Source organism: Schistocerca piceifrons, chromosome 4, assembly GCF_021461385.2.
Source record: "Schistocerca piceifrons isolate TAMUIC-IGC-003096 chromosome 4, iqSchPice1.1, whole genome shotgun sequence".
Taxonomy (NCBI): Eukaryota; Metazoa; Arthropoda; class Insecta; order Orthoptera; family Acrididae; genus Schistocerca; species Schistocerca piceifrons.
In genome coordinates this window covers 608,554,421-608,626,509 of record NC_060141.1, presented here as the reverse complement: position 1 = coordinate 608,626,509, position 72,089 = coordinate 608,554,421, and the positions used below count along the sequence as shown (strand labels likewise).

Genomic DNA, 72,089 nt, shown 5'->3' with positions numbered 1-72,089 from the left:
TTGGGACTGGATGAAGCGTCGTCTCACGCGGTCTGCACGTCCAGCACGAACGCTGGTCCAACTGAGGCGCCAGGTGGAAATGGCATGGCAAGCCGTTCCACAGGACTACATCCAGCATCTCTACGATCGTCTCCATGGGAGAATAGCAGCCTACATTGCTGCGAAAGGTGGATATACACTGTACTAGTGCCGACATTGTGCATGCTCTGTTGCCTGTGTCTATGTGCCTGTGGTTCTGTCAGTGTTATCATGTGATGTATCTGACCCCAGGAATGTGTCAATAAAGTTTCCCCTTCCTGGGACAATGAATTCACGGTGTTCTTATTTCAATTTCCAGGAGTGTATAAACACTGTGCGACTATCTGTTTTTCCTTACGCTACATTTTGTGGAAACAGTAGTCTTCCGAATTGCCTCTTGGTGTTCCTGGCATGAAGGGAGTGATAATCAGGAGTTAATGTTGACGCATAAACAACTAATTTGTTTCTGTGTGTGGTGCTCGAGCGCATTTCTTCTCTTTTTTGCAGAGAACGCTCTCAAACGGTCACTGACAATGACAATGTGTTGTTGTGGTCTTTAGTCCAGAGACTTGTTTGCTGCAGCTCTCCATGCTACTCTATCCTGTGCAAGTTTCTTCATCTTCGAGTAACTACTGCAACCTGCATCCTTCTGAATCTTTTTCGTGTATTCATCTCTTAGTCTCCCACTACGATTTTTACCTTCCACGCTTTCCTTCAATACTAGATTGGTGATCCCTTGATACCTCAGAATGTGTCCTACCAGCCGATCCCTTCTTCTAGTCAAGTTGTGCCACAAATTGCTCCTCTCCCCAAGTCTGTCCAGTAGGTCCTCGTTATTTATGTGATCTACCCACCTGATCTTCAACATACTTCTGTAGCACCGCATTTCGAAAGCTTCCGTTCTCCTCTTGAGTAAGCTAATTATGGTCCACGTTTCACTACCATAAATGGATGCACTCCATAAAAATACTTCAGAAAATACTTTCAGACAAAGACATTCTGCATTGTTATTCTCACTTAAGGTCTCTCAAAAGCAAAGCATAGTTTTCGTTTATTGACTTTTACTTTTGTTTTAGCTGGCTGAGAGCTAAAACCGATTATTGCTAAAACTCGTAGTTTCCAACACCCTGTAACGTTTCCAAAGGTCAGGTGTGGCAACAATCTAAAATTGGAACAACTAAACATCTATCAGTTTTTGAAAAAAAGAAAAAGACCTCCTGAATTACCTGTTCACTGAGGTCGACCTTCAACTGGCATTATATTCAGACTGAATGTTGTAATGATATCTCGGCGCACCCGTCAGACAGTATTGATTTGTTGTGACCTTCCTTCAGATGTGTTGCTCTTTCCGTCGCGCGGTCTCAGGCGTCTTGTCACGGTCCGCGCGGCTCCCACCCTTCGGAGGTTCGAGTTCTCCCTGGGGCGTGGGTGTTGGTGTTTTCCATAGCATAAGTTACTTTAAGCTAGATTAAGTAGTGTGTAAGCTTAGGGACCGATGACCTAAGCAGTTTGGTCCCATAAGATCTCACCACAAAATTGTTTTGGTGCTCTTTTCTTTTCCTAAACACGTGTTACTTGATAGTGGAGTGAAAGTAGTGTTGAGACGACTTTGCAGTATCGCCTAGCAACGCGGTCATCAGAATTGTTTTCTGGACGTAACTCTAACAGAGCACTGGCTCTCATTGAAGTGAATTGAGGATTTCGCCGTGCAGCGACGGTCATGGATGACTGAGTTACCTGCATTATTTTCGTGCATAGGACCTTCCCAAAAATTGAGTAAAATATTCTTATCACGCCGTAAATTGCTTTGTGTGTGTTTTCTTTTTTATCTTATGATTATAAATCACTTTTAGAAGGGACTACCTTATTCACAAGGTAGCTAAATACAGGCGATCCTTTAAGCACTTAATATGTACCAGCGCTAGTGTACAACTGATCACTGAAGTGGTATCTGCGAGAGGTGCAGTGGTTACTTGTTTGTACTCAGGTTCGTATGTGATTAAAGAGTAATTCAACTGAAAATACATCGTATTGTTACGGGCACGGGAACTATCACGGCTTCTGCTGATTCGTAACAGGTTTTTGCTGACTTGGACGAGCAAAGTTCACTGCAATGATGGCAAGTGTTCCCTAAGTGGTAGACAGCACACACGTCTGTTGCGTGACCTGAGTTTTTGTGCGGTCTGAACGTAATCACTCAAACTTATCAACATTGTTCGGCAAGCTGAGGATACGAGAAAACATGACGTGTCTCACATATTGAGGTGCTAAATGTATCTACACGTACAGGATCAAAATGACGCTATGCTTGTGAAACCTTCCCGTCTCCTCTATATCTCTTTTGTTACTCGACCTTCCCTTCTACAATAACCTATGAAACCTTCCCTTAGGATTTCTATCTCTTGATTAATAATAACAAATGAAATATTCCCTTTGAAATTAATTCTCTTTCTCAGTAATAATAAGTGCAGTCTTCGCATACATATTCAAATGCTGTTTATTAAAACTGATTTGCTGATTATTTCGACGAAACATAGAATGTGTCGTCGTCGTGGCCCTCAGTCATTACCTGCAATAACCCAACACTGTTTCTTACCTTTTTTACTGTTACTGGATCGCCATCTGACTGCTACATCCAACTGCCACATGAATATACTTACTCTGATTTACTATACTCTATTAGCTTCTCGTTGGCTGTCGTAATAAGTGGCTGTATTTGTTACCAAAACTGACGTTATTCATTAATTAATTTGACTGAGGTTATGTAATTCATAGTTAAACTTTGTTGAGAACAATAGAATTTGGCGACGTTTAACGTTGATGGTTTTTGGGATGGATTATAATCAGTAATGCAATATTGCGGGCAAAAATTAATTATGTTCAGAAAACAATTCTTCAAAAATTTACTGATGGTAATGAAATGATTTTACAAAGTTTCAAATGGGACTTACTTTTTACAATAATCTTACAACTAGCATTGCGCAAACATACCTTCAGTAGTCTTGAGTTTCTCAAACAAACAAAAAAATAAATAAATAAATAAAATAAAATAAAATCAAAGATGAAATTAAAAATTTCAATAATATTAGTTCCTCTTATGATAATAGTTAGCTGATGTCTCTGTACATCCGTTTATAATCTCTTGTAAATCATAGCTGGTGGCTGGCAGGCACACCGCTCCTCTCAACCTCTCGCTTCAGACCTGATACCGACTCGTTTCACGTTTCCCTTACTACTGACTTCCTGCGAACGCTAAAGTGCAGTCTATCCCGCCAACAATGCTCTCAGGTGCAGACAATCGCTGCAACCATTACAAAATGTACCAATGTGCGGTCTCTCCCGCTCTTTTCTTAAAATGTATCCATACGCGGTCTCTCCCGCCCTTTTTAAAATTGTATCAGTTTGCGGTCTCTCTCGCTAACAATACTTTGGTGCAGACATTCCCTGCTACTACAGTTATTTCTAAAATGACAAATGTTAATTATTCCTACTTAATCGTTCTAATAAAATATAAACATCTTTCGTAAATTGTGGTTTGACAATAGACAATGGATATATACACGTCTTACACTTGTTTTAGGCCAAAGTATTTCACAAGGTGTTCTTTTAAGCGCGCAGGGTGTCGAAATTGTTAAAAGTAAGCGAGAGTTGATCCAGGAAGGCAACATCTCACAAGACTAGGTAGAGTAAACCCAAACTTAAGTCATCGTATCTGAAACTGCCACTGATATTAGGTGCCTGCAGCTTCTGAAATACACTGCCAGAAAAAATAGTACTCGTTTTAGATTTCTCCAGTTAAATTCTGAGGTACCAGGTATCGACCCGTACTGAAACACCGATATTAGTATCAGGTGTAGCCTCCGTGGACACGCGCTGACTCTGACACCCAGTCGATCGTACAGATGACTAATACAGTCCTGTGATATGAAACTTCCTGGCAGATTAAAACTGTGGGCCGGACCGAGACTCGAACTCGGGACCTTTGCCTCACGCGGGCCAGTGCTCTACCAATTGAGCTACCCAAGCACGACTCATGCCCCGTTCTCACAGCTTCATTTCTACCAGTACCTCGTCTCCTACCTTCCAAACTTTACAGAAGCTCTCCTGCGAACCTTGCAGAACTAGCACTCCTGAAAGAAAGGATATTGCGGAGACATGGCTTAGCCACAGCCTCGGGGATGTTTCCAGAACGAAATTATCACTCTGCAGCGGAGTTTGCGCTGAGATAAAACTTCCTGGGAGATTAAAACTGTGTGCCGAACCGTGACTCGAACTCTGGACCTTTGCCTTTCGCGGGTAAGCGCTCTAGCAACTCAGCTACCCAAGCACGACTCACGGCCTATCCTCAAAGCTTCACTTCTGCCAGCCAGTACATCGTCTCCTACTTTCCAAACTTTACAGAAGCAGTAGAGCTTGGGTAGCTCAGTTGGTGGAGCACTTGCCCGCGAAAGGCAATGGTCCTGAGTTCGAATGTCGGTCCGGCACACAGTTTTGATCTGCCCGGAAGTTTCATATCAGCGCCCCCTCCGCTGCAGAGTGAAAAATCTCTTTCCAGTATTATGCCACCTCTACTTGGCCTGTTTACGTAGCTGTGTAGGAGTTGTTCGATGACGAGTCTTGCAGAGCACGTTGACGTTCATGGACAGCGTGTGGGCGAGCGTCATCCTGTTGGAACAACATATCACCTTACCTTTGGAATAACGGCAAAGAACGGATCAAATTACGTTCTGCTCGTACGGAGCGCTGGTTAGTCCCTCCACAAACGTCTAAGGAGATCGAGGGTTGTGATCTATCACACCTCATTCCTTGAGGTTTGGGTGGGGCCAGTGTGTCTTGGACGAATAAACTCTACGAGGCAGCACTCACCAGCTCTGCTTCGTCCGCACAAACGACCGTCACTTGCGTGCAAGTACTATCTGGTAATAGCTGAAGACCACGCCATTCCATCGTCAAAGTGATCCTCTAACGTCTTAAGTCAGGGCGAGGACGTCGATGCTGTAGCGTGAGTTGATGACAGGCTAGAGGTGTGCGTGACCGTAGACTCACTGCCAATGACTGGTTTACAGCAGTTCGTGTAGACACGACGGGCCTCACAAACTCCGTATCTGTGCTGCGATAGCTTAACGATCGGCTACTGCTGCCCTTACAATACGACGATCCTGGGGGGCGTCTGCTCCATAGACTTCCAGAAACTCGTCTACGGGTATGAGAATTCTGACATGGCTACTGATAACGGCATCGTTGCACAACTGACGCAACACATCAAAGCGGTGTCACACTTCCACGAAAAGACCATTCCGCCATTAGAAAGGCCACAATTTGGCTCGTTCCAGACCCGCTCGTTTTGATGTAAGAAGCAAGAGTGTGTGTCTGCGTGGCATGGTTGCCTCTTGTCTCCCACCGAGCCTTCTGACTCTGAGGACTCCCTAATAAAGGGCAGACGCAGCTGACCCGCGGCTAACTATGCCACTATGGTATCTGTCTCCGGCTGACAATGAAACCATTATCAGTACATCTACTATGCTCCAGGTGGCATATGCCATAATCAGATCAAAATCGACGTCGTGCTTCCACGTATACTAGTTTTTTCCGGCGGTGTAGTGTATTAGAAGAAAAGTAATTTTTGAAGTGACATTGCTCTTAAATATTTAACACAACTACTCGCGTAGTAATGATTACAGGCAGCTGAATGCAGAAGTTGGTGTTGTCTTCGAAGCATTTCGAGAACCAGATCCAGGCAGTATGGGGTATGGTGGTCTGTACCTTATCACCCACAATGGCACTCTGCACTTCTGCAGATGGTGGGCGGTCATGACCACAACTGCCCGATGAGTAGAAAATATAGGGGGCTGGATATGATACGTTGTCGAGAGGTAATCTGTTGAGTTTTTCCTTTCACTAATATTAAGCAATGATGAAAATACGGTCTTCACGTGACAGAGAAAGAGGGCAGGGAATAGTGTACAAATGGCAATGCTCCAGTATCGAAGTAGTAGGTAACAGTTTTTCTCTAGGACATGTTTCAACACGCAAGTTTTATAAGTTTGGGCCGCAGTGTTATAATATTGGTCGTGCATGCGGTATGACATACCGTACCATGACGCTGTGATGAGGCGCTAGGACCGGCCGGAGTGGCTGAGCGGTTCTAGGCGCTTCAGTCCGGAACCGCGCTGCTGCTACGGCCGCTGGTTCGAATCCTGAGTCGGGAACGGATATGTGTGATGTCCTTAAGTTAGTTAGATTTAAGTAGTTCTAAGTCTAGGGAACTGATGACCTCAGATGTCCAGTCCTATAGTGCTTAGAGCCATTTGAACCATTTCAGGCCCTAGGTAGGCGTTACAGGAAAACATATGCGGCGCCGATGACTATCCGCCTGTGTCCAGCTGCGGCAAGCTCTCGGCCTGAACCCATAGTCGGAGCATAGCTCATTTCCAGAGAGTGAGAATATCGTGAGTAGTTATCAGCACATGCTCAATCAGCACGACTCCATAGAGCAGGACTTCCCAACCTTTCCAGCTGGCGGTCCCCTACTTTAGTCGAAAATCCATGGCGGACACCTAGTCAGTCAAGAGCACAGTAACTTTAAATTTCAGAGCGAAACACATGGGACCTGAAAGCTTCATAATGAAAGTACCATATTCCCAATGACCCCCCCCCCCCCCGCCCCCGCACACACACACCCCGAATTCTCAATAGTCTTTGGTTTAGAGATGAATGAAAACAACTTGTAATTAACGATTCAATTATGAGATTTTCTGCAATGGTATGAGCTTTGCCGGGTTTTGCCACGCAATAACTAACCAAGAAAGAAGCTTTTAATGACTTTTCATTAATTATTTTTGCATTAGTTTTCTTGCAATGCTGAGATGCAGCTAGTTCAACACTCTTCCTTTTGTAAAAAACGGTGTCTTTAGCCTGGAAATACGGGTGAGTACCTTCAGAATGACGGCGCAAATTAACTGGATCCACTGAACTGTTCGGAAGGACTCGCGCACAAATTACACACTGAGCTTTCCTTTGTCTCTATAAATGCTATTTCTAAACAGCTTTCGTTGTACTTACGCTTCTTGGTTATCCCACTTCCACAGGATATTGCAACCAATGGGGTACTTGCAGCGTTTTCACATAATAAATCCGGCTTTGGAGCTTCTTGTGATTGTTCTTCCTTTGGCCGTTCTCCCTCCTCATTCATTTCAACTGGAAACTTCCCTTGTTGTGAAGGCGATGGAGAAACTGCACGCTTCCTCAAAGATCCTGACTTCAGCCACAGATCAATGTTATAGGTAATGAACTGGTCAAAAACCGACTTATGATATAGGTAGTGCACTGACAAAGCAAGTTTAACATTTAATGATGCCTGGGGTAGCATACGTGCCTGCGAGTGCTGTGATTGGTCGACAAAGCTCGCTCCGCGCATGCGTTAAAAGTTTCAATGCGTCTAGCGCCGTTAGCCGGCGCACAAGCGACCCCCGTATTGTTGCGAAACAGTCGACCAGAGAAGCCGCATTCTCCGACACTAAACTGTGTATGCGTTCTCACTTAGGAACCGCAGATGCTGCTTGGGAATATGACCTGAAGTAATACTAATATGTTTTTCACACGAAAAAAAATAGTGATGAATTTGATTTTCACATTTTATTCAATAATTTTACTCATTATTTTACATGATTTGGTGAAAGGTGGCCGCGGACCCCCTAGAAAGAACCGGTGGACCCCTAAGGGGTCAGCGGACCACACGTTGGGAAGCCCTGCCATAGAGGTCTCTCTATCACTTACTTGTGGTATATTACAGAAACCACAGGCCAAATTGGGTAAGAAATGTTTGATGTGGTCTTCGTTTCTGACTGGTTTAATGCAGCTCTCCATGCTACTCTACCCGGCACAAGCCTCTTCATCTTCGAGTAACTACTGAAACTTACATCCTTCTGAATCTGTTGGTCTCTCTCTACAATTTCTGCCCTCCCCTTTCCCCCTACTCTCGTCCAATAATAAATTGGTGATCCTGTGATGTCTCAAAATGTATCCTATAAACCGATCCCATCTTCTTTCCTCCGCCATTCTGGTCAGTACCTTCCCATTTGTTACTTTTTCTACCCAGTAGTCTTCAGTACTCTTCTACTGCACCATATTTCACGTTTCTATCCTCTCCTTGTTTTAATTGTTTATTGTCCATGCTTGACTTCCATACATGAGTACACTCCATACACACACTTTCAGGAAAGATTTCGTGCCGCTTAAGTCTACATGATGAAATTTCTTCAGAAACATTTTCCTTGCCATTGCCAGTGTGTATTTTACATCCCCTCTACTTTGCTAGAAATCACTTATTTTCTGCCCAAATAACAAAACTCAAAAGCTACTTAAAGTGGATCATTTCCTAATCTAAATCCCTCAGTATTGGCTGATTTAGTTCTACTAGAGTCCATTTTTTTCGTTATCCTTTTGTTCATATTCATCTTATATTCTACTTTTAAGTCACTGACCATTCCGATAAACTGCTCTTACAAGTCGTTTGCTGTCTCTGACAGAATTACTGATGTGGACTGGCAAGACAGCCAATCCACAGTGACGGGTAGCCGAAAGGCATGCGTTTAAGCTCACGTAAATTGGAGTGAGGTCTGGAACAGTTAAGGGAATTAATAGTAGCAAATAAAGTACGTAGTTGATGTAATACTTAACTTTAATCCATAATTGGTGTACATCGCTCTTGTTTATACATGTTTTATAATCTCAATATAAACTGGTAATGGCGCCTTGCTAGGTCGTAGCAAATGACGTAGCTGAAGGCTATGCTAACTATCGTCTCGGCAAATGAGAGCGTATTTGTCAGTGAACCATTCCTAGCAACGTCGGCTGTACAACTGGGACGAGTGCTAGGACGTCTCTCTAGACCTGCCGTGTGGCGGCGCTCGGTCTGCAATCACTAACAGTGGCGACACGCGGGTCCGACGTATACTAGCGGACCGCAGCCGATTTAAAGGCTACCACCTAGCAAGTGTGGTGTCTGGCGGCGACACCACAATTACAATGTCATCACCAAACCTCAAAGCTTTTTTCTTCTCCCTAAACTTTAATTCCTGATACAGATTTTTCTTTTGTTTCCTTTTCTGCTCGCTCAATGTACAGACTGCATAATATCGGCAATATGCTACAACCGTGGCTCGCTCCTTTCTATGGCGAAATAGTAAGCAACCAGATGAATGAAAGAAATTTAATTTCCTTACCGATTCCGGCAGTTAGTGTTTATCTTCACAAGGTTATACCTGTTGCATTATTTACGAGTGTCAACAATAAGATACAAACAGCAAAATGCTCTTCTTATCTAATGCATCCCTTTCATGCCCCTCGGCTGTTATTACTTTTAGACGTAGAATCCTTAAGCATGCCATCTGAAGTGTTAACTATACTTAGGCATGGAACACTGACACTGCAGTATATACTTTAGAATTCTGGGCACATCTAGTTTGTTTTACATTATGGATGCATTTCTGAAATTTTGAGACATTACGTTACTTGATGAGTCTTACACTGTTCATTCACACACTTAACCTCAACTAGACTGTGGATAATCGGTGTAATAAACGAATTTTTTTGCTGTCTCTGTATCTTGCGTACATTTTACAATTTTCCAACAAGTTAGGTTTTGAAAACAAAAGATTTACTACACTACTGCTTTTTGTAACATTATAACCATCTATTGATAACAGGGAGAACTACTCATAGTTCTAAGAACGAGCTGCCCAAGTTCCTACAGAGCAACCATTCGTGGGCGTTAATAATAGCCTCAGACAAATCTTGGTACAAAGATCGAACTGTGCTGATTTCCTGCAATGCAGGAATTTACTGGTGACACCAGCAACCGTCTTCTACAGTGCAGGCATCTGCAGGTTACAGGAGTAACCAGGATGTGAAACAGGTCTTGATTTTATTTTGCATCACCAGATTTTGTGGGACAGTATTTAAGGTAGAACTCATTTTCAATGGATATGAATTCCTAGTTCATTATTTAAGTTTTACGAACAAATGTTATTTTTTAATTATTTACAGAGAAGTGTGCTATCTATTCGGTCCACTGTTCCATGGCAAATGATTTTCACATCCTCGCATGAAGTTTACCACTGTGGCTGGTGAGCCAGTCTTTAAACTAAGTTGGGGAAGTCAGTCATGCAAAAACGATTGACACAATTTTAGGCCGTTCAGATATAGGCTTGGCTGCCTAGGAGGGGCACATGGGGGAGAGCGGCTTGTGGTATGCTTTGTAGCGTTATGTTATTCGGAGACCTTTAATGACATGAGTCCCGCTTTTCCTCATATGTATCGTAAAGCAGTAAGCAACCATGACTTCAAATTGATACAATGAGACAGGTTCAACTGCAGACATCAGTAGAAACTGACAAACAGTCACCTTCAAGTTGTGAGAAACTGGTGGTTTGAGCATAACGTGAAATCAGTATCGAGGTTAGAGATATCACCAGCTATGTTGAACCAAGAAGGTGGATGAAATCAGTTGTGACAGGAGAAACATACCACACAAAACTAACTCCTAAGGCCCAACAAATTCACAGTGTACCCATTGTCTGTAGTTTCCTTTGTCCTAAATATAGCATCATATCTGGTATTAGCACTGTGACAAAAAATTAGCAATTAAAAAGTCCCTGTTCACTGCTTAACGTTGTAATACCTGTACCCATAATACAATATGATCAGGTAGTTCTCCTCAGATCTATTTGTTCGTTGTTTTTACCTCGCAGGACACAACATTAGTCTTTCACCTAAAAGAGAGCTGTGGATTATGCAGAACTGGTGTCAGGCATTTTTGTGATCCTCAATCTCTGAATCCGTGGCAGTGAACTGTGTGTATGTGCCATGTTGAATCAGTGCAGTAAGTTGGTTTGGACACTACGTGGCAATATCGAAGAAGAGAACTGCAATGTTTTCCCATAACCACAATGTGAACTAACCTGTTGTATATGTTCGCGTACAAATGCAGACTGTCCAACGTGCATGTAAGGAATGCTGGAACACTCGCTGCCTAACCGACAAGTGGCAACGACTACCGTCACTCTTCGTTAATGACAATCACTTTAAAACAAGACAGGAATTAAGTAGCGATATTGACATCTACACTCAGGTACCTCGCAAAGAGCCACTGCTCACAAGGCAATATGAATCTGTGGCTTCAGGAGACCAAGATATACAGAAACTGAACAGGGTGGAGGTATGTGACGTGATCCGACAGTCAGTTGTTTTGTCTCTTCTCAAATCACGCAAGGCGTTGAGTGCACTGGCGGCCCAGATGCGTGGAGGATAATGCTCAGGCCGGAAGTCGGTGTTTTTTCGCGGCAGTGGTTTGTATGCTTCGACTTTGGCCCTCTTATTCAGACTGCCACGAATGTAAACCACAACATGATGGATGATCAAGTGTTGTCCCAGTCACCATTTCTTCTTGATCAATACCCGCCTCTGTAGCGGAAGCTGTTAACGCCCTCTAGAGCTGTGGCTCTCAAGCGAACCATATAGAATCCTGGTGCTGGATGAAATTTCCACCGCCATTGTCTGGCTGGCAAAGCGAGGACAGGCACTGTCACAAGGATCCTGATCGCAAGTTTTTGTGCCTGTGCCACGAATTTAATCCGAACCTCTCCACAGTCGTGAAACGACAGCATGTGGCACAGTTTATAATGATCCGTCCTTCGGACAGAGACGTTAATATCGCGGGCTCTTATCGCTATTCCATATCTGTATGCTACATGCCAGCACCAGGTTTCGTCTTCTGCCTTCTTTCGGCATTGCACAACAGGGAAACGTTGCACCAACTGTATACAGATCCAGTACAGTCACGTAAACGCAACAAATGCGATTCGACTCAACCTTCACGTACCGTGAAGAAATGGGTGAATGGAAATAGGCTGTTCCAGTCGCTGGCCACTGGGCACCGGTCATCGAGATCTGGAAGTACCCAGTGGTCTTGAAGTTTCTACGTATTTTGGAAGTGGCCAGTCGTCCATATGAAGATAAAAACATGGATGAAACTGGAGAAACTGTCTAGAAATCAATTACGAATAACGCTGTATACATCGTATTAAAAGACCAAATGACCAAAGGAACGGAAATAATGTCATTGCAATTATTCTTCAGTTTGGAAACTCGCTACGAACTTCTTCATGGTTTTCAACCAGCGTGTTCAGAATACATAACTGTTGATACTGTCACAACTTCATCGTCACCACGTACGAATGATGCTCGAAACCATGCATCTGTATGTAACTAATCACACACAAATTATAAGAAATTAATTTTCAGCTCTCTGGAAAAAGTTTTTAAAGTAACACTGGGAAACAAAATGTCAAAAAGCTACTGCAGTTATCAAAAAATTGTGGGTTTTCTCACATTAAATACCACGGTTAATTTTTTCAGGTGTTGCTAGGTACATATGACTCTTAAACCAACAATTCCTGAGATCCTTTTTCACCAAATATACGAAATAGTTAAACTGGAGATATTTAACCTGAAACAGACACGGAATGTTTACCTTATTTCAGTAAATAACGATTGGTAAGTGACAAAGAAACCTACGTCACACCTTTTCCTGAATATGTAACGTCATTCTGCTTTTCCATTATGTAACTGTAGGAGTAGGTTGTCTTCTCATTGGGACAACAATAAAACGCCGTCACTCACTTTGACAAATGTTCATCTGACAGTCATATTCGCAGTTCTCTGTGACAAACAGAACAACCATCAGAGCGCATAAGCGTTATTTTTATTTCATGTAGTTACCAGACTAGTAATAATGGACGTGAACGGCGCCACATAATGAGTGATCACTGTCAAGGACGCGTCACGTGATCGACTGAGACAGCATTATGAGAATCGGACGGAGTTTGAAAGGGTCCTCTCGTAGGTCTCGATTTTGTTGGCTGGTTGAATCATGCAACATTAAGATCTGTGGATCATTTGGCTGGGACAGTGGGCTGGCGTTGACTGCGTGCGAACGTCAGGGCAGGCACAATACTCGTCATGGTTTCGGTAGACCGCACCTGTCCATGAAGTGAGGATCGCCGTATTGCTCGTCAAGCACACAGTAACTCCTTCACATTTGCGTCTGCAATCCGAGAACGAGTAACTATCTCCCAGAAAAATTCTGTGTCCTGTCGTACAGGGTGGAGGCTGGCGGCAGCAGGACTAGAGAATTAACGACCCACGCGTAGGCTGACTTGAACAACACAGTCTGCACAAATGGTGCCTTTTGGAGCGGTGTCGTGACTGGGAGAGACGGACTCCTGACGGATTGCTTCACGAAGTGTTCAGCGACGAGTCGCGAATTCCTCTACTCCGGGTGACCACCGTCGGCGAGTGTGTAGGCGACCTGGGGATAGGTCTCATTCATTGAAAGACTTGCAGAGGCACAGCGATGTTACTCTTCGCGTTATGGTATGGGGAGCCATCTGGTAGTGGTTGATGGAACTGTGACGTCACACCACAATGTCACGGACATTCTACGCCGTTCTGTGTTAACTCTCATGCGACAGTGGCGTGGTACCGTTTTCCAGTTCCACAACGCTCGCCCACAGACAACCTGTGTCTCTGTGGACGACTATGAAGTGCTGAGGTACTCATGGGGACAGGAGGATTCTCTTCCTGTCCGCAACAGAACATGTGTGCAAGTACCTCGGACCTCAACTCCGCTATTATCTAGGATACAGGCAGCCGTCACAAGACTTGTCTGCCAGTTTGCCTCAGGAGAGGCTACAAACACTTTGTTACACCTAACCCAATCATTGCATGCACGCAGACGAGAGCCGGTGCAATGTCATATTGCCAACTTCATCGTTAATTACATTCGGTAATCACTGAAATAACACGTCCTCTTAACCCCTGAAGAATAACTTCAACATCAGGCAGTCATATGAAATTGAAGAAAAATCAATTTCATGTGCCATTTAGCGTCTTAGAAATCGAGCGAAAAGTATTACGTGGAAAAGAAACGCACGGATCGGATAGGCGCTTCTTTCTAATTTCTTTTAAGGGGCAAGAGAACCTCCACTGCATAACTAAATACACGAGTTGATAGAATTTTGCTTCACTTATCGCATTTTTAATAGCAAGAAAATCTGAAAACTCGCGTGTTTCGAATTTCGGCCGGCCTTGATGGCCACTCACACTGTAAAGGTCACAGCCGCGTGTTGCTTCAGTAAAACTTGTTCAACCGGTGCTGCTACTAACGACCTCTGGCACCATGTAGCGTACTAGTTTTTGCAAGGACAGAGCCGGCAGTCTCTTTCCGACGGTCCTGGAGATAGAAGGTCTGGCTCTGCTACAGAATACGATTTGTGCGGTGAGTCTCACGCCTTGAGCAGTGTTTTGTTTTCAACCTCGACTTATTACTACCGCTGTTAGAAATGCAGTGATAATAAACTCGCATAACTTGGTATTATATGATATGTAGGCTAGACGCGACTGAATCGTACAGTTACAGTCCGTTGATTGACTGTGATTCTACGTTTAGCGAGGCTGTATTCAAAGTAGTCACTAAGTAAATCGAGCCCTCCACGCCATAGTGAATCATATGATGTCATAATGATTATCTAAATATCAGATCACTCTCAGTTATTTGTGGTTCAGTAGTCTAAAATTTATTTAACGGCAAAAATAAGTTGCAGTAGTAAAAGGCATTCCTGTTGCGGATGTATTGCTGTTTGAGGAAACGTATAAAATGTTGGGACATGTAAGGGATCACAAGAGATAACCGCCTCATATCCGAGAAACACGAACGTGCAGTTGGTTACAACTTCTAAAATTACTGCCTGCTGATGTTACGAACCAACGCGATTTGCCGTTACGTAATCTAAAGAGTACTTCATGCATTTTTAAGCAGGTAGTTATTAATAAATTGTGGCTTAGTATGCATTAATGTTACTTATAATCCGTCTTGACTGGAAAATTTTTATTCATATGACCGGTTTCGGTTCATCCAGAACCATCTTCAGATCTGGAACATAATGGTACTAATTTACTATATCACGATTACAAATCTTTTTCATCCTATCTAATCAACATCAAATATACCAGAACGTATCTGATATTTCGGTTACAGGAGTAACCCGTCCAAATTCAGCATCTTTCACATGCTGTGTCACATAAAATTTGTAGGCAGAATGCACGTCATTTATATTTATTATAACACTATTACCAACAGGTGGCGTCTGGTACATGTGTTACATTCCATTTGCACATATTGTATTCAGTAGATTTTTTTGATTAACTTTGATCTCCAAAAATACTTAATTAAAATCTGTGGATGTGAAGGTACTTATCAAAATTAAAAAACGCAGTAAAATTATCGTTTATTTACGATCTAAAAAACATAGGGCGATTTCTGTATCTATGGCGCTGGTGTAGACTAGTTTACCTCTACGGTCTGCTTCCGTGGTACCCGCCATTCCGGTGTTGTGCCGCGGTCCGCTCAGTCGTCTGACGTCCATAGCCGTGGGCAAGAGGGCCGTGCAGGAGGGCCCCGTCAACGACGCCAGGAACCCAATTTTAACGTCAGACCCCACATCAATAAATGTCAGAGATTGCTAATAACAAAAGAAATCCACTTCTGTACATCAAATCGATGACAAGTTGCTGTAAACAGTATCTACCATAAAACATCTTAGAGTAACTATGCAGATGGCCATGCGGACAAACGCTCGGCTTTCCGGCGGGAAGGAGCGCCTGGTCCCCGGCACGAATCCGCCCGGTGGATTTGTGCTGAGATCCGGTGGACCGGCCAGTCTGTGGATGGTTTTTAAGCGGTGTACCATCTGCCTCGGCGAATGCGGGCTGGTTCCCTTATTCCGCCTCAGTTACACTGTATCACCGACTGCTGCGCAAACAAGTTCTCCACGTACGCGTATACCATATTACTCTACCACGCGAACACAGGGGTCGCACTCGTCTGGTGTGAGACGTTCCCTGGGGGGGGGGGGGGGGGGGGGGGGGTCCACCGGGGGCCGAACCGCACAATAATCCTGGGTTCGGTGTGGGGCGGCGGAGGGATAGAGGGGACAATGGTAGTCGTCGTGGGGTTGTGGACCACTGCGGCTGCGGCGGGGACGGAGCCTCTCCGTCGTTTCTAGGTCCCCGGTTGCAATAGAATGAAATACAACTATGCAGAGCGAACTTACGTAGAATGACCACAAAACACGAACAGTAGGAAAAGTAGATGCCAGACTGACATGTTTTCTTCTCACAAGGTAACTTCCCAATCGCATCCCCCTCACATTTAGTTATAAGTTGTCACACTGCATAGGCCTTGAAAAACTGAACACAGATCAATCGAGAAAACAGGAAGAAGTGGTGTGGAACTACGAAAAAAATAAGCAAAATGTACAAACTGATTAGTCCATGCCCAATATAGGCAACATGACCGAGACTCTGCGCTCAGGCGCTCCCTGGTCTCGTGGTTAGCGTGAGCGGCTGCGGAGCGAGAGGTCCTTGGTTCAGTTCACGGCTCGAGTGAGAAGTTTAATTTTTTTATTTTCAGACAATTATTATCTGTCCGTCCGTCCGTCCGATGCGAGGTAACTGCGCCGTAGTATGGGGACGCTACACCAAAACGGAAAAATTTGAAAACGTTAAAAACATATGTTTTGACAGGGCACAGGGAAAACTGTGCGACTGTGAAACTGTTGCATTCATTTGTTGCAGTTTATGTGACAATCTCTTATGTTTTCATCACTTTTTGGGAGTGATTATCACATCCACAAGAAAACCTAAATCGGGCAAGGTAGAAGAATCTTTTTACCCATTCGTCAAGTGTACAATTTAGGTGGGTCGACAACATATTCCTGTCATGTGACGCACAAGCCGTCACCAGTGTCGTACAGAATATATCAGACGTATTTTCCTGTGGAGGAATCGGTTGACCTATGACCTTGCCATCAAATGTTTTCGGTTCCTATTGGAGAGGCACGTCCTTTCGTGTACTAATCGCACGGTTTTGCGGTGCGATCGCAAAACACAGACACTAAACTTATTACAATGAACAGAGACGTCAATGAACGAACAGATCATAACTTTACGAAAATAAAGAAAGTAAACCTTTCACTCGAGGGAAGATTTGAACCAAGGTCCTCTCGTTCCGCAGTTGCTCACGCTAACCACGCGACCACGGAGCTCCTGAGCTGAGATTCTCCTTGATGTTGCCTATCTTGCGCATGGACTACTCAGTTTGTATATTTTTCTTATTTTTTTCATAGTTCCACACAACTTCTTCCTGTTTTCTCGATTGATCTGTGTTCAGTTTTTCAAGGCCTATCCACTGTGCCAACTTATAACTAAATCTGAGGGGGATGCGATGGGGAGGTTCCCTTGTCAGTACTTGACTTTGATCTTTACTGAAAATAATATTACTACCGTTGCCAAGGATCCAATCAATAAATTCAATTCAGTTCTTACAAAGAAAACAGATGACCACAACTTTGGACTGGAAAAGGTGATTCGAAGGTGATAAACATTGCTGTTTCTGCCTGACGCTCCTATGTCAGTGTGAATAAACATACCAAATGTGTTAGGCAGAATGTAGATAGGAGATTCGCCCCGACCTACAAACTGAACATATTTTTAATTAAGAAATTAAAAGAAAGTCATGGCTTTGAAAATTCACTCAACTTAAAAAACGCTTTGGAACTCGCATTAATTTTACAAAACACAGTCGTTTCTAATGACGCCAGTTGCGTATCATTCGGCATTAAGAACATACATACTAACATCCTTGTTAGGAAATGCCTAGAAATAATGAAAGAAAACTTATTATTGCACCAGAAATTGAGCCAGGCTGAATTTGTGGGAGGTCGCGAATCCTCCGTTTTCCAGGGGAACAGCTCCTTGCCACTTGTACTGCAAGGCTGAGGCAAGCTTGCGGCTGCTCCATTTTGTTTTGGGGAATATACACCTGGGCATCCATGGGTCGAGTCGAACTCGTGTAAGACACCATGACGGCCGAGGTGTGTGCTACACTGGTTGCAGATCCTGTACACCCCATCATTATGATCATGTTTCCAGACGGCAAAGGCATTTTTAACAAGATAAAGCACCATACCACGAAGTCCTGGAGTATGATGGAGTGGTTCGAGGAACACAGTGGCGAGTTCAAATTGATATCCTGACCTCCCATCTCACCAGATCTGAACCCGATCGAACGCGTCAAGGATATGATAAAACGTAGATTCAGAGGTCATCGCCACCCTTCCCGGAATTTTCGGGAATCGATCGCCTCGGGTGTGCAGGTATGGTCCGAACTCCCTCCAGCGACCTTCCATTGTCTCATTGCTTTCAAGCCACGACGTGTCGCCTCCGTTATTCTTGCGAAATCTATTAGGTACGCGGACGTAATGTACGGGCTGGTAAGTGTAACACACCATATGGTGATCCCGTAGGACACTCAAAGCTCAACATTACCAGCATCAACCACAAGACGAAAATTCTTCACAGTGCCTCTAAAGGCAAAAAGCTAGATAGTCTTGAGAACTAACAGTTATGTAGTCATAAGTAGCGACATGGCAATAATACCCTTGACGACCAGTTAAATTTTACAGTTATAAGTATCTTTCAAATGTTTCATGATGTAGTGTAGTGTCACTTTTTTACTTCAGCTTCTATTATTAGCCTTCACAGATAATATTGTTAAAATGTACCATTAAATGTTGTAGTCCACTTACGGGTTTTTCTGGTTTACAGGTCTCGTCACACTTAACCATGAGCTATGGATCGAGATTTATACTCGACATTTCACGTTACCACAGAGCTGAACGTCATCTTGTTTCACATGTCTTAAGCTCGATCATGCATGGGTCATATTTTGGCCGTGACCTCTATGTAATTACGTCGTAGATTTGTCCTTGCTTGTATCCATTGGCAATATACCGCGTAATTACACCTCTTAGATATGGCTATAAGGCTATTTCATCTAAACATCTTAGCGTCTCAATGAATTTTCCTTGTCAGCGTTGTTGTATTACTATTTTAGTTTCGAGATTTTAATGTTTTCCCTAAATGTTGCTGGCCAGTGTTTCCGAGCGGTTCTAGGCGCTTCAGTCTGGAACGGCGCTACCGCTACGGTCGCGGGTTCGAATCCTGCCCCGGGAATGGACGTGCGTGATATCCTTAGGTTAGTTAGGTTTAAGTAGTTCTCAGTTCTAGGGGACTGATGACCGCAGATGTTAAGTCCCATAGTGCTCAGAGCCATTTGAACCATTTGACCCCTAAATGTTGCAGAGACCAAAATCGTACGTAAACCTCGGGCTAATTACCAGATGACCTCCTGTGATATTTGACTGCGTGTGTGATTCGGGGACGGTTATGGTAAAAAACTGTTTAATGAAGGGTTGCTTCATCGTCACCTACAGAATAAGGTTATGGGGCTCTATACTGTGCAATCTCGTCGTCAGATAGTTTTCCGCTGTGCAAGCATATTGTCAACAAATGTTGCTGTGTGATTACTTTTCTTGTATCCGACGTTGCACAAAGATATAATAGTGGAATACGGCTTGGGTTGTAGTCGTAACGAGATGTTGTCTTTTGTGACTCACCGCTGACTTCATTGTTCTTTAGAAAACATTTTAGTTTTATGACTGTGTAACGGTTACAACATTTTTTAAATTACGTAATGATATTCCCAGTTGGCAATGATATGAATACACAAGAAACCTCTAGCAGCACTAAATGTCAACATGCTGTGTAGTAACGTCCACTGCGTGTCAGTTCAGCTGCGCTCTTGCATCAGTGATATACCCTGAGATCTGTAGTACGGGATGGATACATCTGGTGGAACATTTCCTAAATACTGATTTTAGCTTGGACATGCCAGTGGAGTACATGCATAGCTCAAATTGGGCACAAACAACATTACCCAGATATGTGTACCAGTAGTGAAACTTAGTGTTATATTTATGACATGTGTGCTGGTTTTCAAAGTGTAATATATTTTACACTTTATGTACACGATTCAAAGATCAGATGAGGGTAACTTTTTGCACAGGAACAGGTCACCATAAATCAACATTTAAAAACGAGGTATTGGCTGAGAAGTTGTCTTTCTTCAAGCTGAATACTTAATACTAGCATAAAAAGTAATAATAATAATAATAATAATAATAATAATAATACGTGGCTGTTACATCTGCCCTTTTGACCCCTGTGTCTTATCACCCAGAAGAAAGAGATCTCCTCCCCCAGCCTTTGCAAATAAAGAAGAGCGTCCTGGAGGCTCTACTGCCATGGGTGGATAAAAATGTCGCAGCGAATGGTGGGAACTCAGGGAGTTGGAACAAACGAGGAATTTAGCAGGTACAACACATCTCATCTCTTCCAGATCGTGAATAATTCGGCATCGAAGACAATGAGATATGGTGGCAGCTAAATCTTGAGGACACGATCAGGGAGAACAACAGACCAGCCAACGAAATGCCCCTGTTTTGACCCATACATGAAAGTGGCTACATAGTTGTATTGATCATTTAAGATGACAGAGGAAATCATATTAAAACCGCTGTACTGCACTAAATCTACAATCCCTCTGGGCCTCTGCAGTCACTGGGGTGTCTGTCGATTAAAACGCTGGATTTGAGCCTGTACGTGTCCCACGCAAAGGGACTAAAACTTGCTCGCTCGTTTCAAGAGGCCTCTTTGCTAGTGGGAGACTGGAGAAAGCATGTTTCGTAACTGAAAGAGGCACAGTACTATACGCTGGTGCGTTCGGAGCAGCGAGGAACTTAAATGATTGACGCACCATTAGCATTTTCCGCTGCATGGAAAGTGTTGATTCTCCAGCCTCAGTACGGAGGACCAACCTGGGTGTTTGGCTCGTAATGTAAGCACTCGAGCCCGTCTGATTGCCTCGTGGCGGATAACATCAAGGATTTTCGGGTAAAAAGGTCTTGCTGAGCCTTATACCGTACACCCACAGCCCAACAACTATCTAATGAAATCTCCATAATACTGGAGCAGACGCTCCCTGTCCCTACTAAGGTACTTTAAGCTATTCAGTGAATTTTGGTCCGTTGCATTTAGGCCCTTTGGGCGTTGTAACCACGACAGTAGCAAATCGAAAATAAGTACCAGAAATGTCATACACTCTGTACGAGGTAGAATAGTGTCCTTCCTATGCAAGTCGGGTAAACTAATATGCCGACATGAACGATTACAATGAACAGACACACACAATTGTCCGCTGCCTACGCTTTTATCTTCTTCACTGTATGTCAAAACTGGCGAGTCACTGTTGCAATGTTGGAGGATTAAACAAATTGCAAAATCGTCCACAAATAAGCATTGTACATTACGCCTCCCTGCAGACATGATGCAGTTGAAGGCTCTAGCAAAGAAGGTAATCCTTAAAATATTCCCCTCGGGGATACCGTTCCTCTACTGAAATTTATCTGACAGCACAGCACTAACTTGGTATCTAAAAATGTAATGTGATTACAAGCACCGAATGATGATGGGAGGTAGCCACTGAAACCCCATTGGTGGTCCTAGAATATAATGTTGCCTGCTACTGTCTTACGCCTTTTGATTTCAAAGATCATACCTAGACAGTGTTGTTTACATAGGAAAGCCTTATTTATAATCGTCTCGAGTAGGATAGGCTTATCGATAACGGATCGCCATCTCCTGAACCGAGACTGAGAGCAGCTGAAGAGCTGCCTGGTCTCTATAATCCAGAGAAGACATCGGTTAACAATTCGTGCCAAGGTCTTCACTCCTATTGTGACATTTTCGGTCCTTTGCTGGCTTCAGGAGAGCTCTCAAAATTCCTCGCTTCAGTAGATGGGAAAGTGGCCTGTCAGCCATACCGAAGTCTTGAACTGTGTTTGGAAGCAGTATCTCCAGCCTCAGTCGGTATTGAATCTATCTCTCATGTGGAAAACGGGCAGTTATAGGACACAGAATTCAACCCTCTAAATGGTGACAGAGCACTGGATAGAGGATGGCAGTGGCAGTATCAGTGCAAAATGCTCTGCTATTGTGTGGATGATGTCTCTGGGTGTTGTTGGCAAACCTCTGTTAGAAATATGGAGCCACTCAAAGAGTCCATGAACGCTTGCCGTAATGTTTTCTTGCATTCTCCGGTCATGTGTCGAGCTTCGGCTCTCGCCAGTCAAAAAGCTGCGATATTTTCCGTCTTTGGGTGTCTGTTAAACCGCCACAGACACGTGTGTCTGACTCGAACTACTGAGCGGCTCTCATCGGTTCACCAAGCCTTCTAAGATGACCTGAAGACTTCGTATGGGGAAAGCAGAGGTACGGTGGATCGGTTGTGCGATGTGGTTCATCCATTCTGGAAGCTACCTCGGTGTTCAAACGTAGCCATCTGGCTGCACCTGGTCCATCTCACTGACATCTTTCCAGGGAGTGCTCCATCCTTGCAAAAAAGGGCTTGACTTAGAACACACGGACTCACATGCTTTAAAACGCGTTTCTTGTAAACAAAAGCTCAGGGGATGTTCCTGTGCTGGAAATTTTGATTGCTCCAAATGCATCCTGATCATACCGATGTCCCACTGTAGCATGAGAGCTGTCTATCATGGGGTTGCACTTACAATCTGTCTCTCCACTGTGGTGAGGAGCCGGAAACAGGTGTAGGTTCAGTGTTGGGGTGAGATGGTGACCCAGGGCAGGCATCACATACCATTAGCAGACGCAGTAGAACCGTTAGCACGAATGACATCCAAATAGGACGTCGGTAAAACGATCTGTTTTCACCTGTGGTGGAAGCATCTTGTCTAATATTTGGTGTGGGAAGGTTTAGCAGTGGTGTTGGCAGTGGCAGACTGTTTACCAGACTTTGGCGCTGGAGGTGGGCTATGGACTCTGAAATAACTGCAGTTGAACAAGTTCACTTTTAAACGCAGTTATTAGTGCAGAAACTGGCAACCTCCGTTTGTATAGAAGTGTCAGTTATCGGAAGAGGCTTTTTAAGAGCTGAAGAGAAATCTGTAGTGAAAGTGTAAGGATTCATGGCTTTTCTCGGCCTCTCTATACGGGATACACCTCGTTATTGTCACCCCCTGTATCTTATGTTCTTCAAGGAAAATATTGCTGCAAGCCCTAATCCAGACAGTGATGCCCAGAGGAGATGAACAACCGACTCCCTCGTGAATGGCCTTACCACATTTGCCGCAAGTGGCTTCTCCCTTAAGACCGAGAGTAGTGCGCGTAAAGCGCTAGCATTTGAAAAAGCGCGATATGTTAGGGACGTAGCGACCGCACGCTTCAACTGTTGAAAGAAAGATTAAACTTGTCTGATTTTGATCAGGTCGCCATCCATTTCATTATATTTTGCACGACAACAATGCCTTCTAGGCTCACTCAGCTTTCAGTTACTCCTTGGGAAAATTAGATCTCTGCATGACACAAGACCTTTGCTGTAGTTCAAGATATTGCGTAGCTCACTTGCAACTTTACTTTCCCTCAGGCGCTTAGCTTCCTACAGGATCTTTAGATGTTGGGAACTAGGACTTTCTATGAACAATCGCTTGATAGATTTCAAAGTGCCACCGAGGCCCCATAAAATCTTTTGAATGAAGAAACCGGAAACTTTCTCAAAGTAGCCCTCTTCTCCCCCTCTTTCTTTTCTTTTTGTACAACATTATGACCGACAACATGCATTCTGTTCCTATTAACATACCCGAATGAAATATTCCTGAATCAGGACGACTGGTTACACGAGCCCACTCGTTAGATTGATTGTTGAAACCCACCAGCGGTACACTCAGAGCTCCGCTTGCCTGAGTAAGCTATATAATTGAGGTGGGCAGTTTCCTCAGTTTCCCAGTTAGCGACAGTTCCACCTCAACAACAACGCATCTCATCAATGTGCAGCAAACTGGAGGGTTTCTTAAAGATGTTTTTACCATCCTCGCGATCCGGGTGCTCAAGCAAAGATTCTATCTCCCAATGGCACACAATGTTCTATTGTCGCGTCATACAGTGGTCATTGAAGCATTCTCAGAGTTTATGGTGACAGAAGTCTAGCGATGCTAGTCAGTTTCCTGCTCAGGCCCCCCCTGTGGGTCCGGGAGTTAGGATAGGCGCGACGTACTCCTGCCTGTCGTAAGAGGCGACTAAAAGGAGTCCACACGTTTCAGCCTTTATGTCTTGGACCCTTGTCTAGTTTGATCTCCATCTTTCTCAATTTTCCCAAAGAGCGAGCCATTTGTTGAAGGGCGCCTTACATGGTGCATCGCATCCGTCGTGCATTGAGATCTTTAGCCCACTCTGATCGTCGCATTTCAGTCCCGCTCATTCTCCGTCTCTTGTGTGAGGACACCTTCCCGCGTGCGTTTTCCACCTTGCACTATGCAGTGTCGCTTTCTGCGCCGACGATGACTATAGACTTATTAGCATATACAGCGTGGTAGCCAGTACATTGTGGTGGGGCTGCCATGTACCCTGTTGGTTGTAGCCCCCTGACAACACAGGGATCGCTCTGCTGATGCCTGCCAGGCGGCCCTTGCTGAGGCTGTGTGGCGCCCATGGGGAGGGCCCTGGTCAAAGTGGGTAGCATCAGGGCGGTTGACACGTCGTGAAGCATAGTATTTCATCTCTTGCTGGTGGTCAGCTGCCAGCAGTCTCTAAGCGGGCAAAGTTAACTTCAATGCTAAAAATGTGGCAACAAATCGTTCTCCTCCCTGGCCACACCATGGGACGAACGCCAGGCTAAGGATGGCAGTGAAGCCTATTCGCCCCGGTACCTTGTATGTACAAGAGTTGATGGGGAATCTTTCATATCCAAGAAACCTCAGTTTTTTTTTGGAGCATTTGAAAGACAAGTTTGGGGAGGTGGAGGGCTTGTCCAAGATGTGCTCTGGGTCAGTCTTGATAAAAACAGCATTCTCTGCCCAGTCAGAGGCATTACTCACTTGTTACTGGTTGGGGGATGTTTCTGTTACCATCACGCCCCATAGCCAGTTTAAGTATCATACAGTGTATTATATTGCAAAGGGACGTCCTTCTGCAGTCTGACAACGAGCTGAGCGCCAGTTTAGAGCTGTGAAGTGTTCGTTTAGTCTGGCGCATCTAGTGGTTACCACCGGTGCCTTCATCTTGGCCTTTGAGGGTGACACATTGCCCGAGAGAGTCAAGGTGATGGATGTTAAACCATATGGCTTCCCGCTGTTCTTCCAGCATCACATGCCGAAATTGTGGACATCCATCACATCCCAATACTCCATGTGCACCACCTGTGTCAACTGCAGAGAGCATCATTCACTTTGCTCAGTAGACTGCAGGATTTTACAGAAAGAGAGGAAAAACATTGAATATAAGACCCCTGACCAACTGACCTACACTGAGGCTAAGAAGAAATTTGAGCGCCTACGTCCTGTGGCTATGACGTCCTCTTACGCTGCCACTACGAGAACAGTTGTTTCCCCATCAGTTCCTCACATTCCTGTCTCCTCTCAGAACCAAAAGACTACACCTGCCCTCTTGATGGTGGACGTCATTTCCTTTCCTGTTGCTACCACGCCACCTACTTCAGGAGCAATACCCTCCCCAACCATAGGAGATATCAGGCTTCACTTCTGAGCCAGAGTAGTGTGTCTTCTTCCGCTCCTCTCGCTAGGAAGAGATCCCTTTGGTCGCTCCCTTCCCAGGTTTCTGCTAGTGGGAAAGATGACACCAACCAGTGGCTGAAGAGCCCAAAAGCAGCTAGTCATGGGGCTTCACGCTAAGCCTCAGTCTCAGAGACTGAATCAGTGAAATCCTCCCAGCCAGGGAAACCCAAGGAGGAGCGAGAGAAATCCAAAAGTAGATCCCCAAGACCAACAAAATTGCGGTGGCACCCACAGCACCGCCACCTACAAGCTCTGCATCTGCGGATGAGGTGGAGATTCTAGTCTCTGCTGAAGATCTAGATCTCGTTGGATCCTCAGACACAATAGATGTAGACTTCTCAGGCAAAATGTCAGTGGCAGCAGGTGACCCTGAGGTATAACTGCCTCATTGAATGTTCCATGCCTTCCCAGTCTCACGATGACATCACCCTCCAGTGGAATTGTGGCGGTTTTACCACTGCCTGGCTGAGCTACAGCAGCTGTTGAGCTTTACACCTGCTTTCTGCACTGCCCTCAAGGAAAGCTGGTTGCAGCAATGCGGACCCCTGCACCCTGTGGCTGTAAGGTATACTCAGGGACCGTAGCGACTACAATCGAGTGTCAGGTGGAGTTTGCTTTTATGCTCTAAACTCAGTCTGTAGTGAAACTTTGCCCCTTCAAACTCCTCTTGAAGCTGTAGCTGTCAGAATAAGGACGACGCAGGAAATAACTGTCTGCAATGTATATCTTCCTCCAGATGGTGCAGTATCCCTGAATGTATTGACTGCACTGATTGATCAACTCCCTAAACCTTTCCTACTTTTGGGAGATTTTAATGCCCATAACCCCATGTGGTGTGGCACCGTGCTTACTGGCCAAGGTAGAGATGTCGAAACTTTTACTGTATGAGTTCGACCTTTGCTTCTTAAATACTGGGGCCACCTCACATTTCAGTGTGGCTCATAGTAGTTACTTGACCACTGATTTATCAATTTGGAGCCCAGAACTTCTCCCATCTATCCACTAAAGAGCACATGACGACCTGTGTGGTAGTGACCACTTCCCCATCTTCTTGTCACTGCGCTGGCGTCAGGCCCATGGTCTCTTGCCCAGATGGGCTTTAAACAAGATGAACTGGGAAACTTTCACCTCTGCTGTCACCATTGAATCTCCCCAACACGACAACATCGATGTGATGGTTGAGCAGGTGACTACAACAATCGTTTCTGAGGCAGAAAAAACAATCCCTCGCTCTTTAGGGTGCCACCAGCGAAAGGCAGTCCCATAGTGGTTGCCAGAAGTCGCTGAAACAATTAAAGAGCGTCGGTGAACTCTACAATGTCATAAGCGGCGCCCTTTCTTGGAGAACCTTATAGCCTTTAAATGGCTCCGTGCCCCTGTTCACCAAATTATCAAACGATGGAAGAAGTAGTGTTGGGAGAGATATGTCTCGACTTTTGGGTGCAATACGTCACCTTCCCAAGTCTGGGCAAAGATCAAACGTGTTTTCGGGTACCAGACCCCAACAGGTGTTCCCAGTGCTAACATAAATGGCGTGTCATCTACCGACGCAAACGCAATTGTCGAGCACTATGCTGAGCACTATGCTCGAGCCTTTGTGCCAGAGAATTACCCCCAGACTTTCACACTCTCAAACGGTGGCTGGAAGGAAAGTCTCTCATTCCCTGTACGCTACAATGAATTCTTTAACGCCCCATTTACACAGACTGGGAGATATTCAGTGCCCTTGCACATTGCCCCGACACAGCTCCTTGGCCGGATCGGATCCAGTCAGATGATTAAACATCTCTCATCTGACTACAAGAGACATCTCCTCGTCATCTTCAACCGGATCTGATGCGAGGGCGTCTTTCCATCGCAATGGTGGGAGAGCACCATCATTCCGAAGTTCAAACCCGGTAAAAAGCTCTTGATTTGGATAACTATCAGCCTCACCACCGTTCTTTCTAGGTTGCTTGAATGTATGGTGTGTTGACAGTTGGCTTGGGTCCTAGAGTCACATGGCCTAGTGTACTGGCTCTGTGCCAGGGCGGCTTCCACCAGAGTCCCTCTACCACTGACAATCTTGTGTGCCTCGAGTCTACCATCCGAACAGCCTTTTCCAGACCCCAACACATGTTTGCAGTCTTTTTTTATTTACGAAAAGCGTATGACACCAACTGGCGACATCATATCCTTGCCACATTATACGAGTGGGGTGTCTGAGGCCCGCTCCCGATTTTTTTCCAAAATTTCCTGTCACTTCGTACTTTCCGTGTCCAAGTTTGTGCTTCCCATAGTTCCACACCCCCACCCCCCTACATCCTGGAGACTGCTGTCCTGCAGGGCTCTGTATTGAGTGTCTCTCTATTTTTAGTGGTCATTAATGGTCTAGCAACAGCTGCAGGTCTGTCCGTCTCACCTTTTCTGTAGGCAGATGACTTCTGCGTTTCGTACTGTTCCACCAGTACAGGTGTTGCTGAGCGGCGCCTACAGGGAGCTATCCACAAGGGACAGTAATGGGCTCTAGCCCACACTTTCTAGCTTTCGGCCGCAAAGTCGTGTGTTATGCACTTCTGTCGGCGTCGTACCATTCATACAGACCCAGAACTCTACTTTAATGACGATGCACTCACTGTAATGGAGACACATCGATTCTTAGGACTGGTTTTCGACACCTGATTGACGTGGCCTTCGTCGGCTTAAGCGGAAGTGCTGGCAGCACATCAATGGCTTCCGATGGCAGAGCAACACAAAATGGGATGTAGATCGCTCTACGCTGCTGCAACACTACAGATCCCTTGTTCAATCCCTCCTTGACAATAGGAGTCTGATTTATGGTTCGGCGGCACCCTCAGCGTTGCGTTTACTTGACCCAGTGCACCAATGTGGCGTTCGCCTAGCGACAGGAGCATTCAGGACGAGTCTGGTGGCCGGAATCCCACCATTGCAGGTTAGGCGTGCATAACTGCTGGCCAGTTACGTTGCACACGTTTGTAGTTCTCCTGCGCATCCGAATCACCGTCTCCTTTTCCCACCCACGGCAGTTCATCCCCCCATCGATGGCCCAGGTAAGGACTTCAAATTGCAGTTCGTGTCCGAACCCTTCTTTCCAAACTGGAGTCCTTCCCTTTAGCACCTATACTTGAGGTCCATTCACGTACGTCTCCATGGTGTACACCTAGGCCGCGGCTTCGAGTGGACATTTCACATGGCTCAATTAAGCCACTTCCTCTCGATTCTTGACATGTACCAAGGCCACGAAGTGGTTTACACCGACGGTTCGATGGCTGATGCTCACGTCGGCTTCACATATGTCCGTGGAGGACATATACAGCATTCCTTGCCCGATGACTGCAGTGTTTTTACTGCCGAGCTGGTCGCTATATCTCTTGATCTTGAGGACATCCGTTCATGCCGTGGGGAATCGTTTCTCCTGTGTACTGACTCCTTCAGCAGCCTACAAGCTATCGACCAGTGCTACACTCGTTATCCTTTCGTAACGATCATCTAGGAGTCCATCTATGCCCTTGAACGGTCCAGTCGTTCAGTGTTGTTTGTTTGGACACCCGGTCACGTGGGAATCCCAGGCAACGAACTTGCCGACAGGCTGGCCGAACAGACTATACGGAAATCGCTTATGGAGATCTGCTTCTCTGCAACTGATCTGCGTTCAGTACTACTCCGCAAGGTTTTGCGGCTTTGGGAGACGTGAAACGTCCCCTTTGAACAATTCTACATGACTGTGCTTGAACTGACACACAATATTTTGTTAGCACAACGGAATCTGACTTTCAAAATTCCCTACAAAAGAATGGCCCTGACTAACATTAAACTATACCTTTCACAAATCACTTACCTCACAAAAATCTTCGCTGCTCAAGCTACTGCAATACAGCGAGCGCCACTACTGCCAGCTAAATAAAAGATTCAATCTATGGAAGGCACTAACTACTGATAGGGATAGTTAGCAAATGAAAGATATTAATAGAGAACAAACAATGTATTTACCTTGATATCATCATATATAAATATAGCAGTTCATGACAAATTTCAAAACTCCGCCATCTCTCTCCCCACATCCACCACTGCTGGCGGCTCACCTCCAACTGTGCAACGCTACGTGCTGTTCACAGCCAGCTGCCTAACACTACAATGGCGAGTATTACTACAATGCAAAGCAGCCACAGACTGCACACAGCACAGCCCGTGATTTTCATACAGAGGTGGCGTTACCAATAAAAAAACCTAAACAGCCTACTTACATAGCCCCCATGCTCCCCACAAAAAATTTTACAAATTGGATTGGGCAGTGGCCAATACAGATTTCTAAAAATTTTTCATAGTTACAATAACAAAGAAATCAAATGCACACACTTACTGATACAATGTTGGTCAAAAGCTAAAAATTTCTCACAGTCCATAAAGACGGTCCAGATTGTTCATCACAGTAAAAATGCAGAGTTTTTCTCAAAGTCTGAGCAGTAAAAGAAAATGCACACAGAAGTAGTGGATTTCCATGCAGTCTTGAAGAAGTAGTGTTGTCCTTCCAACGGAAAGACAGTGCTGACTCTTGACATGCATACAGGTAATGGGCCACAACAGAGCAAACCCACAGCAGAGTCAGTCGAAATTTTGAAGAATATTGGTAGGTAGGTCATCACAGAGCAGACCCACTGTAGTCCTGGTAGAGATTGTGGTATTGGTGGGCCACCAGAGGTGCAAACCCACTGCAGTCCTTGTAGAAATAATGGCGTTGGTGGGTCATCATAGATGCAGACCCACTGTAGTCCTTGTAGAGATGGCCAGCAGCCAACTGTTGTGACTGTGCAGGTGCACAATCACCACTGAAGAGTCTTGCGGATAATGTAGCAAGTCCATAAACCACCACTTGTGCACTCACAAAGTTTTTGGAATTGTCCTTAGAACCAGCAATGCTGTTATCCAGTCCCTTGCTGAATTTTTAACACATGTGCAAACACTAACAGTCCCTACTTCTCACATATTGTCCATATACTATGACCAACAGAAATGTGTGCAGTGAAATGTAACTTACAAGTTAATAATATGATGAACTGGTGACAATTACAATTTTATAACATAAGAATACAATTACAAAGGTACAAAATACATCATTAAAAACATAATAATACAGATAACATTTGTAGTACAGGCTTTACAAAAGAATAGAATTAAACATATACATCAGTGTTACAGGAATTATGACATGAGTACAAAAATAAAAGATCAGAATCACTTTCGAAACATCAACTTCACACATGAGCATTAAAACAAAACAGAATAAATAATGTGTAAGCATATTTATAAGGTAAATAACATATTATTAATGCCAATTATATTTGAGGATAACAGTATTCCTCATCATAGTGAATGTAGCTTAATATTAAAAGAAGAAAAAATTCTATGAAACTACACAGAGACAGGAAGAAAACAAATACACAAGGGTACACAAACATATAGTGGGATAACACCAATAGGAAAGGACAGGGTTCGTTTTCAGTGTAACATGTGGTACTGCAGTCCAACCCAAAACTTCATATACCTTTCCTCCTATTTCATCCTTTGTTTCCACCAAAAAAATTCTATCTAAGCATGCTTTCTGTATTTATATGTTCACACATTTCTTACCTCAACATTTATTTCCAAGAAAATCCTACCTAAACCTGTTTTCTGTACTTTTTTTCGTATAACTTCTCAATGCATTTCTTCCAATTCATTCTCTTAGAGGCTACCCCCTCTTAAGCTAACTTAAATCTACTGATCTCAGATGCTAAACTAAGGGACGAGGCAATGCAGCAGCACAAAATAAGTAACACAAACAGCAATGACCAAAAAAATGGAAAATTGCAAAGCAAGCTACAGTAAATCTAAATTACCAAGCAATGCAACATTACAACTAATATGAGCCAATGTGCAGCAACAAGAAAAATAAATGAGTAGTAAAACTGGCTTAGCAGAGTAACACAAAGTCAAATTCAGTAACACTATGCCTGGCAAACAGCAGTTTATATCTAAACATGACATAGCTCAAGCAGAAAAAATAGTACACTAAAGATAACACTGCAGATAAGGGAAATGTATAATCACATCTTAATGTCTAAGTAGTTAAAGTGGTGCACCATAACAACTTATTGTAAAAGAAATATTACCATGTACTTGAAAAGAATATTATGTATGCAGTTACTGTTACTAGTCCCTTCTTATTGTTCTTTCCTTTCCAAGTGCTCCTTTCTTGAAGAATGTGGATCACAAAATTATTATTTAATAGATCTGTTGACAGAAAGTGTTCACATTAGCAAATGCATTTAATTTTATTTTATGAAACCAATGCTGCAACACAGCTGGAAAACAGATGTCAAATGAAATAAGCAACTACGAAAAGCAAAGCTTAAAAATATTATTCAATAGTCATGTGACATTTCATAAATTAGTAGAAATTCTCTCAACTCTCGTAGAAAGACGCTTGTCGTAATCAGGTGTGCAGATGTAAAAATATTTCTCGTCATTTCATTAGGCATTTCAGTAAATATCATAAATTACGAGCTCCACAGTATGCTTTCGACAAGGAAATGTCAATAGCGAGGATAATGGCCTCCCCTTTTTTCTTCTACCTGTGCTTCCGGAAAGGCACACCCTAATGGCTTGTTCTCCAGGTGTCTGACACAGCTGTGTGCCAACGACGCACGTGCAGGTGGTCACTTAGCTTTCTTACGGAAATATTTACGACAGCAGTTTCCGCTACAGTGACAGTCTCATATAAAATATTTCACAGGTCAAGAATTTGCGTTGCAAATGTGTAGAAACAAAATGCTATTGATATAACAGTGTCCAAAAAATTTTCGCCGGCATTGTCATACATTCACGCATTTACACACATTTCATAACTCTTAAAGTACGATTCTTGGTTTCCAACATCCTTTTTCACAAATCAAGAGTCCCTACCCACTATTCATTATTCCTTACCTTATTACACATATACATATTCGTATTCATCAACACATTATAACTACATAGCATAATCAGATTCCTCATATAACATCAGCTTATTGATCATAAACATACCTCAACAGCATAATACACATCGTCGTCGTAAAAATAACATCATTACACCTCAGTCAAATCTCAAAATAGTCGTAGCTTCCTCCAATAATTTCAAAATCTAAAAAAAATTCTCTGCTGATGTCAAAAGTGTCATCTGCCTCAAACGTACTTTAAAAATCATGATCTCATACCAAATACATCATTCAAAGCTCTCATAATATCACAATGGGTCCGAAAAAATATGAACAGTTCACAAAGTACAGACAAAATACAATTCCGTAAGTGTGAAGTTATACAATGGTGTAATTACATAAACATCTGTCACTGACATAATAAAAAAGCTTGTCTCTCTCAGTTAAATGATCAGATAGCTGTGTAATTTGTGTTAGAGAAATATGGTAACGATGTGTAAAGTTGTATAAGCAAATACCATATTAGCTAGGGTTCCTTGTGGTTGCCACACACATGGTACACAAAGTAAGCGTGTACCCCCCTGGGGATTAATGTAATTATACCATCAGGTGCTACAGATCACAGCAATGGAATGAAATGTGTCACGGAAAACCTTTGTATCATTGTACTTCAAATATCTTTAAAAATAAATGATTTAAGTGCAAAATTAATCACTCAAATACGTGTCCTGTAGCACTAAATGTGCGTCTTGCTGTAAGATAATCTCTGTGGAAGTGTCGTAGTTATTGTCCCCCGAAAGCTAAGTTCTGCAGAAGTCAATGTACTTACCTCATGATACACCAAATTTCAAGTAAACCAAAATGTTGCATTAAAATCTCATTAGCAGTACCAGTACATGTTCTATGTATGTAAGCCTGATAGTCGTTACGTAATCGTGCAACTAACAAGCAAGAATGCACACACACAATAACACTGTGTCGTCTGTTCACAATAACAATGCAGTGGTAATTACTGTCTAAATATGTTCCCTAGGTTCTAGACTGGATAGTGAACTTCAAACATTGTTGCATGTTAACAGTTTCTTAAGTCTGACAAAGCATACTAGAAATGTGAAGTGAAAAGTTTTATGGGAAAAACAAAGTTAAAAAGCAGATTATCTTTCAACAAATGGTTTTATATGTGAAATGTATTGCAATCTTTTACCCTTTCTAGTGCACAGCGTTTCAACTTCAACGCAATTATCATGCGGTATACGTCGTTAAAGAATACTGGAATTTTTCTTAATGTTAGCGTCTATGTTATTTTTCTCTGAGCGAGCCGGCGAACGTGGGTGCCTGCGGTGCGAGTCATTGTCTGTCTCTTTGTTGGCGCGCGTTGTTATTGGGATTAGGAGACCTAACTTCTACAAATTCGCCTTGCCGAGAGGGCCCAGCTCTGTTAGAATCCCGCCAGTTCTGATGAAATTGACGTCTGTCGTTATGATTATATCGTCTGTCGTCATGTCGGTAGATTCCGTAGTTTCTTCCTTGTCGGTCACGTGGTGGAGAATTTCTCCCTGAATCGTAACTCCGCACTGAACTGTTGCGTCTGAAGTTATTCTGTCTCCCCTGGTAATAATTGTTTTGGTTCCCATATTGTCTGTTTCTCTGATTGTCTCTGTGATAGTCATTACTACGGGAATGCGATCTTTCTCTGTAACTATTATTACTCTGCCAGTGGTTGTCATATGGGTGGTGTCTGTTTTTGTCACGATTTGTGTTGTGAGAATAGTCTTGTCGCGTCCAGTTATTATTTCTTTCATCGTGGAATTGCGACGGATATGACCTGTAATTGTTATGTTCCTGTTTCCGCTTTCCGCGATTGTCAGTGTCAGTTTCTAATTCTTGTAACAGTCCCTGAAAAGCTTCAATGTCGTCTTTGCAATGTCCTGCCAAAATAATATGTCGTAAATGTTCAGGCAGTTTGATTAAGCAAATGCGGATGAGTTCTGAGGGGCTGTATGGGTTTGTCAGGTACTGATTCTTGTGCAACATGTCTTCAAAATATTTGACAAGACTGGAAAATTCAGATTGTTCAAAGTGTTTCATCATCATGATGCTATGTTTTACTCGGTCTTGTGTGGCTTGAGACCAATGTGCTGAGAGGAAGGCATGGTAAAACTCTCCTTCACTGTGGCAATCGTGAATTACCGATCGCATTCTTACAGCTGGTTCATTCTCCAAGTAGCCACACATAAATTCTAATCTGTGTTCTAACGACCAGGTGGGAGGAAAACTATGCGAGAATTGATGGAGCCATGCTTGTGGATGAATGTCGTTGCCAGAATTCTTAAATGTTTTGAATTTACGTGTAGTAATGAACAGCTTATAGTCAAAATCATCATGTCGCCGAGTCGCATATCGGTCATTGTTAGGTCGTGTCGACCGTTCCATCTCAAAATTCGGTGCACATTGCCAATTTCTTTCATAACTTCCGAAATGCCTTGTGTTATTATTTTGTGGCTGTTCTGTATTTCTGTGTCCCTCTTCCCGTATTGGGGTGCGAGTATCCTCTGAATACGTAATTCTTGTATTACCTGTGTCAGCTGATCTTGTACTTCCCGGATTTCTCTTTTGTACTGTGCATTGATTTGATTTTGATTCTGTTTGAATTTTCTAATTTGTTCATACTCTTCTGTGTCAGTGAAGGCTACAGGTCTTGTGTCATTCAGATCATCATCTACCTTTGTAGATAAGTTAGTGACCTGATCCGAAAGTTCGGCTACTTTCTCTGATAGTGAACACATTTCCTCAGTGTGTTTTTCTGAACCAAGTTTCAGAGTGTCCATTTGTGTTGAAATCGAATCTACTGTGTCCTTTAAGTTTTCCTGAGTTTTTGCAAGTTGCGTAACCGAATCGGTAGATGCAACTGAGTCAATTTTATCCCACAAGGTCTCATGATTTTCATGAACAATGGTTTGCAGTTCTTTTATTGCTGCTTCGTGGTTCTGTAATGCATTTTCATGCCGCGAAAAAATAGGTTGAAAATGCTCACAAATTTGTGTTTTTATGTCATTACAGACTTTTTGACATTTCGATTCAATGTTATGTAACTCAGTAGTTAAATCTTCACGTGTTTGTTCAAGTGTTTGTTCCAATGAGTCTAACATTTTAAGATTTTGTTCCACTGTGTCTAACTTTTTAAGATTTTGTCCCATTTGTCTCTGATTTTGTTCCATTTGTTGCATTAATTGCAATAATAATGTATTAGTGTCTGGAATCTGTTTCTCTACGCTTTTCGGCAGTGCATTTGCACCGGCAACATTCACATTTTGACAAGCAGAAAATGTGTCTTGAGTTATTTGAGAAAACGGTGATGACCCAAAACCTGAATCTACAGTATTTGCGAAATTGTGTCTTGTTATTTCGGATTCCTGAGGCGAGCTGTTGCCGACCGATCGATCGATAATGCTTCCCTGTTCACTACCTGTTTCACTGTCTACACCATTGTTTGCAGCCCGCTCCATTTCCCTATGCACAGTTACCAAATTACTACTTTGAACATCAGTTAATTCATTACTCGGTGGCGCTAACACACTGCTTTCATTTTCACTGTCATTTCTCAGTTTACTTTGGAGCCTAGTATTACGTTTTTCACACGCCATTATTGTCACAGTATTTCACACGACAACACAGAAAAACACAATTTGAAGATCAAAAATAAGAGAACACATTAACATAGCACTGAAAATAATATCTAGTTAATTGCAGCTGCGAAATACTTGGTGCAAATCTACATGCATGCCACAGCTGTTTTACTGTACAACGATGAAAGACTGCAACTACAAAGGAGATTTTCTCTACAATTACGCGCTAGCAATAAACAATAGCTACACTAATTACACAAACTACAAGAAAAAATCAGAAGATTCCAGTGAGGTATTCTAGGCTAAGGGTCGTCATATGAAACGTCCCCTTTGAACAATTCTACATGACTGTGCTTAAACTGACACACAATATTTTGTTAGCGCAACGCAATCTGACTTTCAAAATTCCCTACAAAAGAATGGCCCTGACTAACATTAAACTATACCTATCACAAATCACTTACCTCACAAAAATCTTCGCTGTTCAAGCTACTGCAATACAGCGAGCGCCACTACTGCCAGCTAAATAAAAGATTCAAACTATGGAAGGCACTAACTACTGATAGGGATAGTTAGCAAATGAAAGATATTAATAGAGAACAAACACTGTATTTACCTTGATATCATCATATATAAATATAGCAGTTCATGACAAATTTCAAAACTCCGCCATCTCTCACCCCACATCCACCACTGCTGGCAGCTCACCTCCAACTGTGCAACGCTACGTGCTGTTCACAGCCAGCTGCCTAACACTGCAATGGCGAGTATTACAACAATGCAAAGCAGCCACAGACTGCACACAGCACAGCCAGTGATTTTCATACAGAGGTGGCGTTACCATTAAAAAAACCTAAACAGCCTACTTACAGACGAAATGGCATAACCTCAGCACGCACGACATACTGTGTGCCATTAAGGAGACTACGAATGTGTGGCAGTCCTCCATGCGGGCCTCTCGCAGGGACTCTGTGGTTTTCTGCCTGCTCCGCTTTGGCCACCCTTGGGTGACACACGGCTACCTCCTGCGCCGTGATGACCCACCTCAGTGTCGGTGCGGCGCCCGGCTGACAGTGGCCCATATCTTGATGAGCGGTCCTTCTTTGGCTGCCCTGCGACGGACTCTTCGGTTACCGGACTCGTTGCAATTAATTTTAGCTGACAACGCCTCATCAGCTAATTTAGTTTTACGTTTTATACTTGACGGTGTATTTTATCATTCTATATAAGTTTTAGCCCATGTCCTTTGTCCCTTTGTGTTCTCCGCTCTAATGCTTTTAGGGTGAATGTTTTCATGTGTCCCAGAGTGGCTAGCGTTTCCTTTTTATTCTCTTGGTCGGCCAGCCACGGTCATCTGATCCCTTATTTTTACCGTTTGTACATGTTTCTTGCTTATCTCGGTAGTTTTCTTTTCCTGTTTTGTCCATAGTAATATTGGTTGTCCTCCTGCTGTTCTTGTGGTTCTTCCTTTCTCCTGTTATTGTGCTGTACATCTCCTTCATTTTCTTCTTTCCCTTGTGTAATTATTTTACCAGGAACAAGGGACTGATGATGTCGCAGTTTGTCCCCTCCCCTTGCCCCTCTTTTAAACCAGCCAACCTGCTCAGGAACTCCGGAGCCGCCAAGCCCGTACCCAGCAAACGAATGCTGATCCCCTGATGGTACTAATTTAAGATTTTTCATAAACTATATGACAGAGTTTGCCTCTTAAAAGAAGAACTTATCTGTGTATTATAGATTATTCTTCACATTTTGTTCAATTAGTTAGACGAAATCTTTTAATTTTTGCGCCATTGGGAGGCGGTTTACGAAAAAGTTACAGTACTTTTTTTATTACACGTTATTTATCCCAGTTCACCTTCCGTAGAATTGGCGTACCTTCTCTGAAGTTGTCGAAGAAATATATTCAAAACATATAGGTAGAGGCAAATTCAATTTCCTTAGGCTTTTCTCTCTGTCATCAGTCCTCTGAATGGTCTGACGCAGCCCGTCACGAATTCCTCTCCTGCGACAAACTCTTCAGTACAGAGTAACAGAATCGACATCCGCAAATATTTCTTCGAAATATACTCTAAGACAAAAAGAAAAATGCCTCGCACGACGAAGGAATCGTCCGAGCGGGACAGAAATCGGTAGATGTGATGTACATGTACAGGCAAGCAAAGAGGTGGACCGGATCGCCTTTGGTTTACCCAATTTGTGAAGCTCTTTCTCTTAAATAAATAATACATTTTTTAAAAACTATAATCATTTGCTTCCCTGTATATGTACATCACATCTCCGATTTCTTCTTTTGTGTTAGAGATTATTACTGTCGATATATTCCCTTGTTGTTTATACCCTCCACATCTCCTACAGCTACTATGGGAGTTATTTCTTGAAGTCCCTTCTTCTTGTTAATGTTTTCCGCATATATCTCTCCTTATCCATTCTGGGAGAAAACTTCTCATTCACTATCAGTCCACCTAATTTTCTACATGATTCTGTAGCACCACAACTCAAACACTTCGATTCTCTTCTTTTCTGACTTTGAAACAATCTATGATCAACTTCTGTACTGTTCTATGCTGCAAATCTATGTTCTCAAAATTTTCTTCCTTAAATTAAGTCCGACATTTGATACAAGTGGACTTCTTCAAGCAGGGATGTCCTCCTTCCCTCTGCTACATTGCTTTTTTAGGTCTTCCTGTCTTCATCGTCATGTATTATTTTTCTTCTATGCCAGCAGAATCCGTTGGCTTTGTGTGCTTCTTGGTCCCATAAGTTTTGGTGTTAAGTTTAACGTTAATCTCATTTGTTCAACTCTTCTTTTTTCTGTTTACTCTCAATATCTGATGGTATGTCTCCAGACTCTTCATCGAAAGTTCTGTTTAACTTTGATATTGACTCCCCTGTCTTCCATGATGTTTCCCATTTCTTCTTCTACCGTGACTCCATACAGCTCCGCCCTCGTAGAGGCCTTCAATGCACTAATTCAGCCTACCCGCTCTCTTCCCTGTGCTTAACAATGAGATTCCCGTTGCATTCTCAATGTTGGGGCACTTGCTTTCAATTTCCCCGATGGTTGTTTGCCTTTTCTGTACGCTTAATCTGTCCTTATGACGACCATTTCTCTCTTGATTTATTCGCATTTTTCCTGTAACCATTTCGTTTTCACTTTTCTGCACGTTTTACTTATCTTACGCCTTAGCGACTTTGATTGCTGTATTTCTGTCATAATCTGAGATTTTTGTACCTCCTCCCATGGTCATTCACCTAAAATACATTTGTTGTTACCCAAGGCACAGTTATGTTCCGTTTACTTACATTTGGAAGATCGGTTACTGTGACTGCATTTTTGAGATGTGTAAATTCCTCTTTAGCTGAACAGCCTGCTGTGGTATTCATTATCGCTGTATTACACACATAGAGAAATTATTTCGTCATTTCTCAGTAGTTCAGTAGCCTGCTTCTTTTCTCATTGATTCTTTTGGATAATTATCTTCACTTTTCTATCCATTATTGGCTTTAGTTTGATGTGGGTTCTGACAGGGAAGTCCTATCACTAACCATTCAGGGCAACATCTCTGCCCTACCTTCCTATTCATGAGGAACCCTACACCCGTACCGAGCGAGGGAGGGGAGTGGTTAGCTCAATGAACTCGTATTCTGTAGGACGAAGGTTGAAGCCCGCGTTCGGCCATCCGGATTTAGGATTTCCGTGATTTTCCTAATTCGCTTCGGACAAATTCCTTGATGGTTCCTTTAAAAGAGCACTGCCGACTTCCTTCCCCGTCATTCTCTAATCCGATGGGACCGATGACGTCGCTGTTTGGTCTCTTCCCCCAAAATTAGCCAAACAAGTTACTCCCGTTACACTATTTTCTGCTGCTGTGGATATTACCTAATATTCTCAGGCTAGATTTCTTTTAATTTCCATCTTCAGGACAATATGCAGAAACTGATTGCTGCTCTCGTCCCGTCCAGAACATTGTATATCGTCTCTGACTGAGAAGTAGGAGTGCTTGGTTATTTTCAACCTGTTACGTTTCCTGAATGCAATCTTTATCCAAGAAAAGGTCTACCGGAACTACAGGCATGTTCATTTGTAAAGTTCACTAGGAATGCAGCGCCTGCATCTCAAGACGCGTACTCAACAATATGATATATAGATAATAATACAGTAAAGTAGATCCATTCAAGAAGTACGTAAAGCAGTCCGGCCATTCATATTTAAGTTTACTGTGATTTTCCTAAACCACTTCAGACATATGCCGTTGAAAGGGATCGACCGATTTACTCTCAGATCCTTCAAACAATCCAACCTTGTTGACGCGACTTTACAAACTATACTCTTCCTTCAATAAAATTCTTCAGGGTATCAGACCGCATCGTCATAATTTAAAATGCGCCAACGTTTCGGCCAGCGTTGCAGCTAGCCTTCATCAGGGCCTTACGTTAACTGCTAAATGAACACACTTGATTCCTTAAATAGCTGCACGAGAAAACCGTGTCGTTACTTGATTGGCTGTAAAAGGAGGAGGAGGAGGGGTGAAAGGTATGCTTTATTGGTGTTTCCTTTATTATCTGTCATTGGCTGAAATAGCTGTTTTCTATTGGTCTTTATATTAATCCACCCCATTGGAGGAGACGGACGAAAAGTGAACAGGTGATGGCTGTGACGTCACACTGTTTCCATGCTGTCCAGAAGCCGGCTGCGGCGTGCCATTGCTTTGTGTGCTCGCGACCACTACTGCGGCTCTCCGCGTGTCTGCATGGGCCGCCACGGCTCTGCCGCCGCTCCGTAGCCCTGCTATTGCAGGCAGCCAAGACCTCGGAAGCTTGTACCCGTCCTCTCTATTCATGTTGGCGGGTCTTTTGGCTATTTCTATCGCCTCTCTAATCTTTCTTTTGAAAGTGAGAGGCTGTTTCGCCAGGACGCGGGCTTCTTGAAAAAATATTGGTTTCCCGCACTCGTCTCGGTGTTCCGCCACTGCTGACTTAGTGTGTTGTTTCAGGCGGATATATCTTTCATGTTCCGAGAGCCTTGTGCTACTCGGACGTCCCGTCTCACCTATGTAGACTAATCCACACGCACAACCAATTTCATACACGCCAGCTGTGTGTAGTTTGTCAACTGCATCCTTGGTAGAACCGAGCATGTCTGATATTTTTTTTCTGCTTCGGAAAATTGGTTTGATGTCGGCTTTTCGTAGAATTTTGCCAATACGTTCGGTGACCCCTTGTACATATGGTAACACAGCAGTAATTTTAAATTATGACGATGCGGTCTGATACCCTGAAGAATTTTATTGAAGAAGACAACGGCCGCGAAAGCCTACGCTTACATATACTCTTCCTTCTTCGATTTCTTTTACGCAGTAGTGGTTGTATGTCAAAAACGCCTTCATGCTTTACCATAAGCGACTGTGTCTACTTTCTGCTTCAGAGCAATGACAGACAACGGGAAATACTTGGTGGTCACTGCTGAGGAGGTGGCGTATGTCAGAGAGCAGCTGGGCACCAACGAGGAGGACATCAAGACGTCTGTGACGTCACTCCGAGAATGGCTCAGGATGCAGCCACACTTACCCGATGCCGTAGGTCTGTACATTTGTCAAACTAGAGGCCATATATTACACCAAGGAAATGCACACATTTTATTCATGAACGGTGTAACTAATTAGAGGTAATGCCTTGTACATCTAAATATTATTTATCTCTTTCATAAGCAGAATTAGAGCAGCATTGTCTTACCATTGTTGTATCTGAAACTCACTCCAATTTACAGGGTGTTTAAAAAATGACCGGTATATTTGAAACGGCAATAAAAACTAAACGAGCAGCGATACAAATACACCGTTTGTTGCAATATGCTTGGGACAACAGTACATTTTCAGGCAGACAAACTGTCGAAATTACAGTAGTTACAATTTTCAACAACAGATGGCGCTGCGGTCTGGGAAACTCTATAGTACGATATTTTCCACATATCCACCATACGTAGCAATAATATGGCGTAGTCTCTGAATGAAATTACCCGAAACCTTTGACAACGTGTCTGGCGGAATGGCTTCACATGCAGATGAGATGTACTGCTTCAGCTGTTCAATTGTTTCTGGATTCTGGCGGTAGACCTGGTCTTTCAAGTGTCCCCACAGAAAGAAGTCACAGGGGTTCATGTCTGGCGAATAGGGAGGCCAATCCACGCCGCCTCCTGTATGTTTCGGATAGCCCAAAGCAATCACACGGTCATCGAAATATTCATTCAGGAAATTAAAGACGTCGGCCGTGCGATGTGGCCGGGTACCATCTTGCATAAACCACGAGGTGTTCGCAGTGTCGTCTAAGGCAGTTTGTACCGCCACAAATTCACGAAGAATGTCCAGATAGCGTGATGCAGTAATCGTTTCGGATCTGAAAAATGGGCCAATGATTCCTTTGGAAGAAATGGCGGCCCAGACCAGTACTTTTTGAGGATGCACGGACGATGGGACTGCAACATGGGGCTTTTCGGTTCCCCATATGCGCCAGTTCTGTTTATTGACGAAGCTGTCCAGGTAAAAATAAGCTTCGTCAGTAAACCAAATGCTGCCCACATGCATATCGCCGTCATCAATCCTGTGCACTATATCGTTAGCGAATGTCTCTCGTGCAGCAATGGTAGCGGCGCTGAGGGGTTGCCGCGTTTGAATTTTGTATGGATAGAGGTGTAAACTCTGGCGCATGAGACGATACGTGGACGTTGGCGTCATTTGGACCGCAGCTGCAACACGGCGAACGGAAACCCGAGGCCGCTGTTGGATCACCTGCTGCACTAGCTGCGCTTTGCCCTCTGTGGTTGCCGTACGCGGTCGCCCTACCTTTCCAGCACGTTCATCCGTCATTGAAATTTTTCAAACAGATTCTTTATTGTATCGCTTTTCGGTCCTTTGGTTACATTAAAACTCCGTTGAAAACTTCGTCTTGTTGCAACAACACTGTGTTCTAGGCGGTGGAATTCCAACACCAGAAAAATCCTCTGTTCTAAGGAATAAACCATGTTGTCTACAGCACACTTGCACGTAGTGAACAGCACACGCTTACAGCAGAAAGACGACGTACAGAATGGCGCACCCACAGACTGCGTTGTCTTCTATATGTTTCACATCACTTGCAGCGCCATCTGTTGTTGAAAATTGTAACTACTGTAATTTCGAAAGTTTGTCCGCCTGAAAATGTACTGTTGTCCCAAGCATATTGCAACAAACGGTGTATTTCTGTCGCTGCTCGTTTAGTTTTTATTGCCGTTTCAAATATACCGGTCATTTTTGAAACAGCCTGTAGTACACATATAACAAGTCAGAAATAACTGTATCTCGTTACTGATGATCAGTTTTTTTCTTGTTTATCACTGGGAAACATATAGTTTTGTTTACTAAATCGTGATTGCAACTTAAGGAGGAAGTAATCATTACCAATTTTCGTTTTAAATCTACCTCCTTATTACAACTTCACTGCCTGCATCTTAGCTTACGGAAAACACTGAATCACTAGATCAGCTTTGCATCTTATGTTTGAATTTTATGTACCTCTTCCATCTGGTTATCTTGGTTATCTGTTCAGTGATGGGGAATGCTTCGATATGCTACTGATGATGATGAGTCCCATACTTCTTTACAGAGCGTAGGGGACCGACGCGGGAGAACCGCGCCGCCTTACTAGGCAAGGTCCTACTGGAGGTGGTTTGCCTTTGCCTTCCTCCGACCGTAATGGGGATGAATGATAATGATGAAGACGACACAATAACACCCAGTCATCTCGAGGCAGGAAAAATTCCTGACCCCGGGACCCCGTGCTCGGGAAGCGAGAACGCTACCGCGAGACCACGAGGGGCGGACTCGATATGCTACTACACTTTTTAATATTATGCATACTACATTTAGCAGTAATGTGAACGCAGATGCGTGTGTGCAGTATAATATGATTGTGGGATGATTCGACTGTTTTAAAGGAACATATATATTAAAAAACTGATAAAGTTTATCTTATAACAATCCTATCATACGATATTTTATACAACAAAGCTGCTATCCATTTGAGAACCCTTTCTGATTTGTGTGTCCTTAATATCCTTATAAAAATCTACCTTCATAATCACTACTTGAAATTTGTGTTCCAGACGACTCAGTCATTGAGCGAATGTACATCAACTGCAAGTGCAGCACGGAGAGGGTGAAACTGGGATTAGACGCATACTTCTCCCTCAAACACAAATTTTCCGAGTTACTTACGAACAGAGATGTAGAAGGAAGCGACTTCCAGTTTGCAATGGAGCACTTGTGAGTTCCGACCTGTCTTAAGCTTTTTAAATTCATAAAGAGTTGTTATTTTTCGAATAGCTTTTGATGCTCTATTGTAATGTATCTATAACTCTGCAGTGCTCTGGTTCCAATGTTTGGACTCCAAGTATAGGCGTACGTTACCTTGTCACTTCTTAGTGAAATGATAATATTAGTTCTTTTGGGAAAACAGCGGAGTCTTTTGTGTTACTAAAACAGTATTTAAGTATTTGCATTTACTATCAAATGAAAAATCATTTTAGAATCCTCTGAGAATGTTGCGTAATGAATGTCTTTCAAGGACATAATGACTACGTATAACCAGTTACACTGCTATGAGTATTACTTTTTATTTGAACTATGGACCTATTTCAGCTACACAGAGATCATCACGTTAGCTGTAATTGAACATTTTATAAATGTGTGTACATTTCTTGTTTTACATGAGAATTATGAATAACATGATTTCACATACGTTTGAAGTCCTGACTTCCATGCAGTATCGTTGTTAATGTTGCTATCTATAAGAAACTGATTATATTCTGGGTTAACGTAACAGCAATAATTAGTTTTGCAGTTTGTTCTGACTTTTCGTTTAGTAGTGCTCAGAAATAAATTGCAGTCTGTTGTTGAAATCTGTCACAAAATGTGAACTACAGACTGAGATTTTCTCCTGGCCACTAATAAATGCAGAGACAGACCAAACTACGAAAATGATTACTACTGATACACTAACGTAAAATATAATCAGTAACAAATAGACAACAACAGAAACGACGTTGCATGGAAGTCACGACTTGAAAACGCATGTAAGATCTTATTATTCGTCACTCACATGTTATTCAACAAATTTATCAAAATTTATAAAATTTAATGTTTCAGATATGATGATGGCTGTATGGCTGGAATTGGCATGTAGTTAAAATAAAATAAAAAAATACGACTCATAGCAGCGTAACTGGTTAAGCAGATTTATTATGTCCTTGAAAAATCATTTATGTGTTTTGTCAGTCTGCCTTACAATTCGACAGTTGTTTTAATGAGGGTTTCGATATCACAGCGTCCGACTGTTTCGTTAGGCTACTTGAAATGGTATGCCTCTTTAAAAACTCGTTGACTGAAATGCACATTTATAAACGTGCAGTCATGACATTATTTCAACGCAGAAAACTTTATTTCTGTGCTCTAGATTTTCAACAGTTCTGCCAGCACAAAATATCTTAATAACATGTCCAGCATCTCCGTTGTTTGTATATTTATTGTTCAACATTGGTGACAACCCGCAAAGTAACACAGCCCCCAGTTTTTAGCTCATTTCAGTGTCTATCTCGTCATTGTTGTGTAAAACGGTCTGACAACTGTGGATCTGTCAGCATCAACTCGCAATCCCAAAAGATATATATGCCCACTGCATCCTCAGATACAATTTTTCTCTGTAAACCAAATGTGTTGTGTGTAGTGAAAAACAGATAGTGCTTTCTCTGCTATAAAACTTAAAAGGAGGGATCACTCATTAGTCAACTCTAATGTACATTGAAATATCTCCCTCAGTTTCAGTCTCAGATGCATGTGTTGCATTATACTCACAATTTATAGAATGTGTTACGTTAAAAATGTCGTTCTGTGTAAATATTTTTTATAATAGTGTTCAGATTAGAGGTTATGTTTTTAAATTTTTGGTACCTCAAATGTCCGTTATTTTTCCGGAAGATGTTTCACCACTCTTAATTTTCTCACCGCGCTTTCGTATATGATCCTCGGCGTTCCCATCGAATTGTTATCGTCGGCTTGAGTACTGAAGAAACACTTTGGCGTTAGACCAGTATCAGGAAAACGCCGCACTGTTCACTCCATATTAAGTGTATTGAAACGCTAACAGTACTATATGGATACCGCTGTCTCCAAATGCAAGTTTTTGCACTGTGTTCGTACTCGCACAGCACAAGCTAATACATTGCTTGGAGAGAGCTAGACAACCCTTTTTTTTCTCTACGCCCCTGTTTTGTTTCCTACGTGAAAGGAAGTACCGGTTAAGCATTTAAGCAGACAAACAAACTTTCCTGCTGTTAACGTTATTGTCGCTTTAAGCCACGTGGTTGGAAGAACGCAATGCGATCTATCTTTCGAAGTTTCCAGTTTCTCTTCCATAAATCATGTACTAGCCTATGACTCAAAAAATCGAATGTAATATACTCTGCAAAATACCTGCTAATCTAGTGAGACGAAAGAGTGGCAGAAAATCTAGTCCAATGCATTCTAAGTCAGGTTCTTGGAACTCTAAAATCAAACATCAAAGTGATGCGGGGCGCATTTCTCATAGTATTCTTTGCCAGGAGCGCCATTTTTGCCAGTGCTAGACTCTTTGTTAGGCCGTCATTGCTTCGTTCGCCACGAGTTATTTTGCTGCCTACATAGCAGCTTTCCTTAACTTCCTCTACTTGTTGATCACCAGTTCTGATATTAAGTCTCTCACTGTTATCATTTTTGATACTTCTCATTACTTTCGTCTTTCTTGGATTTACTCCCAGTCCATATTCTGTACTCACTAGAGCGTACATTCCATTCAACAGATCCTGTAATTCTTCTTCTCTTTTACTGACGAAAGCAGTGTCAACAGCGAATCTTATGACTGATATCCTTTCAACTTTAATTCTGACCTCATTTTTGAACCCCTTATTTATCCAATGCTTCTTCCATGTATGGACTGAACAGTTGGGGTGAAAGACTACGACCCTGTCTTACACCATTATTTATCCAGTCTTATTTTTCCCCCTTAGTTCTCTTACATCCAGTATAATACCACTTTCTCCCTATCGATTACATCTACTTTTCTCGGAATTTCAAACATCTTGCTCCATTTTACATTATCGAACTTTTTTCTGGGTCGACAAATCCGATGAACGTGTCTTCCTTTGGTCTTCCTTCCGTTATCAACTACAATGTCAGAACCGCCTCTCTGGTGTCTTTACGTTTCCTGAAACCAAACTGACGGTCTTCTAAAACGATTTAAATTTTCTTTAAACTTAAGACCACACTTCACCACTACTAAACCTTGATGTGAGGGTACACCTTACATTCCTGTATCTGATTTCGGAATCTCTGCCTGACCACGATATAATTTAACTGAAATCTCCATGTGACCTCTAATTCATCAGATTTTCTTATCGTGTCACTTCAAGAGGCGTTTTCGGGAGCAAGTAGTGTGTTACTTGACTCCTGGTGGAACGTACGCTCTCGCATTTGAAGTAGAACGCATCCCTTGTAGCGTGTGGCAATGGTTTGTCACGAGCATCGCCGTAACACTCTGGCACTGTCTTATTGAATCTGTGAGAAAATGTGGCGCTATGAGCTTGATCTTTTCAGTCACTTCTATTTTTTCGAAATGGTGACGGTCCCAAACCGACGAATGGTACTCAGGAATTGGCCAGAGGAGTGACTGATAAGCATCTTTAGTGGAGGAATTACAGTTACTTATGGTTCTTCCAATTAGATCTGCTTGGTGCCCCTGTAACGTCCACCCTCGGGCGTACGTTAACTCTTTAAAGCCTGTACTATGATAAGTTGACGGGCTTCACCTTATAGGAAAGGATTTTAGTAAAAATGTTGACCGCGTGTACCTTAATGGAAGCAAAACCGGACTTATACCCAGTCAGTAACAACAATGGTACGTCAAGCAAGTATAAGTGCAACCACACGTTAGGACGGACAAGAAACATACACCGCAGATGCTACCAATGGTTAATAATACGGTCGCCAGCCTAATTAGGCATTGAGGGAGCTTTTCCCTTGTACAAGTGGATGTACGTACAAGCATAACCACACGTAGTAATACTGTATTATATGGTGAATTTTTGAACCAGAAAAATCTACTGAACTAAGATTTTTCCTTTTCTGTACTAATTTGAACAAGCTATAAATACACAACATTACACTGCAATAATTACTACGAAATGCGTTTTGTCTATTGATCCGACTGAAATCGGACATAGGTCACCCTAGAAATAGCACTTTTGACACACACACGTACAATGTCAATTTTAATAATGGTAAAACACTGATAAATTTAGGTTTTATCTTGACTTTAACTTTGCTGGTCAAATCAGTGCAATCACTTCAGAATTTAAATGAATAGAAAAGAAAAGAATGAAAGGGGGGGGGGGACCCTGAAACTTATGATCACAATGTTGAAACCATTAACTATTGGAAACATTAATTACTCAAGATTTAAAAAATATGAATTATTACTCTTATTGTCCAATTACTTCCTCATTTAACTACCATTATTTTTATCTCAAATTAATTAAACTTCCTTACCAAGTCAATTCCAAATTTATCTTAGTACTCTGTCAGACCTTTGCTCTTTACTCATATTTTCATTAACAATAAAGCTCATTAAGATTCATTCTAGCATAAATAGGTCTCCAGTTAATTCTTATTAACATAAACTTTAAATCTTCATTTCGGGACACTCGGATTGCACAACATTGCAGGTTAGTGATTAGGATAATTCATTGATAGAACAAATCTGGTAAAAGTTAAGTTATTATTGAACAGTCAGGAACAATATTAACACTGGTCCACACGAATACAATTCTAAAGATGAAATAAATGTTTGACCTGTGCAAGTCGGTGCGGCGGATGGCGGGCAGCGAGATAGCGAGAAGCACGGCACACATGCAAGCACGGCTAAGGCTCTCACTGCAGCGGCACTTTCCTTCTTCTTAGCGTCGTTATCTTTCCAACTTTGTGCCTCAGAATATAGCCATGCCAAGTAGTCGTCGGAATCGGTTCATCCGAGGCTCAATGGAATCCACTTTTCCTGGGTAGCCTCCTCGGTACAGTACGTGTACTTCCGAACGATGCCCAACTCCGACTGTTGCTCGCCTCCGACTGTAATACTGTGCCCGTTGTGCCGAACCGCGCCAGTGTGCGTTTTCCCGCCTCGCCTGCCTCCACCTTTTCCCGCTCCCCTACAGGTAGGGTATTCACCACAGGTTTTCTACTACACATATCCTAATGCATTACCTACGTATGGACCAAGTGTATAAATTACGATTTTCACATCTTACAATAGTTTTAACATTAAATACACTTTCCTTTGATTACCACATTATTTTAAATCTAACATAAATAATAATATTCATTTCAAAAGTTGCTCACAGTCTCTTTAACATAACGATACGAACCGAAAAAAAATTCAAAACATTGCTTACATTAATTTATCTAAATTTATAAAGAAAAAAATTATTATATGTACAGTTGTCGTTACACCCCCTTTTCCTGCAGCAACATTCATGTAGTTTTTCCACGTTACATTGGAAAGGACGCATGAGGTAAAGTATTGTACCTGGAGGATAGTGTATCTAGGAGGAACACATGATGTTTCTTGGTAAGTGTTTCATTTTAGTGACAGATTTTGGAATCACGTGAAAGAACGTGCCGTAAGGAGTTTTGGTCATTTTCTAATGTTTTGTGTTGTTCTGAGACTTTAGTTTGTGTTTTGCCCAACTTTTGTAAATATTATGAGTTCTATATATGTACACGTTGTGTAATATGTGAATGTTATTTTGAAGGAAGTGTAAATTCCTCAGTTAATGATTTTTACAGTGAGTAAGACCCTTAATATTTTTTAATGATAATTACATAACGTGTGAGCTGTTAAGTCATAGGTCATCAGACGCGCACCATCTTGTACGTTGAGACTAAAGGTCATTTTACAGTGAAATACGTGATATTTGCAAATTAACTGAGTTCCTGTAATGTGCCAAAAACATTCCATGTCTAGAAAATGGAAATCTGTATTAGATTCCAACGGAGTCTATTTGAAAATTTTTTAAACTGCGACTGGTATTCGATAATAGTTCTGCTTACTTTGATTTAAGTTACTAATTATGGCCGTGTAGTAGAGTAATATTGTAGCACGTGGACTAGTAAATACAGTATTGGCAAGGTTCCCTCGAATTCGAAGAGTTGATTCCCTGGAACAGTTTTTCGCATTTGGAATGAACCCAACTGCTGCGGAGTAATATTTGCAATTTGGAAAACCACTGCCGAGTGCAACCCACATAAAGTGTATGCCATCTTTTCAAGTGGAATCAGAAAATTTATTTAACCTCTGTTCCAGGGCTGGTTAAATTGTTACATGATACAACAATGAGTTCAAATCACTGGTATTTAACAGTTGTTGATTCACAGAAGCTCTCCTGCATACTTTTCGGGTCTGCTACTCTAGAAGTAATTCCTAGACTCGCGTACAGAGGAAGGAGAAGATGTGAGGGCGGGTAATGATTGGTACCTATATACCTTAGGAGAGAGCCGCCAGCAAATTTCGGAGTTTGTATCACGATCCGACTCAAAGATTTAACCTACCAGGATTTTTCCAAAGAGTGCACACACCGCATTGGATTGAAGGATTCATTCTGGATGCATACATTATTGTTTCTTCTTGTATTTCGTAAATTGTAACTTCATGTTGACCGACCGCATATATTATCCTCTGTCTCATAAGCATGTATTAACAAGAGTACAATGTCTCCTACAGTAAACTGATGATTATGCCACGACTCACAAAGGATGCATATCGCGTGCACGTCTGGACTTCAGTGGACGAAGACGCGACCAATATAATTTGGCCCTTTTATGGTAAGATGATCACCGGTGCCCTGGAAGTTATGTTGGCCGAAGACTACTCTCTAGGAGATGTCATCATCTTCGACTTGGCCAACGTGAATGCCGGACACATCGTGCGTGCAGATATCAACCTCTTCCGCAATCTTGAACTCTGCTACAAGGTAATTTAGCAAAAATATTCCATTCTGGTCCAATCGATTAAAATTATAACATGTATGGCCATGAAAACTATTTACCAGAGTGGGAATCAAACATGGGTAGAAAGTGGCCTGATGTTTTCTCCAAAAGTGACAGGAAGCTACCCCCTGCCACAGATATTAGTTGCTGTATTGAGGTGGTTGGCGTGCTTGGAGCCTGTAACTGTTTGATCACAAGGCAATATATTACTAAATTAAAAAAAAAATGTGAGCGACATGATGAACAACATATAACAGGGTGGCGCACGAAATGTGTTACCATTTTGTTGTTGAATATAAACTTTATTTTCAATAGAATCTGAAAGGAACATATACTACAATGAAGGGCCGTCCATGGAGATTTGTTGTAACTCAGCACATGCTCAATATGTCCACCATTTCGTTTCCTAACTTCCTTCAAACGAACACTGAAGTTAGTGATTACCCCACGGCACATGTCTTCCGTAATTTCACTGCAAGCTTGAAGAATAAGTCTTCTGAGCTCCATTAAGTCACGTGGACTTTTCGGGAAAACTTTCCCTTTAGGTACCCCCAAAGAAAAATGTCACATGGATTGAGGTCTGGACTATTGGGGGGGTGGGGGCAATTTTGTCTGTCATTGAAGCGACCTGGAAACCTGAGTGAAATGATCCGCAGACGAAATGCTCGTGTAAAAACTCCTACAAAGTGTTTGCAGAATGTGGCCTTGCTTCATCTTGCATGAACCACTGTGTGTTGAATGGCAACGCAGTAGCAAGAAGCTGTGGAATGAAGCTATTGCGAAGCATGCTCAAATAACGCTTGCTGTCCACAGTTTCTTCAAAGAAAAAGGGGGACCTATAAGTCCGTGACTGGAAATTACTGCCCACGCAGTAGTCCTTGGAGCATAATGTTGTCATTCATGAAGCACTTGTGGGTTTTCAGTGGCCCAAAAGCATAAATTTTGTTTGTTAACCACACCGTCTAAATGAAAACTAAACGTTGTTGAGAGTTTCTTCCCTTTCTTCCGCCCACTGAGCAAACAGTAGTCTCTGCTGCTTGTGTTCTTCAGTGAGATTCTGTGCACAGGTCATCTTGTATGGGTACATATGGAGGTCACCTTTAAGAGTGCGTTGAACGGAGCATCTGGATAATCCTAGTTGCACTGCTGCCTTTCTACACGATTTCCCAGGACTTCTCTGTACAGCACTCGTACCGCTTCAGTATTCTCCAGCGAACAAACAGGCTTAGGCGGAGGTCGCTTCGCTTCCAATACTGTTCCTTCCTGTACAAATTTATCGTACAACCTGTGGTTGGTCTTCTTGCAAGGGACCCATCGTGTGTTAAACTGTTGTCGAAAACGCCTCTGAGTCACAACAAGGCTTTTCGTTTCGTGAAAAAATAACACAATTGCCGATCGTTGCTGTGTCGTCAGTCTTCCATTGTCAGCCGTTGCTGCTTACTAGTCTCCTAGCGGCAGTATCGTGAATTACACATCATTTCGTAACTCACTTGTTTTTCCAAGCTCTGCTGGTACTGCTGTAGAGATCCCAGCGGGATATCTAATGTGCGCCGTAAATTGTGAAAGAAACAATTGTTAATACAGCTCGTGCTCCACCCTGTACAATCGTGAACAGTATTATGAAAAACATAGTTGCAACTCGTCATATAGGGTAGATACTAAGTCGCAGATAGGAACAACAAAAACACTGTCAAAAAGTGATATTTCGGCCAACATACAAAAACGCAACTTTCGGACACATCACCACGGTCTCTGGCAGCTGAAGCCACACTGTGGGCAACAGCCCATGATGTGAGTGGCAGCTGGATGATGGGGGAAAGGAGAAGGCTGGGGCAGGGAGGTGGGGGCATAATAGTGCAGGGGTGGGGGGCCGTAAAGTGCTGCTTGTCTGAGCATAAAGGGACGAGATAGGGTAGGGAAGCTAGATGCAGTTTAGTGGTTAGATGAAGGGTGTGTGTGGGAGGGGTAGGGGTTAGCGGAAAAGGAGAGAGGTAAAAAGACAGTGCATTGTTGGAATAGAGGACTGTGTAGTGCAGGAATGGGGATAGGAAAAGAGCTAGATGGATAACAACAATGAGCAACGAAGATTGATGCCAGGAGGGATAGAGGAACGTAGGATATTGCATGGAGAGTTGCTGTCTGTGCAATTCAGGAAAGCAGGTGTTGGGGGGGAATGATCCAGATCACATAGGCTGTGAAGCAGTTATTGAAATGAAGATCGTCGCGTTGGGCAGCGTGCTCAGCAATGGGGTCGTCAAGCTGCTTCTTGGCCACAGTTCTCCAGAGGCGAATCACGTGGACAGACGGTTCGTTGGTTATCATGCTAACGTAGAATGCAGCACCGTAGATGCAGCCTAGCTTCCAGATCACATGACTGGTTTGAAAGGTACCCCTGCCTTTGGTGGGATAAATGGTCCTTGTGACCAGACTGGATTAGTTGGTTGGGGAGGATGTGTGAGACAAGTCCGTTACAAAGATATGAGCTATGTGGCAAGAGGTTGGAAGCAGGAGTTGTGTAGGGCTGGATGAGGATATTGTGTATCTTCAGTGGGCGGCGGAATACCACTATGGTTAATATGCACACAAATATTCACCTGCAGTTTAACGAGAGGTTATGGAGATGACTTCAAATTTCTGAAATCTAGACTGTATCTAACTCAGTGAACAATGACTAGCCAGTATAATTGTAGTTCAATCCAGATTACTGCTGGTGGCAGCACACCCAATTACTGCAAAAATTTTGCGGCACTCGGGGATGACTGCGGCGACTTGGGGTGGCTTGATTATAACTGGAACTGGAATTGCTGGCAACCGGAAAAATAACTGCCCGAGTGAAACCGAGCGGCCACTTAGAACTGCGGATAAGAGAACCATTTGTATGACATCATTCGAAAGCAGCACGAATGTCTTGCTTTCACCGCATTCTGCACAGCTTTTGGTAGATGAGTCGGAATATTTTAATGCCTTGTGGTGGAAACATAATGTGTTTCCTGTTGTGTGCACCATCTGTGTGACGAGCGATCCCATGTGATGCCATGCTGGTGACCGCCTGCCGTGTGACGCCCTCTCTGTACGATATTTAACGGTGGCCACAGAAGGCCCAGTTCGACTCCCGATGTGGAGAGTATCATAGCAGCTTAACTGCCCAACGACAGAGGCTAGTTCCAAACTAGTTTCCTAGTTTCACTTTCACAAAAATAAGGAAAAAATATTACGCGTTTACGTGTTTGCCACGTGCTATCTATTTATTTTCTAATAGAAACTAATTTCATTGGCTCATAATAAATCTCATTATTTTCACTACATTCTCAAAAATTATAAAGTAAAAATCGTGCAGGTGATAGTGATAAAGATACCTGAACTGAGTACTTTGACATAGGGAACTAATGGTCAAAACCGTATATGACGGCTTTTATTGGTAAAATACTTGTACCTTACAGCAACAGTTTAAGCTGATAGAAGCTGTTCCGTGTGACGCCCATTCTGCAATTCATTGGCGACGTACGAAAAACTATACGGGACTCGAAACCCGATTTCGTGGGCAGTTGCCTTAATGAGATTTCATTAATCAGCGTACGAAAATGCACTAGATTAATTTAAGATCTGGGGAAATGATCAAAATAACAGACAACAAAAATTAATATAGATCGGCTTCCTGGCGGAACGAAACAGAACGGCGACCACACACCAGATGAAGACAGTAGATTCACATTGATCTCCCAGCAGGGGTGACACGGGCATTTCTTCTCTAAAACCATTCCATAGTCTTATCACATGGCTCAAATAGTTGTGGAACAAACACCAAACAAATATTCTCCTTCTCACACCCTATGAGGAGGATCCAGGAAAAGTATTTCCAAAAAGTTGGCAGAATATTGACGATACCTCGAATGGTGAATTGAAGAGGTATGACGATCTTCAAAAATGCCAAAAAAATCAAGGATCCTCTTGCTGGCAACTTAACAGATACAATTCAGTGCGTTTCTGTTCAGTGCGTTTCTCGTCCTGGAACAGAATCGGCAGTGGCGGAACAGCGTGTGGAGGAACATCGAGAAGGGAAGCAAGTATTTTCCTTATCAACAGCCACACCTCTGCAGAAGGTCCACACATCCGTTGATGTTCATCCATGTCAAGAGTTTGACACTGAGGGAAAAGAAGAAAATCTGCTATATTAATGGCATGTAGTTGGAGCCGCATCATGTGTCTCTCATTGACAACCAGGAATCAGGTCACACTAGCTTCCATGGCGAGGAGAACATGATGCAGAGGTTTGTTTTCCACAGGCCGTGTGATTTCAGAATGGCGGTTCTACGTGAAGTTCCGGGAGTGACCCCTAATCACGTGGCAATAAACGTCACATGTCATGGTACAAGGCAAGTCTTCAGGGACATAACTTTATTCCATGAAGTTCTTGAGGCGCTAGAGTCCAGGAGAAATAGGCGCTATTGCAGTGGACAACACTCGGGAAAGAGGAACAAGTTTTTGTCTCGGAGTGCCCGACAAACAATTCTGCAACTTAACCATCATGCTGACATAAAGGTCAGCCCTTCTAACAAAACCAGGACCTCCTCCCAGAGGGGAGGAGTAAGCGTGTTATAACGAACCTTGAAGATAAGGCCCACGTTCACGAAATAGCCAAACGATGCTTGCAACGTGTTCGCATTGCCTTCGGCGCTGGTAAGCTGTGGGCCAAATGCTGTATCCTAGAAGCGAGATGCACCACGTCCAAAGCTCTCACCAGATTATTTTTCTGTGTGAATTCCTAAGGGACCAAACTGCTGAGGTCATCGGCCACTAGGCTTACACACTACTTAAACAAACTTAAGCTAAGAGCAACACACACACCCATACCCGAGGGAGGACTCGAACCTCCGGCGCAATCCGTGACGTGGCACCTCAAACTTCACGGCAACTCAGCGCGGCCGACCAGATTATTGCGAATACTTGTGTGGCTCATTTGAAGGAGGGGTTTATAGTCAGCTCCAGCAGTTCTGTGTATGTCATGTGCGAAGTTAATTCCCAAGTGTTTCCGAGTGTTCGTCCACTGCAGTGCAGCCGCACTCTCTTCCCAAAGACGCCTGCCAATGTTCAAAGCACCACACACTGTCGAGGTGGCCCGTGTCACATCTGTAACTGCCTGCCCTACGGATCTTGGATATCATCGACATTTAATTTCTGTGTGCCTCGACTGTGCCGCAATCTCTGTCGTCGGAGAGACAGATCTTCTGAATGTGGCATTGTCAATGAAAGCCGTTGACCACAGTTAAGTGTCAATTGGCGCTGCTGTGAGACCGGGGGAGATGTAGACGCTATCAAGCCGACACGACGAATGGCTAGTAATGTACGTAAAATCAACTTAGATCACCATGCACACCTTCCCACGTTTCAGCGAGATTCTACTGCTGCATCAGCAGTTGTAGCTCCTGGCATGTGGTATGATGAGGGAAATGATTCTTTTGGGATTTCATACAGTTGAAGCTCCCATTAAGAAAAAAATCTTCGTAGCGGTCCGCAACCAAAGGCGCGACTTCTTCCGAATAAAACCCCAACCGTTCTGCCCCTTTCCAGAGCCAAAGGGAGCGTAAACATTGATCATCCGAATATCATGGAAGGTCACCGCAAGATCTCTGCCCGACAGCAGATAAAAAAAAATTACATCTTCAGCCGCGATACCTTTTTCATGTTATTTTTCGTTCATCTTTGCTCGCACAATATGATCGAGTAAGTGGTATGTAAAATTTCTCATTTCTCATGGTATATAATCAGTAATTGGAAATGCTCTTCAAAATACATTATTACAGTAGCATCTTCCGTTTATTTGTGTCTGCTTTTGCTAATGCCGGATCGGTACTCTTTTTAGCCACAATAGATCGCTGTTAATCGAGACAGATAACTCAAGACTTATCAGGCATATCAGTCATAATTTTCGTCTTACTCATCAGAAACGAGAACATAAGAAGGTAGGTCATGACGTGCACACTATCTTATCTCTGGCTAACATCATATCAAGCCGTGGTTAATGGCCGAATTATTATTTTATATTTTATTAAATATTTGACGAATGTAACTTCTACCCGCAATGGAAGGTGAGATAAGATATGAGATCACAGTGGCACCTGTGCAACGAGCACAGTGTAAGATCCCAACAGTGCCACCACACTTACAGTCACCCTAACCTTAGACCACTTTGCACCACTCCTAAAGAGGTCTCTTATGACCACGAAGCAGCTTGGGCCGTAGATAAAGTGGGGTACATAAGAGGGTTAATCATAAGGTTATAACTATCACTTCGTAAAATTAAAGTTACGTAACTGATTTTGTGTTTGTATACAGTTACATGTCTGCCGTTCGAGTAAACAGTGCAATTCCCTGTTCATAGTACCGCTACACTCCGATAGAGGCGACAAAGAGAATGGCCAAAGTTGGCTGCTCCATGGGTGTGCTGCAGAGGTGTGGAGTGGGTTTTCACTGTGAACCACGTCATGTGCCTGCAATAAACAAAAAATTAATTACATAACTTTATTTTTTCTAGGTGACAAACACAACAGTGTGGCTACCGCTCGTTCCTCAAGGAAAATCTATAACGTAAACTGTCCATTTGTCTCTCTTTTATTGCGAGTTTATGTTTAATATCACAGCAGAAGAAGTTAGTAATTTCTTAAATTCAAAGTACTGTGTTTATTTACTACATGTTTCCGAATTTATTTCTCAAAAAAATATTCGTTTTAAGTATGCTCCCTCTTCAAGGTTCTTTCCTTTACCAATCCTCATCATATACACTCCTGGAAATGGAAAAAAGAACACATTGACACCGGTGTGTCAGACCCACCATACTTGCTCCGGACACTGCGAGAGGGCTGTACAAGCAATGATCACACGCACGGCACAGCGGACACACCAGGAACCGCGGTGTTGGCCGTCGAATGGCGTTAGCTGCGCAGCATTTGTACACCGCCGCCGTCAGTGTCAGCTGGTTTGCCGTGGCATACGGAGCTCCATCGCAGTCTTTAACACTGGTAGCATGCCGCGACAGCGTGGACGTGAACCGTATGTGCAGTTGACGGACTTTGAGCGAGGGCGTATAGTGGGCATGCGGGAGGCCGGGTGGACGTACCGCCGAATTGCTCAACACGTGGGGCGTGAGGTCTCCACAGTACATCGATGTTGTCGCCAGTGGTCGGCGGAAGGTGCACGTGCCCGTCGACCTGGGACCGGTCCGCAGCGACGCACGGATGCACGCCAAGACCGGAGGATCCTACGCAGTGCCGTAGGGGACCGCACCGCCACTTCCCAGCAAATTAGGGACACTGTTGCTCCTGGGGTATCGGCGAGGACCATTCGCAACCGTCTCCATGAAGCTGGGCTACGGTCCCGCACACCGTTAGGCCGTCTTCCGCTCACGCCCCAACATCGTGCAGCCCGCCTCCAGTGGTGTCGCGACAGGCGTGAATGGAGGGACGAATGGAGACGTGTCGTCTTCAGCGATGAGAGTCGCTTGTGCCTTGGTGCCAATGATGGTCGTATGCGTGTTTGGCGCCGTGCAGGTGAGCGCCACAATCAGGACTGCATACGACCGAGGCACACAGGGCCAACACCCGGCATCATGGTGTGGGGAGCGATCTCCTACACTGGCCGTACACCACTGGTGATCGTCGAGGGGACACTGAATAGTGCACGGTACATCCAAACCGTCATCGAACCCATCGTTCTACCATTCCTAGACCGGCAGGGGAACTTGCTGTTCCAACAGGACAATGCACGTCCGCATGTATCCCGTGCCACCCAACGTGCTCTAGAAGGTGTAAGTCAACTACCCTGGCCAGCAAGATCTCCGGATCTGTCCCCCATTGAGCATGTTAGGGACTGGATGAAGCGTCGTCTCACGCGGTCTGCACGTCCAGCACGAACGCTGGTCCAACTGAGGCGCCAGGTGGAAATGGCATGGCAAGCCGTTCCACAGGACTACATCCAGCATCTCTACGATCGTCTCCATGGGAGAACAGCAGCCTGCATTGCTGCGAAAGGTGGATATACACTGTACTAGTGCCGACATTGTGCATGCTCTGTTGCCTGTGTCTATGTGCCTGTGGTTCTGTCAGTGTGATCATGTGATGTATCTGACCCCAGGAATGTGTCAATAAAGTTTCCCCTTCCTGGGACAATGAATTCACGATGTTCTTATTTCAATTTCCAGGAGTGTACATGCCTAGCGCAGGTGACAGTTAATCTTCTTCGAACTACTAACTCGCTACAGCTGCGCAAATCATTGCTTAGTCTATACTTGTCTTGTACTGCTCGTATCCATGTTGAGCTATCCGTTCCCATTCCTCTCCAATCTTTCATTACTTTATCGATTGTCTTGTTTTGGAGATTTTCGTAATTTTGAGAATCTCAATTGATTTCCATTATTACTCCTGTCCTCTCTTCTCCCTCATTCTTGTTGTAAGCCACTAGCCATCTTGTTGTGTGGCACTAGCTATTTCACCTACCTTCATATTTTCACTTGTCCACCTCTCTAGTAGATGAGCTCTGTTACCCATTTATATAGTGTTACAAGCTCTTAACTTCTTATCAGTAGAGCTTTTTCCTGACGTAAATGTACCTTGAAACTGTAGTAGCATCGTGATCCATCCTCGATCCATCCCTTTACGTAATTCAGCTTTTTTTTTTTCTTCTCAAGCAATGCGCTTAAATAAATGAATTTATGGGTCTTGTGCAGTTTCACCAACACATTCTCAATTCTTCGACTATTACCTGCCTTTCTTCAAAATATAATACTAATATTTAATACTAATATTCAGACCAGCCAATATTGCATTCCGCGTCAACTCCCTCACCATTTCTTCTACATTGCCTTTGTGTGCAGCTGTTAGTAATATCATCTATGTAAGCCATTCATTGTTTTCATTTAATAGCAATCCCCGACATTACCTTTGCTTATCAGCAGCCGTAATAATTTCTTTCAAAACTAGCTTAAAATTATATATGCATACATAAGTTGCCTGGTTCTCGTATTACCTTTAATGAGTGTGATATCACTACATTTCCACACCGATTTGGTGCTAGCTTCGTTTCATGCAGTATAGTGCATACAGTTTGTCATTGAATACTGTCATGAATTCTGAAGAAGTCTCCATCATGTTATTTGGATTTTCGTTAGTAGTTTGCTTATTAAGACATTAAACGAATGAGAAATTTCAATTTTTGTTCCACTTACGCTAACGTTTAAACCCAGTTTAGTTGTTTACAATTGAAGAAAATTCTTTCATATCGTATTACACTTAAGTGCTCAGCCTTCAAAAGAACTTAGCGCTCATCTAATTAATAAATTTTATGTGTATAGACTGCTTACCGCCGGAGGTTGAAAGGACTTCACTTGGTGAATGCATCGAAGATTATAAATTCAGCCATGAAAATAGTGAAGCTGGCGCTATCTGAAAAGTTGCAAAAGAGGGTAAGTTATGCATATCTTTCACTGTTTTCGTCTCCTTCTTATCTGTCAAATGAAATCTGCTTGATGTAAACCCATACGCAGTATACGTTTTACGATCGGACAATGTATAGCCTCTCGGTATGTTTAGTCTCCTCACTCATATGCTGCACTGCACGGTACAAACTCCACGTATAGAGCATAAATAGCTACACATTATGACCGCGTAAAAGCTACTTCGTATTACCGCCTGTCACGATTTACTTGTGTTTACGTATACTTTCCAAATAGTGTCGATAAGAGTACCGGTTTGGCAAACGGTTTGGGACTCTAAAAGGTTTTTCTTATCCAACAACATTTCTGACATAAATGTCGCCATCAAACAACTTTGACATCGTGTTAGAGCCGTTCGGCCCTCTGGGCCTCTTCACCTGACCAGCCAGGACACTGTCTTATTTGTATGTGTTGTGATCGTAACAGACGTGCTTCTCCAGTGTTCATGAGAACTGTTCCATACATCATTATTGTCGGGTAGACTCCTGTAAATGCCTGCCTTCATTATGATGCTCTTATCTATTAGGTCCACTGTTTCCGATGTGATAGTGAAGTGGAAACGTCATGGGACAAGTGCAGCAGAAAAGCGTACAGGCCGACCGCGTCTGTTGGCTGACATAAACCACCAACGGTTGAAGAGGGTCGTAATATGTAACAGGAAGACATCTATTGAGACCATCACATAGGAATTCCAAGGTGCATCAGGATCCACTGCAAGTACTATGACAGTTTGGTGGGAGGTGAGAAAACTTGGATTTCATGTTCGAGCGGCTGTTCATAAGCCACACATCAAATTTCAAATGACGGCTCGCATGGTGTAAGGAGCGTGAACATTGGGTCATTGAACACTGGAAAGTCGTGGTGTGGAGTGACGAATGCCCAGTGAACGTCATCTGCCAGCGTGTGTAGCGCAAACATTAAAATTCGGAGGCGGAGGTGTAATGGCGTGGTCGTGTTTTTCATGAAGGGGCTTGCACCCCTTGTTGTTTTACGTGGCACTGTCACAGCACAGGCTTACATTGATGTTTTAAGGACCTTCTTGCTTCGCGCTGTTGAAGAGCAATTCGAGGATGGCGATTGTATCTTTCAACACGATCGAGCAGCTGTTCATAACGCAAGGCCTGTGGCGGAGTGGTTACATGACAATAATATCCCTGCAATGGACTGGCCTGCACAGAGGGCTGACCTGAATCCTATACAACAACTTCGGGGTGTTTTGGAACGCCGACTTCGTGCCAGGCCTCACCGACCGACATCGATACATGTCCTCAGTGCAGCACTCCGTGAAGAATGGTCTGTGATTCCCAAGAAACCTTCCAGCACCTGATTGGACGTATGCCTGCGAGAGTGGAAGCTGTCATCAAGGCTAAGGGTGGGCCAACACCATACTGAATTCCAGCATTACCGATGGTGGGGGCCACGATCGTGTAAGTCATTTTCAGTCAGGTGTCCGGATACTTTTGATCACATAGTGTATCTTGGATCGGAGTTGCGATGTACATATACAGGGAAGCACATGATTATAGTTTTAACAAAATGGATTATTTATTCAAGAGAAAAACGGCTGTGAGCACTATGGGACTTAACATCTGAGGTCATCAGTCCCCTAGAACTTAAAACTACTTAAACCTATCTAACCTATGCCGAGGCAGGATTCGAACCTACGACCGTAGCGGTCGGGCAGTTCCAGACTGAAGCGCCTAGAAGCGCTCGGCCACACCGGCCGGTGACATATCGTTGCCCAAAAACATTTGCCCTGTGGGCTGTCACATAGGTAGGTTGTGAAAGTGGCCGTTCACTCTACATGGATGGCGTTCGGCTTTACGGAACGCTTCTCAGTCATATCTCATTACATTTACGACATACGCCATTTTTTGTGGCTAATCTATTCCATGGTAGTGACTATCACCCGTGGTTATTATGTTCTTATATCGTGACTTAACTCTAATTTGCACCTGAAGATGCAGCCGTGAGTGCTGTGAAACTCTTAGTGCCTAAAAATAAAAAGATTTTATTGCTGAAGAAGTTTTATTTCTTAAAATGATTTGTTGTGGCTGTGATTGCCCGAACTATATACAGTATATATATTTTGTATGTAGAAGAGCGAGTTCGGTTGGAGAGTGCTGTGACATTCTAGGATGGTGGTAGATGCGGTAGTGAGAAAGCATACAACACACTTCAGGGAAAGTAAGAACATTGGGGCAAATATTAGTCTCTCCATTAGCACTCTGATCGCTTCGTATCACTGTTAATGCCGAAGAACTGATACGTGGCGGTCGTCGAAACCTCCAATGCCATTGCATGACATGGCAGTTGAATGCTTTGTGTGCCAGCGGTTGTATAAAATCGGCAGCGTGACGGACTGACGCAATCGAGCTTGGACGTCCACGTGACCACACTAGAAGTAAATTTTGGTCTAGTAACCCAGGCAGGCCAGTGTGTCCACAAATAATGTTGTTCGCTCGCCGCAACGTATAACAGCGCAGGGTCAGTAGCTGTAAAAAGATTCTAACCGATAGGGACCAGAGACAAGTGTTAGGTCTGTCAGTTAAATTTGTAAATCGAAGGGGACTGCAGTCAGCTTCGGTTTACATATAACGTTTCACAACTATGCAAAGGTCCTGCATACAGCACACAGTTCTAATCTGCCAGGAAGTTTCATACAAGCGCACACTCCGCTACAGAGCGGTAATTTCATTTTGGCCAGTAGTTTTCAAGACGCTTATGTTATAGTCTAATGAGCTGATGTGTTTCCTCTTCTCAGTTGATGCACTGCGTAGAGCGCACTTTCAGCCCACTGTGTGTGGAGGCTGTATTTCAGCGTGGAAGGTGTTTTTTGATGTTTTCAGGGTGATGTCAGTGCTTGGGGCCACTCATTCAGTTTATCGTGAATATGGCCAGGATGGTCACTTGAACTTTGTCCTTAACCAAGTAGTACCCTTTATTCCGTGTCACTGTAATTATTGCTCTTTACTTCCCCATCTTCCTGTTCGCAGAGTGCACGCACACGTTGTAGGTTTCACCAACACTCAAGCACCGTATCACTCACTGGCTGCGGAACTGTATCATACGACCACATTCACATAACAGTTTCAGGATTATTTGGAAGAGAGCATGAAATGAAGCAAACATCATACCCACAATTTGGCTGCTCAGTGGGATCTGATCATCAATGAGCAGTTGCAGCTGGGTAAGCATACAGGAAGACACTTGTGGACTCTGTTACTCATCGAACTGGAACCATGACAGAGACCACTTGTTGTGGTAGACTGTGTTAGTGTGATGTTTCCTGGGATGACCAATACTTTTTCCGGATTCTTAGCGTATTGCGTTTTCGATAACACATGCACTTGAATAAACTTGCGCATTCGTGACTACTAATTACATCGTGTCAAATAACAGGGCACAATCATGTCGAATTATTTGGGCATGTTACGAGTGCAGCGAATAGGGAAACTCTGTTTTTCTAACGAACAACTGGACTTGTTAACTGATCTCGACATATAACATCCGGTTCTCCAGATGTTTCGAGGTTAATGTCAGGCACTTTTCTGCTGTGTTCGGACTGTTTGTTGTCATACCGCCTATCTGTTGCAGGTGTTCGTGCACCTTCCAGGATCGACGACTCTGTTCGACTACGTGCAGCGTGACTGCGTGCCAGACGAGCTGGGAGGCACTGCCGGACCTGTTGATAACTTTTCCTGTAAGCAGCTCCTCTAAAAGTTCACCAAACAAATTCATCAGCGACTGCCTAGCACCTGTATTTTATAGACCATCCCGCTGCTTACCCAAATTATTCCAGTTGGCCTGAAGTCGTTTCAGATCGCCAAACAGATTACGCACAGGTTTCTAATTCCTTATGGAACAAAATCTTTGCCACCACTGCTTTCATATTTTTAGGAGAAAGTATTACTTTGCAATACACGAAACAATGTGTTTAAATATACAGAAGGCATCATTTTTATTTCCTCGCATTGTATAAACATGTTTTCACGGTTGTTCATCTCATGGAATGTCTACATCAGGACAGCGAGGAATTCACCTCGCAAGCCACGCCTTGGAGCGCAACCCATAGATCTCAGCGTGAATCAACACTTTCCACAGATCCACGACACCATGTCTGAATGTGACGAAGGGGAGGAGGGGTAAACAACGAACGTTCCGTATTTAGATAACAATGCAGTCGCACTGCATATGGCTTGGATTCAAATTATATGCTTTTCAACAACAAAGATCAAAAAGGAAACATATATCCAGTATTATTTAATTACTTTCGACGCAATGAAGATGTGATACAATATTTTTCTTATACAAACTGCAGGCATACAAACAGATGAGGACAATTTTACTGATTTTCGCACTCAGGTTTCCACGTAATCGTTAACTATTTAACATCGTAATCGTAGAAATGTGTTTCACACACATATGCTGATCGAAATACACACATCAAAAACAGTTTTGCATCACCCCGATTCCCAGAACTCCTGAAGATATACGTTGACTGTGGATATTGTATCACAGATACAGTCCCTTTCACTGTTCAGAGATGCCACTGAATCAGTCCAAAGATGTAAACAACTTTGCATGAGCAGCGCCTATTAGTAGGCGGGGGTCCGAAGGCCGATCAGTTCCAGTCATTCCACCAGAAAGGGAGTACACGGCTTGTGTTATCTGTAGTTCAACCATACCTAGACGGTCAGTACCTCGGTTCGATAGCGTCCCCATGTTACTTTGAGCCAGAATGGGCTCTCAACAAGGGAAGTGTCCAGGCGTCTCGGGGTGAACCAATGCGATGTTGTTCGGACATGGAGGAGATACAGAGAGACAGGAACTGTCGATGACATGCCTCGCTCAGGCCGCCAAGGGCTACTACTGCAGTGGATGACCGCTACCTACAAATTATAGCTCGGAGCAACCTCCACAGCAACGTCACCATGTTGAATAACGCTTTTCGTGCACCCACAGAACTTCTTGTCACGACTCAAACTGTGTGCAATAGGCTGCGTGATGCGCTACTTCACTCCCGACGTCCATGGCGAGGTCCATCTTTGCAACCACCTCACCATGAATCGCGGTACAGGTGGGCCCAACAACATGCCGAATGGACAGCTCAGGATTGGCATCACGTTCTCTTCACCGATGAGTGTTGCATATGACTTCAACCAGACAATCGTCGGAGACGTGTTTGGAGGCAACCCGGCCAGGCTGAACGCCTTAGACACACTGTCCGGCGGGTGCAGCAGGGTGGAGGTTCCTGCTATTTTTTGGTGGCATTATGAGGGGCCGACGTATGCCGTTGGTGGTCATGGATGGCGCGGTAAGGGCTGTAAGATAGGTGAATGCCATCCTCCGACCGATAGTGCAACCATATCGGCAGCATATTGGCGAGGCATTCGTCTTCATGGACGACAATTTGCACTCCCATCGTGCACATCTTTTGAATGACTCCCTTCAGGATAACGACATCGCTCGACTTGAGTGACCAGCATGTTCTCCAAACATGAACCCTATCGATCATGCCTGGGATAGATTGAATAGGGCTGTCAGTATGGACGACGTGACCCACCAACCACTCTGAGGGATCTATGCCGAATAGCCGTTGAGGAAGTGGACAATGTGAATCAACAGTGCCTTGATGAACTTGAGGACAGCATGCCACGACTAATACAGGCATGCATCAATGCTAGATGACGTGCTACTGGGTATTAGAGGTACCGGTGTGTATAGCAATCTGGACCACCACCTCTGAAGGTCTCGCTGTATGATGGTACAACAAGCAATGTGTGGTTTCCGTGAGCAGTAAAAAGGGCGGAAACGATGTTTATGTTGATCTTTATTCCAGTTTTCTGTACAGGTTCCAGAACTCTCGGAACCGAGATGATGAAAAACATTTGTTGATTTGTGTATTATAGCATTTTTGCAAACTCATTGTGGAGACGTGGAACCATGCCTAAAGAAAAGAATGTAGGCACCCTGGGCAGTTTTGACTTAAACCGATTTGTCTTCAAATCGGGAATCGGTTTGGATATTAATGATCTACATCAGCAGATGCACAGGGGCACTTTCGACTGAAATGTCAAACGGTCTCGAAAACAGATGTGAGGTTAGCAGTGTCCAAAAACGTTTTGGAAACTGCACTGGTAATTATTACAAGGCCGTAATACATTCTTCAATCCAAAAGTTAGTAAATTTAGGGAAGTGGTCTTTGTTACTCTCAATTTGTCCTTTGATTTTCCTTTTAAATGCATCCCCTCGTAATGAGGATCAGAATCTTAGCAGTGCATTAACAAAAAAAAAAAAAAACATTATGACTCAACTTCACATGGTGAATTAATAACCACACCCTACACATAGATACCAAAGTTAAATACTGACACTCTCAAGCGTATTTCATCACTGAATTAAAAGCCAAATATTTTCTTAAAATAATATTACCGGCGCTGCATCTCTTAGAAATAGTTGTTTAACTATCTTTAAAACTTATTAATGATAACTGCAACCGCCCTGACTCTATTAGGGATCAGTCAATCCAGAATGAATACAATTCAAGGACTAACCGGTGGGATGTCCATTTTTCCTTCCCTTTTTTTCACAACGGCGGGCATACACGAAGTGCTTCGCCAATGCGATAATATCACTGGCGGCTCAGGCACAAAATGATTTTTTAAAATTATTATTAAAATGAATTTTTACCACTTATCTCCATAATCCCATCCCTCACAACTCTTTAATATTCATCATTCTAGTTTTAATTTGAAAGTAGTGTTTTTTAATTTGAAATTAATGTTTTAATGGGTAATATAAAAGCTTACGTAGCTAGACCATTAAAATGGTCTGTGGGAACACTTCCAAAACGATGTAACACATATCTGTTGCACTTGAGTTCACAGTTTACTCGAAGACTGCAAAATGCAAAATGAATTAACTACTGAAGTACAATTACTGTGACTCACTGTTAGAGAGTCTTTTCTTCTAAAATTGTATTCTTCGGTATTTGTCGTTCTTCCGATATCACAGAATAGGTCCAGAATTATTGAGCCACTTTACTGGCAACAGAGACATAATAACTGAATGAGAACTGACAAGCACTGCTTCAAACAGTTGTAAAGGTTATCTTGATGGTAACTCTCCTGAAAATGTAGCCTTATGACACGTTTGAGCACTACAATTTTGTGAATCAGTGTGTTCTGAATTGTTAGGTCAGACACTTCTAAGAAATAGATTACGATGCTAGTTAGACTTACAAAATTCATTTCGAACTGATATCCAGAGCAAAAACTGCTTTGCACGGTTTACCCAGCATTAGTAACAGTTACGGAAGAAAATTAACACTTGTCTCCTCAAGAAAATGCAAACAGTGCTACGTAACGACTTTGATAATAACGATGTCTCAAATTACTTCGTACGTACATACAGGAAAGCTACTGAATACCAGAGTTAGCAGCACTCCTTCTTCAGGCCACAAGTGGCCCATCGGGACCATCTGACCGCCGTGTCATCCTCAGATGAGGATGCGGATAGGAGGGGCGTGTGGTCAGCACACCGCTCTCCCGATCGTTATGACGGTTTTCTTTGACCGGAGCCGCTACTATTCGGTAGAGTAGCTCGTCAGTTGGCATCACGAAGCTGAGTGCACACCAAAAAAATGGCAACAGCACATGGCGGCTGGTCACCCATCCAAGTGCCGGCCACGCCCGACAGCGCTTAACTTCGGTGATCTCAAGGGAACCGGTGTATCCTCTGCGGCAAGGCCGTTGCCATGAATACCAGAGTGCTTGTGTAAATTTGAAAGCTGAATTGTTCTTTCTGTTTCAGACAAACTTTTGGATATGGTCAACCGTGAGTGGCTTCTGGAAAAGGACAAGTACATGTCAGACGAGAGCAAACGCCCCCCCGAGAACCGCTATGGCGACACCTATGGAATCGCAGGCTCGTTTAAAAAATTGTCCGTAGACTGAAACACAACTCTTCTTTTCAAGATAGAGAGACTACATTTATGTACACGTGTATATACCGTACGGGATTACCTGTAGCCAATAATCTGAAATAAACAGTTCCCTACTAAATCTCTTAATACTAGTTTCATTTTACTATTTTTTAGTTTACTCTTTTTTTAACATATTGTTTGTATCAATACAACGGCTTTTCACTAAGTTAATCATCTTCTTCGAGACTACGACGAACTCTTCTACAGGTGTTCAGCACAACTGCCTTTCTAGAGTTCCCGACAGTTCGAAGGATACAGTTTTAGTTTCTGTAGACCTTCACATTGCGTTTTGGCATAATGCTAATGTTCGTTATTACTTCAAGGACTGTGTGTATAGACTTGTGTATACATATGCTTGTATCATTCTTATTTTTTCATGTACAACGGTACATTAAAACAGTGTGAAATAGTGTCTGATTCACCAGATACGAAGCAACAGTATTTTCACTTTTATTTTGAGGCTGTCAAGAATTTCTTGCTTCTCTCTTTTCGAGTATAACAGTTTTCTGTATGAACTGCTGTAGGGGTGCACAAAACTTTGGAAACACCGAACACGCACCGCCTTACCGCGGCCAGTACGGTGTGGGAAACCCACTGGCCTTCAAAACAGCTTCCAGTCGTCTTTGAAAGGATATAATCAGCTTCTCTATAGTTTTCAAGACAATCCTGTACCATTCTTCCTGTAAATTATTGACCAATTCGGGTAACTATGAGAGAGGCGGAGATTGACCACGCACACTTCTCACAGCCGAACACCAACGCATAATAATGGTGAGAACTGGTGGCTGTGGTACATCTACATCTACATCTACATCCATACTCTGCAAGCCCCTGGCGGTGTGTGGCGGTGTAGCCCGGGGAGAAGCAATAACTCATCCTTATATTCACTAACCCAGTCCTGGACACTGTAAGCTGTGTGCACAGGTGCACTGTCGTCTTGGAATGCAGCATCGCCATTGAGGAGCCAACACTATGCCATTGGATGGGAGTGATCAGCAAAACTGTCCAAATAATCCTTGGAAATTGTGCGCCCTTGTTGAGTAACCTACGTGGCTCATGGAATACCGCTATTTGGCCGGCCACGTCATCACCGAACCTGCACTATGTTTCATTGTTAGCGCGTAAACTTGGGGAGAATTTGGAAACATGTGAAATAAGAACCATCCCAACAAATGACTTTCTTCCATTGCTCCATATTCGAAGTTTTATGTTGCACTTCCAATCCCTGCTCTTTGAAAGGCAATGTTGACACTGCCTCAGTCGTTTTAACGATATTCATTTGATCATCAAAATGAAATTAGATCCTCTTAATGTATGTATATATTAGACAGGTGGCATATCGTAGTATTGTGGAAGAATTAAATAAAACATGCACACAGTATACGGATTGCCATTACGACGTCATAAGGTCGTTCAGTATCATAGTAGTTGATAATTAAAAAATAACAGCAATGTAACGCTTGTGAAAATCTGTGCACTTCAAGTGTACTACTGTACGTTGGTTGTTTACGAGGTAACACTCGTGGATCTTAACCTATCAAAAAAATAAAAACGCTTTAACTCTTAAGCTGTAAAAAAACACCCTTGCTTTCATGGACTCTGCTCCCACTCCTTCAGCAAAATCACACTCAGATGAAGACAGAACTCCATCGGGCAAGAGAGATTTAATATCAGCCTGAAATCTAAGAGAATGATCATAGACATTAATACTTACGATCCCTCTGTATAGGGATGTTCATTAAATCTAATTATTTAGAGAAGTACTCTTGCCGAACCGCAACAAAAATTCCGAATGTCTATTAAGAAAGGTCTGCAAGCACCGTGAAACTAAATGATCGGGATAATGAACTATGTGGAGTCCGACGTGGCAGACAATCTTATATTAAAATGCAACTGTTGATTCGGCAACAGTTTTCAGAGACAATACAGCACATGTAGGTCAACTGCAAAGGAACGTCAGGAGCATTGTGGGGTAGAAAAATACGAACTGTGGAAAAATGGGAATAGAAAATTACTGAAGCATTTGAGATGTGGTGCAAAAATAGTGCACAAGGAACGTCCACTAAAACAAGACTAATTTTCTGGCGATAAACAACCTTATTACAGACATGTACTTCGAAGCGTGCTGGAGAATGAGCAGTGACGAATGTATTGGGTCCAAACAACATTAACGGATCATGCTTCAGTAAACCCTATAGTGGTTAAAGAAGGTGACTATCGGTGCAGCACAATATTGCAATATTTAATTAGGAGGCACCCTCATGGCTAGAATAATTTCTTGCGAGAACTTAATGCTGACGAAATATTTCCTTTTATGTGTATCCTTATTGAACATATCCTGCAGGAAATTAAGAAGCAGTTGCATAGGTATTCCCCAAATGCAATGCTGTCACCTTGAACATGTACCTCTGTTCTAAAAACGGAGCACCGTTAGTATGCAGATAATCTGTGTGAAAACAGAATGTGTGAAATAGTCTGTGTGGAAACTCGACAGCTTACGTCCTGTTGAGAGAAATACATTTTCACATTTGCAGCAGGTGTCTCCATGACATTGAATGATAACATTAGTTCATGTAGGTAGTGCTTCATTTTAGCTACAAGTATCAAAAATGTATCTCACTGTTGCTTGAGAAGTAGACTGCGTTGCACATTTAAGTATATTTTTAATTTCACTGAGTAATTCCTCAACGGCAGTGAAGCCGGCGATGAAGATTATCAGAGCGGCGGAACTGGGGGAAGAGGCAGGCCTTTGTATGAAAGCACAAGACGGCAGCGTCTACTCACACTGTGGGCGGCTACAAAAGGCGTCTGTCCCACGTGTTAGTAGCGGCCTCTCATTATTCTAAGGTAAACGCTTGAATTTTTATCACAGAAAGGTTCACCTACCTTTCTCCAAACTAAACTTTAACCTAAGGCATGGTGGCAAATTTCAAAAGGAAAGCCACTCCAGGAAGTAACCAATCTTCCATCACTATTCAGGGCGGCGCAACTAGGCCTTTGGATTCTGGAAAGCCTAGAACATCATGCAAGGAATAGTCGGCGCTTCCTATAACTTCTTCAAAGATAAGACCCACGGAAAAACATCAACACATTTATGAAAGTGGGAAAACTAAAACACCTAACAGACACTCAATCAACGCAGCATACTTATACTAGCACTTCAAGAAACAATGTATCTCGATGAAATTGCAGTTCGGTGGATACAGGATCTACAAAGGAAAACCAGCCATTAAAAATTTCCATAATGCGACTGTATTAGGGACAGAATTTATGGTCAAATTGCAACTTACGGAATCAATAACTAATT

At 43.1% G+C, this 72,089-nt stretch overlaps 1 protein-coding gene across 2 annotated transcripts; it reads left to right on the top strand.

Moving 5' to 3' along the window:
- The first annotated feature begins 14,226 nt into the window (after positions 1-14,226).
- LOC124795064 (clavesin-2-like) lies at positions 14,227-68,869 on the top strand. Of its 2 annotated transcripts, XM_047258867.1 has the most exons (7): positions 14,227-14,356; positions 41,633-41,787; positions 44,345-44,504; positions 51,046-51,295; positions 60,655-60,765; positions 64,393-64,498; positions 68,611-68,869. In XM_047258867.1, the coding sequence occupies exons 2-7, from the start codon at positions 41,637-41,639 to the stop codon at positions 68,751-68,753; spliced, it is 921 nt and encodes a 306-aa protein (XP_047114823.1). In that variant the 5' UTR covers positions 14,227-14,356; positions 41,633-41,636; the 3' UTR covers positions 68,754-68,869. The 2 variants fall into 2 exon arrangements, with proteins under 2 accessions (XP_047114823.1, XP_047114824.1); XM_047258868.1 differs by lacking the exon at positions 60,655-60,765.
- The last annotated feature ends 3,220 nt before the right edge of the window (positions 68,870-72,089 follow it).

What these genes read in the sequence shown, in the direction of transcription:
- LOC124795064 (XM_047258867.1), top strand. Translation starts at nt 41,637, where the DNA reads ATGACAGACAACGGGAAATACTTGGTGGTCACTGCTGAGGAGGTGGCG. An exon ending in ACACTTACCCGATGCCGTAG is followed by an intron (nt 41,788 to 44,344) that starts GTCTGTACATTT and finishes TTTGTGTTCCAG; the next exon opens with ACGACTCAGTCATTGAGCGA. An exon ending in ACCTGTTGATAACTTTTCCT is followed by an intron (nt 64,499 to 68,610) that starts GTAAGCAGCTCC and finishes TTTCTGTTTCAG; the next exon opens with ACAAACTTTTGGATATGGTC.